Source organism: Opisthorchis viverrini, assembly GCF_000715545.1.
Source record: "Opisthorchis viverrini unplaced genomic scaffold opera_v5_97, whole genome shotgun sequence".
Lineage (NCBI taxonomy): Eukaryota > Metazoa > Platyhelminthes > Trematoda > Opisthorchiida > Opisthorchiidae > Opisthorchis > Opisthorchis viverrini.
The window spans coordinates 893,624-965,712 of NW_008751753.1; the positions used below are offsets into that span (position 1 = coordinate 893,624).

General features: G+C 42.0%; 2 protein-coding genes across 2 annotated transcripts in view; both read right to left on the reverse strand.

The window, feature by feature from the left end:
* Positions 1–3,913: 3,913 nt before the first annotated feature.
* Positions 3,914–16,556, reverse strand: T265_05265 (hypothetical protein; the record flags this gene model as incomplete). The annotated part of the gene is made up of 4 exons (XM_009170234.1): positions 3,914–4,421; positions 8,435–8,498; positions 12,972–14,011; positions 16,273–16,556. 4 exons carry the CDS (start codon positions 16,554–16,556, stop codon positions 3,914–3,916), a joined length of 1,896 nt encoding a protein of 631 aa, XP_009168498.1.
* A 49,624-nt stretch (positions 16,557–66,180) lies between these two features.
* Positions 66,181–72,089, reverse strand: part of T265_05266 (hypothetical protein) — a gene marked incomplete at both ends in the record, with an annotated part of 28,293 nt that continues 22,384 nt past the window's right edge. The window contains one exon of the mRNA XM_009170235.1: positions 66,181–66,358. Within this exon, the coding sequence (XP_009168499.1) occupies positions 66,181–66,358 (178 nt within the window). The remainder of the gene's footprint in view (positions 66,359–72,089) is intronic.

Here is a 72,089-nt window from a genome sequence, read left to right on the forward strand (position 1 = left end):
TACAGCTGAGAACCCTGTCGTTGCTTAGATGCACGAGGTCACTTTCCACCTGCTGTGCTCCTGAACCATGTATTGAATTCTCAGGGACACCGTTAAGGCAAGGAGCAAAAGGAAGAAACTGTATAGCTTTGGTGCATTATCGCTCCCGGTGGGATTTAGTCTTATACAAGTGAACACAGTAATCAGCGAGGGTGTAAAATTGTTACCCTCTTGCTCTCAGAGAATGTATGTGGACTGGTCATTGTGTTATACTCCAAGTCGCTCTCTCCTGGTGGGATTTTTCTCGAGAAGACTTTCTGCTTCACCGATACGCTTTTAATCCAGTTACTTGGGTGAGCGCATGTGTTTAGCGATATTAGTCTGTTCTTGACTGGACACTCATAAGGATTATGAAAGCTTCGTCAGTCAACAACCGGGTTTGCTCTTTGGGCTCATCATGTAGGTACAATCCCTGAGTATCCGTCGGCCTTCTGTTCTACTGAACCTAGGTTGTACGCATTTTTCGGAGTATATTCATTTGCACACTAATTTGGTTCCAGGTGGAGTCACTTGTCTTATCAAAACTAAATTAACGTTTAAAAATGTTGATTTTTCTCGAATGGCATACGATTCGGGTTCTGGTAGGACTTGGGGCTGACGGAAACCCGGATAGTGCACCTAACTGATGAGCCTCAAGAAGGGCACAACCAGTTGTGCACTGTCGAAGAGTTGTGAGTGACATTGTGAGTAGTATGTCTGACAAGGAAATATACTGCGATATCTCGAATATAGTACCAACTGAAACATGAAGCGGTCTTGTGTAGCAAGTGCAGTGGAAGGAAAAGACTATAAACGTTCGATTCAGTTGAATTTTACTTGAGTGTTCATACGGATGTATTTCTTACCTTTTTTGGAGGAATTCCTGTCCCTGAATATCACTCAACCGAAGAAGTCTGGTATTGTAAAGAGTCCTGCGCCCATTCAGAGATGCGTTGGATCCTGATGTTCAGGCGCTTGACGAACTTCACTTGTGCTCTGTATGCCCAGACACGAGCAGTTGGCTGCTCATGGTTGTTGACACTCGTAAGAAACGGTTTACTGAGGATGCTGGATTTTCAATCCTTATAGAAAATTAGGCTCTGACAACTTTTTCCGTATTGATTGCCTCATTGTGATCGATATGATGATTTGAAGCAAAATCTTCACGACAAAAAAACAAGCGAACAAAGCTGTCAAGGTTAGTAACCCCTACTGTGGCTCAAACCCTTTCACCGTGTATACTGGCCGCCAAAAATAAAAACCCCATCCTAAAGGGAACACCTTGCCCCATCATGCGAATTTTATCACTAGGTCGGTGGGTAAGACAGCAGACCTCCCAGGAGAGACTGGAGGACATGCATACCAACCGTGTTTTGGTTTATGTAGCTCGAGCACCAGTAGCGAGTTGTTGCTCCACCTAAGTAACCGGTTCTGCTGTTTGCCTAACCAAGCAGAGTTAATGCTGTTGCGATCAATGATCGATGGATACAGTCTTTACATAATGCAATCCGAGGATCATCATTTGGATGTGAAATACAACCACCAGATCCTTTCTCGTTGGCTAGGGCAGTTGACCAAACAAAATTATCTCAACACCCGCCCCATATCGGCCCGCCTGATCTTTAAAATTTAGGAAAGGTGCTTATGGATACCATGTCCGTGCAGTCTCAAAACACAGATATGTTCATTGTCTTTTGTATTCTCGGGCCGCGTTGACAAATGCAGGACCAAATATGCGGTTGCGGCAGCCACGTCTAAACGTTTTTGGGCACAACGATAGTCCATTCATGGAAATTCCTGGAATATATCGTATTGACCAGGTTCTCAAGGTTGTATCAGGCGGTACTCTTCCCTGGGGTTGCCGCACTGTCCGGTATAGCACATGGACACCTTTTTCGGACAATTCAAACGTGAAAAGCACCAGATTCATTTTACTCCCCCTCTTTATACCACCGCGTAGCCAATCTTCATACACAAATGCCACGTGGGAACTGAAATACTCAAAGTTAGGTAGCTCGTAGCAACGCTGGCAGGACAATTTAACCGTAATCCATAGCTGGTATGCCAGCGTATTCATGCGTAACGACATGCCGTAAGTGATTTTATGACCAGGATCTACTGTTGTATGGCTCGGTAACGTAATCGACTCAGTTAACAAGAGACTAACTTTGAGGTGACAGAAAAGGGCCCTAGTGACTGTACCAGTTTATCCGGACCAGGAAACCTAGGCAATTGCCGATTATGAAAAATAACATTACAAAACAGGTTCAAACGCGAAGGAACCCTTGGAAACCAAGCAAAATGATAGAATTCCAGGAGGTATATTAATTGAGTAAGGGACATTTGTCAAAAAGGACCATCAAATTGGTTGGTCAGTTAGTATAGACAAATTTGAATGAACCTATGAGTAATCCCTCTTTTGGGTTTTTGTTTGCGAAGGAGAAGAGCTTGAAAATATTTATTTAATAGATAAGCTGAAATTATCATGTTAAATGCGCTATCTTGCTGTGTCCAGTACGTTCCTTCCGAAGTTCATTGCTCCGTAAATTGATCATGAAATTCCCATTTGCTTACTAGTAAGCTCGTCCATCATCCAACAGTTTTATTGTACTATAGTATATCCAATAAGTGGATCGCTCGCAAAATTCTTACAGTGTATTAACCATTGACTCAAAACGGTCCTTTAAAATGCGTCTATGGTAATTATGGGGTGTTGGATACACCATCACTAATAATTTTTTGTTGAGAATCGATGCGATTTTAGCGTAAAACCTCATGTGAAGACCTCAAAACCCAGATTCTTTGGATATGACGGAAATTTAGGCTAGTTTGCACATTGTGGCAAAGTTAGGCCCGTAATCTGACGGTAACTCTCCTTCTTGTTCTGAAAAGAAACGAAATTTGATCAGCACGTTGGAAAACAAACCCAAATTTTACAAGACTAACGTAAACAGACCAAGAGGTAGGAAATGATCGGGACAGAATTGTAGTTACATTTCATGATACTGCCCTCGAAAGAAGTTCCGGTGTTTACTTTTAGTCAATCCCCCATACATCGTATAAGACGTTTTGCGATGCCTTTGTATGTCTGGCTGAGATTTGGATGACAATTATCCATCCATGTTTTATGGCAGCTGCTCGGTCTCGCAACTTCGTACACTTGGCGCGTTAGACGTTTCGCATGTTTTCAGCCAGTCTGAGGCAAATGATGCAAACTGCTCAATCCAACAGCGTCGCAGTAAAAGCCAGCTGTTGGTAAGTTGAGAGGTGTAAGCCATTGCCTTATTGGAATGTCACATTCTCATGCCTACTTGTGACAATAATAACCGTTTCAGTATGTGAATGTACGTATCATAGGCCCATGAAACAAAGTTTGGAGTTTGAGTGGCCGAAACACTGCGATAGAAAAGCCTCTGATAGGGCACTGGCCTGTGATAGCCTCATACTTTGGTTGTACCTATGTTCCGTTTACTGTTGCTTTTACCAAGCCCCTCGGGCCGTATCCCGATCAATTACCCGCTTGTTTTCTACATTTCGTTCCGTTCCAATTTTTAATAGCCGAGTTACGATGAAGGAGATGGTCCCATACTTTTGTCGCCGCACATACTCCTTTCGTATTGTAGTGAGAATGGAACGCTCTTCGTTTTATATCTATGTGGCCTCAACTATTGAGCATGTTGGGAGCAAATAACACGCATCCGCATGGGTACTGTTGTTGTCTTGTTAACACTTAGTAGTTTCTAGAAAGAGGGTGCATTTGCCTGCAAGGGAATTTTTTGCGATATATAGTTGCATTTAAATGTAACCGCAAAGAAATAGTAAGACTGACTGCTGAATATTGAGTAATTTACACAGTCCCGGAAATGGGGTGTTTGTTTGAACAAGTAAAGAAATGCTATTCCGGTGCTGTGTTTGAATTCACGTCACTTGTGTGCTTTGGACGCTGTTTGCCATCAGCTTCAGAGGGTACCTGGTTGAATGAGAACAGACTGTAGTTCATGGGATGTCCCATGTGGAAGGCTGGATAGTCTGTTTGCTGGATTTCTGGAGGGAGCCTAGAGAAATAGGCTTCTTGGGCTTGATAACGGTGTAGATCATATGCTCGGGAGTGTGTTGGTGTAGTGTTGGAGCAATGTGGACTCCCACGAAACGAAGCTATTCCCAGTGAGGGTTTGTTGTCACCGGGTTCTTCATACACATGTGGCCCACATAGGTCATCAAAAGATGGTGTGGCGATTGGCGTGGGTGCCTCCCAGTAGTAACCATGTTGTCCGGAGTTTAATCTTGGCATTTCAAATGGCTTCCACTGGTGCGCCTGTGACCATGACTGGGATTGGTTTGTAAGCTTCATTTGGTTGCTGTGCGTTGTCATTGTTGGCTCATCTTCCAAGAGCTTCCCGGCACTATGAATGGAAGTGATATTATTAAGTCGAAGCGAAAACTAATGATAACCATGGTTAATTTGGTAAACTTGTCGAACTTTGCCGGTCAGTTTACAGTTGGCAGCAAGTCAGTGTCATTGTGCTGCCAATGTATTGCTGTACATACTGAACGCTCAATTTACGCAACATTTCGGACTAAACATTGGCCAACTCGTGTAGCGAGATTTCTACTGCCACTCATGTTGAGTGATCGTCTTTGAGTATTTTTCATTATTCCGATATGTTCAGGGGTCTCCCGCCAAATAGATGCCCTAGAAGCATCACATCGCTGAGTTAAACGTTCCGTTAGGCCTCTCACATTAATCCACATCCGGTTTAACCCAGACGGTGGAACCAATATGTCTACTAACCACATTTCTCTGACATACCGTTTTACATAAGTCTACTTGACTCATACTTGTATCTGTTCATGCTTTTCTGTTTGAATCTGAACTCAGGAAATTAAAAGTATGCAAGTGATGACTTTTGTCCTGTGACGGCATGCAAATAGGGTGTGATTTAGCTCAATAAAGCAAGTTCATTTGCTGGGCTACATTGTCTTAAGATGAACTCACTCACCTAGCTTTACATTTCCTTTGCAGCTACTAGATTTTCAGTCGTATAGACTCACTGTCACAGATCCATGTTTGGAAGTTGAACGGAGAAAGTGTCAGCTGGAAGCTTATTTTCTGTTCTACAGATGTTTTTTCCTTGAATTGAATTTTTGGTGTATGTGTACTTTCATGACCAGCCAAGGGATAACTGAGGAACTATCCCTAATAGCGATCAAGGGGCATCGTATTGAAAACTTTTGATTGCATTGAAATATAAAGACTTGCTCAGTGACAGGGTTTTGTTGGCAGGAGGGTGACTGTACATCCGGGATACTAATTGCAAAAGAGTACTGAATATGGTTCAGTGTCAGTCTGCTTTTCATCTGTTTGATTGCCTTTGTTAGCATATACGGTGTCGAATATCGATCACTTTGGCGTGACTCATAGTTCTGTAAACCAAGAGAACTAATCATTTTGACGGAGTATACTGTGTCTCACTGTTTGGTGTAACAGTTAGAGACTTGTGACGAAAAAGAGCTTATTCTTCCGCAGTTTGGGAGTTCGAAAGTGAATCATCCTGATGAAACCAAGTGTGGATGAAGAGTTACCTAGTAGGCCTGGTTTTTCAGCACGGTGTAGTCAGGTTATCCAAGGTGATAGCGTGCCGGAGCATGCACAGTCCTATTTGATGACCACCTCTAGTATGTCATATGATTCTTGAAATGTTCATTCACTGAGGGTTCCGATTCGTGCATATCGATCAATGCCATATGTGTCGACCGGTTTTTTCGTCTAACCAAAACGGTTTACGTGCTGGATCTGACACCTAAAAACATAAGGCTTCTTATCACTGATTATTAGAACCCATCGCTCCGGGTTGCTTGCCGAATTCTCCAGAAACCCCTCACTTAATTCTTTACATTACAGTGATTTTCGGCTCTGAAGTCAGGTGAGGGATACAATCAACTCGTATCTATAGCAGTCAAAGTTTTCCGACGGTTTTATGTCCGGACTCTTGGCTAGTCAGTGTAATAAATTAATTTATTATCGTGGCAAAATGCCCAAGGTGTTTTTTATTTAACTGTTGCTTGAGGACTCAGTGTCACTTCGAAAAATGAAATATTTCTCGGGGTGACGAATCTTCCATTCACCTGTGAACCAGCATTATCAAATCTTTTTTCGCGCACCGCTCAGAGGACCACTACAGGCTGACCGTGGCGCATGCAGTCGATGGCATCTCCCTTTTTTTTCGAAGATAATGCTCGCAGCAGGCTAGACAACCTGAGTCATCCAGATTCTTTACCAAGAGAAGTTTGTGTTCAAACAAGTAACGTTCCTCAGCTTTATATAATTTTAATTAGGAGGACATGCATGTAGCAGTTGAACCAACTTGAGGTTTATGCGGAGAGTATCAACGATTTTCAACTTTGATTTGCACGTCATTTGACTAGACACTACTCTGATAGACCTTGTTTTTGCTTTTCAGGGCATGTCTTCTCTGATCTTTCTCGACCACTATAAGAGTGATTTTGGTGAATTAGTGAGAAAGTTAGCAACTAATGCTCTCTATCTACTCACTTTGGTAACAGTCCGGAACTGACTCTGCATATTGCCTTTGTAGTCTAAGTATTACCTTGTCCAAGCGTTGACGGTGATCAGTCACTTGATTTAATCCGATTGAACTACAAGCGGGCACTCATTAGCGCCTATCTCGCTCATTCATTCACGACCAATAAAACAGGCCGGTGACTACCTTAATTTCGGAAAAACTATAAATAACTCCGTGTGCGGCATATTGCACTCATATTAACACCTGAATCTGTTTCGATTGTACCGTGTTTTGCACTTGAAAATTTGGAAAATGAATTGCAATACCTCAAAGTTACATGGTAATTGTCTAAACTTGAGTAACCTCAATACAAGTCTGGTGATATTGAGTTAAGAAGATGTGGAGGTAAGAAAGTATAACAAATGTTTGTAATACGCTTGCGCCACACTTATATGCATACTGTATTGGGTGAGTATGTCCATGATCAAAATTTATTCCTTCCGTGTCCTAATACAAAGAACTCCAGCTCACTGGACGCCGCTTATCTGGACAACTTAAATATCGAGGTGAATTCAGCCAGTCTCCATCAGTTATGGTATATTGGGGTACCTTGGTAGCATTCTGATATTTTTTCTGGCTATACAGTTTTTCTTACATCAACTGAGACTGGGGTTTGCACATGTTTCCCCGCGAACAAGTTGAAAAGCGGTAAACCGAGTGGACGTGGCCGTACTCAGCGTGAGCTGATGTGCATGTGTCATGTCTCGACTAGAAAGACTAACGGATGAACTTCCGGATGGTATTCCGCGATACCAATGAGGCGGTGAAATACCTCAATATCTTAGTTATGAGTTGCCTGCGTACAGGCTCCATTTTGTATGAACTTCTGGGTTGGAAAAAATATTGGCTCTATAGTTCGTGAATCACTCCTCTCATTTGGACTACCCCTCCAGAATGGTTATTTCAAATTCGAGCCTCGAAATCCTGAATTCTATATGCTGCCGGTCATTGCTGTCTATTGAGCAAGCGTTTGGATCTACAATCTTGTTCTGTGCACTTTCAGTAGGTGACGAGTTAAACGAAGTAAATTAATGTGATCCGACCGGGAGAAAAATTAAATCTTGCAGTGTTTATCCTTCGCGTAAGAAGGGTAGCGGATAAAGAAAGCATCTTATTGTTCATTTGTAATGCACTACTATAAAGTTGCTGGAAACTCGTCGACAGCCCACAACCGGTTTCGCCTTTCTTAAGGATCATCAGGTAGGCGCAGTCCCCGAGTTCCCATCAACCTTATGTTCTACTTGGAACCGAATTGCACGAAATTAGCGAAATACAATCATCTGCAAACTACTTTGGTTTTTTCGAGAGACTCACCTGGAACATAAGGTTGACGGAAACTCGGGGACTGCACCTACCTGATGATCCCCAAAAAGGGTGAAACCGGTCGTAGGCTGTTGACGAATTTTTAGCAACCATATGAGTAGTTCATTACAAATATACATGCATCGCGATATCTCGAATATCGTAGCGACTGAAACATGAGGTGACCTGGTGCAGCACAGTCAGTTGCCTGGAAACATCACAAACGATGGATTCAGCTGGGTTCCGGGTGAGTCTCTCGAAAAACCAAATTAGTTTGCAAATGAATGCATTTCGCTAATCTTATTGTTCAGTTCAAATATGATAAATCCATCTAGTCATAAGCCCCTGGATTCTCGTCTCAGACACCTTGTTACGAGCGCTGGAATATCGGAAACGGTTACCCGACTATTTGCCAATGGATCATTTCTCACTAATCCCGTCTTTTCAACCGCTGACCAGTTTATCTGCGAAACCTCAATGGACATGACTGAAAGGCAGATTTTCGTGAGCATCTTCCTTGGAGAGCTTACCTGAGCACGGGATCCTGCATGCTAATAGAACATTCGGAAACCAAATGTTGGTCTTCATAAGTACCTGTAACCACAAGAGGAAAAAAGGAACGTTAAGGTATGGTAATTGTTTGTCAACCGGAGCAATCCATTCCCGATACAAATCTTCATCAGGTTCCATTTCAATGCATACGCCAACGCGCTTGGATCGAAGCCTGACAACTGTTGAACTGACACACTCAATCAGATGTACGTATGCCGTGCTTATTCATTGGTCACCATTTTATTCAAGACGAGTGGTGTGGTGTCGTTTTCGGAAAAGTTTGTTAACATTCGGTAAGCTTATCCCTGGGTAACGTTTCGCTTTTGACACAAAAGCTTAGCCATGTCAAATAATTGAATTGTGTGATAGCTTTTAATTTCACTTCCGATGTTCTTTCACTATGCTACTGAACTATTCTACAAGTTATCTTAATTTCTGCGCGTTACCGAATGCCTGAAAGCACGCTGTACACTGTTTGACAATTGAGGTCTTTACTCACATCAGAGAAACTTACCTTAATTTTTGACAAAGTGCTTCGATTTCTTCTGCACAATACAGAAAAACCTGAACGGTGACCTTCTGGAAGATTCTGTGAATTTCCGATCGTCACTCTCATGGACTTGGTGTTTAGCCCCTGGTGAATTTCTCATCAGATTCTGTTACTAAAAATTGACCTAAAAAGTGCATTGATAGTTTAGACATGAATATGAAGGCAACTCAGTGTAAGGTCAGGATGCCATGGCGGGTGCGCAACGTCTGGATTTTCACGCTGGAATTGGGATATTCCTTGGGGTTCCTCAACTTGGTGTAAAGACATCTATATATATCCACTGAGACGCGAAGGCTTCAGTCATGACGTCTTAGTAACTTTATTGAGAGGCCTTATTAAAATGCCGAGACACCTCAAAGTCGTGGTGTAGTAATGAAACTATCTGCTTCTCCGAATTACTGCATGCATGAAAATTCTGTGATTCCATATTCCCTACTGCTAGTCTGAGTCATTCAGCTTCCAAATAGGTTCTTCTTGTCTTGTAGCTTACTACTGGATATACCCAAAAGTAGCAGTAGGAACCTCGAACGACACCGGCTGAGTGTGAATCTACGTGCTCACCGGATAATGACCGTAAGTGTTTCGACAAATACATTCATTTGCGAATCAGTTCGGTATTCACGGGAGACTCAGCCGAATCTCTTGTTTGTGAAGCCTTTCAACTGAATGTGCTGCACAACGGCCACCTCATGTTGGTACGATATTCGAGATATTGCAGTATATTTTCATAAAAGAAACTACTCACAAGGTTGCTGAAAACTCTTCGACAGCCCAAGCCCGGTTTCGCCCTTCTTGGGACCCGCTTGAGTTTCCGTCAACCTTGTGTTCTACTTGAACCCGAATTGGATCGACAATGAGTGTTCATCATCGGTTTCCTAGTTACCGGGATGATGACCGTTACAATTGTCTTTGGCACTCCAGTTGGGCCTACTTTGGAACCTCTATCACACCTTATTTCGTCATTCTAACATCACGAGATCGACCGAGATGTTTGGCACAGAAAAAATATGAAGCAAATTCTCTGTAGTTTTGCGCGTGAGCTCAGTCAATATGAGCGAATAGTGCTTGAACGAAAGGGTTACAACTGGTAACCAGTATTAGCTGTGATACATAACTCAGCGAAGCTTCTGTAACGTACTTACGGTGATTAGAAATATAAACCGTAACCCTAACACAGTCTGTATGGTCCATTCTGGAAAGGATTCTGTTGAGAGTGGTCGAGTCACCCCCTAGTTTTATGTGCTAACTTAATGGGCTCTAAATCAAGCACTGAATCTGACTTGTCTTCCCCTACATGCTCCCATCGGAAGTGGTCCTTTAACAGTCAGCAAGAGTAAGCTGGTTCTGTATGCCCAACCTGTTCGCAGGGTCTCATTAGGTGACTTTCCGTGGTCCTAAAACCAGCTTGCTGTTACCTATACTTCAGTGTGTCGCCTTCGTTAATCTGTCTTACTGGGTTTTTCGAGATCTATTATCGAGTGAAGAACGTCTTCTGCAGTAAGCTGACAAGTATCGATTATTAAAACGCAGTTGGCCTATTGGTACGTTGATACATTTTAATAACGGAAATTTACCCACAGTCTTTCACCCCGTAGTGAGGCATACGTAGTAAGTACATAATCGATGTTTGAAGGTGGATAAAATCTGTACAGGCATGTGGGCCCCACATGTTTCACTAGTGGGGCTAACACTGCTACTTCTTTAGGCATAGATCTGGCGGATAACGTGTGAAATTCCGGTTCAAGCGTCATCGGTAAGTCAGCTGTAGATTTCCAGTCCCACGAGCTCATATTGGTTCTTTTGGGGACTTTCTCAGGCATACATTATCACCCCTGTTGTGTACATCTGAATTTCTCATTTTAGGGTCTTCCAAATCTCATTCTTTCTAACAGTACCACAGATCACTGAAATTCTGGCGTCATGTTTTTTACCGACATCCCTTCATTCTAGTAATTTTAGAACTGCTGTAATATCTATGATGCGTTCATCCGAATGGTTTGTTGGGCTCGTTATTTATGCAGCAGAATTCATCATCTTTATGACACCATCCCAAAGATGGAGAGAAATTGATAGGCACAGTTTCAGTGAGCCGTAATCAAATGGAAAAGGTCGAAAGCATGAGGTGCGAGCAAATACAGTCCAGTAGAGTGTGTCGTATTTGTCACATAAATTCAGGTTAAGCTCCAGCTGGAAGCGGCAAAACGGTGCACTCCTCATTTCCCCTAAATTTGATTAAGATATGACTCTCAACTCAAGTAGCGTCATAGGTCTCGGTGAGAGTGACCAGAATGTTGCGTGCGCTCAAGTTTGAAAGAGCTTTATTGATAAACTTAGCATTGCACCTAGTGTTATACTCAAAGAAGGTCATCGGCTAGACCTCAGGATTTCGATTACTATGTTGGAGAATTATGATCAATAAGAAGGGCTAAACCGGTCTTGGGTTGTCGAAGAGTTTTCAACAACTTTGTGAGCAGTTTCCTTTATGAAAATATAGTGCGATATCTCGAATATCGTGCCAACTGAAACATGAGGCGACCTGCATGCAGCATATTCAGTTTTAGAATACCATTAACGAGTGATTCAGCTGAGTCTCCCGTGGAAACTAAATCGATTTCCAAATGAGTGTATTTCTCGAAAACAGTCGAATTTGGGTTTAAGTAGAACATAAGTTCGACGGAAACTCCGTGACTGCGCCTACCTGATGAGCTCCAAGAAGAGCGAAACCGGTGGTGGGCTGTCAGAGTTTTCAGCAACCTTGTGAGTAGTTTCCTTTATGAAAATGACAGGATCTAAATTATTGGATCACTGGATTTGTTGTTTATTGTGTTTGGCTGTAAATTTGTTGTGGCGAATACGGACGAAAAACTTGATGTTATCTCGAAGGCATCTTCTAGATGCATACACGAGGTACGCGTGCAAAATTATCAATACCATAATTTCGTGAGCCTCGAATTCATAAACATCACGCTCTCGCGCGGCATGTGACTGGACTCAAGGTTGGCAGGGCATATGTCGACCAAAGTAGCACATTAGTAGCGGCTTTACTGAGGCTATTTAGCGGTTTGAAATGCGAAACTACTTAAACTGCGGATGTCGGGAGCTTTCTAGAGCAGTTTTGAAAGCGGAGGCGAGCCAATTTTCGCCCTGAATACTGGAGCAGATTGTACGGAATTCATCGCCCTGAACATTCATATCATTTAAGGTTTTGGCACCAATAAACGGGCTGTCGGAACTAAAAATACTAAGCTTCCCGAAAAAGAGCTGCCAACCTTGTTATGGTCCTACATACTGTGACAGTTCCTTTGTGAAAACCTCCCGGCTATCTCATGTCTTGATGAAGTCCTTAAACGACCGTGCAACTAATATTCGGAGCCTCGTAGTCAAAGAGTCGTATGTAGGTAGACAGATACAGTCCTCTTGGAGGCATTCATCCGAGCTGGTTCCGAAGCGGACGGGAATTATAGATGTACTGAATATTACGATCAACTGATCCACGCTCTCTTGCTTATGCATGGCCTTCGAAATGTGCGACTTATTCCCAGATAAACTAACGGTGCACGGTGTTAGTGTATGCAAATTGGGTGACGTTTCAAGTCGGTTGTCCGACTTGACCAGGCAAATACAAAGACAATAACTGTCTGATTATTATGTTTTCACAATTATTTTAGCTTTGTGTGTGCCCAGAAAAAATAATTCTCCTCCTATGTTTTTCTTTTCTCACTTGTGTTTTTAGTGAAAAAGTGCGCATTTTCGTTTCATCTGTGAGAGCTTTCCAACATCCCTCCAAAGCAAAACGTAACGTCGCAATACTACTAAGTTCCACGAACAATGTCTTCTAATCCAGGCCTACTGGTCCGAGTTCATTTGGTTCTTTGATATCAATAAAAAAGGATGACCATTGCTAAACTACTAATCAGTTGATAGAACAAAAAATTTCAGATTGTGTATGCGCGTCATGTACTTACTTGCATTCATTGGGTTGCAGCTAGAAGTTGGGTCATTGTATGAAAAACCAACACATGGTTCTTTGGCTCCCGTATGTACTTCCAATCTGTTAAGAATATTCGGTGATCTGCTGTCCGGAGATTGTGGTTCGTATCTGGAAGTGGCGCTTATTGGACAGGTCCATTCAGCTTGGATGGGTATAACATCAGGATGTGATGTTAGGAAGGTTCTTTCTGGTACTACTGCAGCGGATATTGGGGCTTTGAAATTGCTGTCTGAGACTGGCTCACTGTCCGTCTGATCCTTTGCGTCAGACAGCTTGGTCAAATGGTGTATTGCATTTGAGATACCGTAATTTCCTGTATATCGAACTCCACCAGAAACTGGCCAGATATGTGGGAAATTGTAACTGGTAATAGCTGACCTTTCGCCCAAATATCTCGCTTGCTTTTGTAACATACCCTTTACTTCTGTTCCGGGTGAACGGGATATCGATGTGGTGTTGGTCGCAGCCCGGTTTCTGCGTCTTATCTGAGATGCATAATTATCTCGAGCGGACCATCCTGGATAAAGACGTTGGTGTAATTCCTTTTCCTTTTTTGCCATGTCGTAGTATTTTGCTTGGGCCTCTCGTGACAGAGCGTGCCACTTCCTTCCAAGTATTTGATTGATAGCCGCCGATTCCTTTAAAGTGCATTCGGCGATGACTTGTGCGCGCATCTCTTTCATAAACAACATAAAAGCATTAAGAGGCTTCTTAATGTGTCCAACGTTTCTCGTACGCCATTTCGTGCGGTTTTCTATATGTGGTGGGTGTTTAGCTCCTTTGTTCTCTAGACTGTCATCTTTTTGGGTACTAACCGATGATGGCCTCTCAACTGGCTGGTTTCCCCAAAATCCGCTTGTCTGTCCAGGATTTGAGGTTGGTCCATGACTTGCTTCATGGTTGAGCTGAGGTCTCATAGTCGCTTGGATCCAGCTGTGTGGAACGGTTTCCAAGTTTACTTCTGTCTCGCTTTCGGCTGCTGTCCAGGTTGAGTGTCTGTTCGGTGCAGAAAAACTGCAAAAGGTAAAAATACATCAACTAGTGGCGGGCCTCTCAACACTAACTAGTTCGGCCCCCTTACGGACATTCTGGAATAACGGCCTAGGTGTTCACACACTTCAGAAATTACGAACTGCTGTAAAGAAGCAGGTGACTCTTTCTTACTGCGTGGTTTTCAAGTAGTATGTTTGCCTGACGTAAATGACGTTTCAAATCGGATACTTCAAGAAGTAGCTATGGATAATTTCACATTACACAGCAGCATAGGACAAGATTGCTCTTTCCCCTGCTCCATCATGAATTTGGAGCGGACCAAAGCACGCGCACACTGTTTGCCATCTGAGGCTTTTTGTACGTTTCCACATCAAACCTTTCCTTTGTCGTTTAAAATACTACTTAATTTATGGTTGGTGGTGGAGAAGTGCACCACTGATCACAGCTGGCATAAAAAAGAAGCGATTTACTTCCTCCTGTACAATTAGCGAGCGGTCCTATCAATAAAACCGTTCGCCTACCTTATTTCATAGCAGGATTTGTACGATTCATGTGCCTCCTATTCTGTTCTACTAAACCACACTTTTCTCGAAAATTTGATGGTGCTCAAGGTAACAAAAACCTTTCGACCACAGTCACTGAGCGAAAAAGATCAGCGGCCAGGGTTTTCACTATGTTCTATCACTTGATTGTTTTGGAAAAAGCCAACTGGCAGCACTCGTACTTGTTTCGTTTCAGGTGCCAGCGTACAAGCAAAGGTGTTCATTATTGGGTGTCCGAATCTACCTAGAACAACTACTAATTTCATGCTTGCCTGCCAAAACATCGTTGAAGACGATTACCTGTTGCACTACGTTAGTTGGCCTTTTATGGACAATTATGCAGTCGCGTTGAGCTTGGATTCATCAAAGAGAAAACCACCGGTTTTGGTATGTGAAATTTCCCCTCGAGATGGCAAGTTCATTTGAAGATAGACAAGTCACACAAGCTTTTAGTTTAAGTTAGAAAAAGTTCAACTCTCCTACCGAGCCGTGCAAGGCCAACTCCACTGTGCAGGCCAAAGTTTAACAACTCTTGGTTGCCCCTTTGGGTTGCAATATGTTCTGTTAATCAGGGGCTGAGCGAACCTTCAGTTCTTCGCGTCAAATAGGCATTTTCAGTTAGGCTGATTAGTTGAAGGCTGAAGGTGAACCGCCTTTGTCCAAAGTTACACCATTGGATTTCTTGAGCACTTTTGCAGAAGTTGAACAGGTTTTCATAGTGTACATTGCTCCTGTCAGCTTTTTTTCGGTGCAAAAACTTATCAGTCAGCCAGTGAAGTTCCAAGCAAGGCTACATTCCTCCATCCTGAATGTGTATAATATCTCTCTGTCGAACTATCTTCACAACCTCTATGTTCACGAATCACGTATCATTGCCCCATGGAGTTACGAAAAGCCGCTTTCGCCAACGCACCGATTGGGTGGTCTAAAGCGTGACTGTCATTCTGTCATTTTCTTTTTGGGTAAACGCAGTTGCACACGGTTTGTGAGCTGAAAAACTGAAGTGAACTTAACGAAATCTTGCTTAAGCTCTGGGAGTCTCAACTACTGGATGTGCATAGCGAATTGATTTTGCTGTGAGGAGCAGACAAAGAGCGAAATTCACTTACTCGAAAGCCTTGATTGACAGATATCATGTCGGCGCCCGTGAAACACTCATCAAAAAGCAAAGCTAAGAACTAGCTTTACACTTTCTCGAAGGTTCTACATGGCGCAAATATCGGTCGTTACTGCAGTTCTGTTTCATCTGTTAATTTTTTCACTGTTCAAGTTTTGTCACTCAGCAACGTTTGTTTGGTTATCTACACTATTCTTTAGTCTCAAACGACGATTTTGTAATAAAGAACTGGGACAAGAGAAAGCCATTTCTCCATGGCTGCGTTCTTTGTGCTAATTATGATGTGTATAGCGTCAGCGTACGAATATACAAGTTTATATATATATATATATATATATATATATATATATCGTTTTCTATAGTTTCCAAAACTTCCGTCAAATTTATTAGTACTCAACGGCTGATCGATATTCGGAGGGTGCATACGTGCACAAACGATCGATTTCATTCAACAAGGCGTCATTACATGGAGGTTTGGTATGCTGAAGGCTTCCCGTTACAGTTGTTTCATTCGGGACGAATAAAAACGCAAAACTCCAAACGGTATCATGGCAAACCTAGATATCAGATATATCTGGAAACGCTTAAGCTGTTTATTTTTATGTATCTCTTAAAGTATTTACCTGTTTTGTGCTTGATTAGCATGTGAGTATTCTGCAGTGACGTTGTAATTGCCGAGTGGCTGTTGTAGCCACGAATGCAGACACTCCAGTGCGCTTTTGGAGGTGTTCCTTCCGTCGAAACATCCCTCCATAGGATAGTAAGGCAGCCTCGACGGATGAGAGGATGTACGACACGGATCACGGTGAGTAAGTTGTTGGACTAGTGGAGAATCCATTCGCCCAACATCCGCACGCCACAGATCGATCAATCCAAACTGTGGGTTCTGCATATTCCTTGTGTCCATAGTATGTGACGATACTGCGTTTGCACTTCCAGACATTAGCCTCGCCTCCAAGTAGCCTGGCGAACCTCTGTATGATAAAATATCCAGAGGACAACTGCGGCAACTTTCTGTTTGTCCTTTGTTTGAATGCTTGCCTTGCATAATCCCGAGTGCCTCCGATTCAAAGTTGTCGCTTGGTGATATTTCAGCACAGGATTGCAGGGAAGCAACTTGATTGCTTTGTGCAGTGCAAAGAGGGGCTATATGATAAGAAAACGAATCAGTGGCAAAATCTATGAAACCACTGTCAATCTTAGAAGAGATTATTACGAATTTTCCCAGGTAGCTAGTTGTCACTTGCTTCCAACTACTCAAACAAGTCATTGCTATGCTTGCCTCCTAGACAAACTAAAGAAGTTTTCGAGTGCAAAATCAATGCGTAGTACCACGGGTTGCTCCGAGTGCTACGAATCAACAGTGTTGCAGTGTTATTTTAAGAAGATCATGTTCTAGCAACTAGCATCTGTGAGAGGGTTGTTACACGCTGTTGCTTTATCGTTGGTCATTCCACAGCTTTTCCATCCTTGGAAAGTTTACTATAATCCATTAGGTATAGAAAACTTGGAATACTCCACAAATAGGCCTACCAGTATTCTTCATCCGATGTCTTGGTGAAATTTTTATGATGATTCAATAGAAAGCTTAATATGCTCCGACCGGAATCTAAAAGGGTCTCACTGTAAACCAGGACTGTTGAACATTCATCGGTATACATTGACTTGAAATCTGGTCGCCTTTACATTTCTGTCGAGACAACTTAAGCCTCCCCTCAGGTCATCGGGGAGCTTTATCCGGGACTCTTACGAAAAGTTGGAGCGAGGAATGCATAAGTTTTCCAAAACTTTATTTATAATCAGATTTTAGCTTGATAGTAACTCCTGAACCCACATTATTCCCACCCATCATTTATTTCACCGTACACAGCAACTCACACCTGGTTAAATTACTTATACTTTTCAGGGAGCGGGATTTGATAACCTAATCAAAGTCATAATTGTTAAGGCTCTGAGATGACATCACGTTCGAGTTCGGATATTTGCAAGTCGTGGTGGGTAATGTTTTAAGCTGTACTTTGCATAAAATCAAATCTCATCTTCCGGCTCCTGAATACCATTTTTGGTAACGTGCCTTCTTTCATTTTGTACTTATCAGCCGATCGTCCATACCAATAATTTTCAAGGCCTGAAACAAAATAAACCTGGTAGCATACGCATTGGTGAATTTCCGTCATCCTGAACGTGGGGCGGTAATCCCAAGTCAAAATGAAAAGAGAGCAAGCTCTCAATATCCTCATACAACTGGTGTATGAATGATATTTCACGTCTGCCCAGTCGTATTTCTACTGTATTTTATTGTGGAGCCCCCGCTCAACTTGAACCTCGAGAACAACATACAGGTCCACATCACAACAATGCATATTCGTTCCTTATCGCTCAGTTATTTAGTGGAATATTTTGGGCGCACTATCTGACATAGAGACTACGTCAGCATTTCTATGAGCGGAAACAAACAAATTCATTGGCATAACCGAAAGCTTGAACGCGTCAAACATTGATGATACTGGTCATAATCCAAGAGTAGCTTACGCAGACTCCGGTTCAACCGCGTTGCTTAGTTACGTTGATGAAATTACTACACAATTACACGATTCGCTAACAAGGCAATCCGTGCGAAATGGGTCGGTCTTGGTCACGTGACATATCTTTCAATCCAGTTAAACAATAGCCCTACATCTTAGGAAGGACTTTACTTCCACTTCCAACCCGGTGTCAACAGAAGACAGTCTTTCCTCTTTTATTTCAACAATCAAAGTGGCTGTTTTCTGTTATTTTCACGCTTCGTTGTGCAATGACCAGAACACGAAATCACGAGGACATTACTACTTTTTCGATCCATGTTGTTGATGACTCTGCGGGAATAGTTGGGCCACTGACGAATTAATTCTATGTTCTTGTATGTCCTCACCTTGCTGTTTAATAAAAATTCCTGTGGTGTCATGCAAGTCAGCAGAGGCACGTTTGTCGTTATATCAAGTCCTGACGACCCAAAGTGTGATGAACAGCCAACCCGATTTGCCATGATATCCATAACACTTTATTCAATCTAACCGAAAGCCAATTTCAATCACATAAGCAAAAAATGGACAGCAGGGGTAGGTTTTTTGCTGTTAGCAGGCATGGAGTCCAGTCTCACTTTGTTTGAGAGAAGCATATGAGGGAACTTCGTTACTGTCATTAAAAACATTTAGCTTGAAGATACAAATAATGCAGTGGTGTGGGCTCTTTAGAAAACAGCGAGACTTGATGACACTGATGACTATACCGTTGGCCCAAATTCAATGGTGACGTGCAATCCGCCAATCTGGTTGAACAGATGAATATTCATCTGACAAACCATCAACTATTCTGAACAAAGAATCTGTCCATATTTCGATGATCCGTGAAGGGAATCGTCCTGCTAGTCGTTGTATGCACTGGAAAGTATTTTGTCATTATTTAGTTAAATGAGGGTGTCCAAGATTTCACCAGAGGACTAGCCAGCACCAACTTTAGTCAAGTGGAGGTCGACGGTATTGGAAAATCTAATTAGACTCTTCATAACCCATAAAAATATCTATGACCCTGAATTCCAGTCTGACTCAGCTCACAGTGCGGAAAATTCAGCTTACGAGACTTCCTAAACAGTATGGCTTTAAGTAGCATGTTGAAGAATAAACTTTTTAGGCAGACCATCCTGCGGTGGTTAGAATCAATAAATCATAATTTATGAAAATCGGAATACGATGGGCAGCAAGTTATACGCAAAGATCAGTCCAAAGAGCAAACGCAAGACTAGGTTCGGTCGGCTGGCTTCGTAGTAACTGTGGTTAGATCGAAACGTCTAGAATATTCTTCAGAGGTCACATGAAGTGGGACAAGTTATCCGTGCGTGCTCACCGTGTGCTTTATCTATTGCTGTGCGACGGAGTAAGTCGCTTGGACACCCAGGGGGTTTTGCGCGACCGACTGGGTTCACCGACCAATCTGGACCGTTGTTCCGAGTGCCACCGCGGATCGCCCGGTCAAAATTGGTGTCATGAAGATGATGTTGCATGTTAAACGGATTGACTCCGTTTCAAACGAGTGACCCTTCCTATACCGTGTACAAACGACTGATAGTATATTGTAACACTGCTTACAAGTATGCACAAATATTTTTAGTAGCCCACTACCGGTTTCTCCTCCCTTGGGACTTATCAAATATAGGTAGTCCCCGAGTTTCCATCGACTTCGTGTTTGGCGTGACTCAATCATGGAACGTGAAGTTGAAAATCAATATCGCGTCAACATTCTCATTCATGCTATTCTTCGAGTGAATTTGCTGCACAAAGTCTACCTCACCAATTTTACAGCTGGTACTGTGTTGTTGTTGTTGTTGTTGTCGTTGTCGTTGTTCTTGTTGTTGTTGTATGGCAGTGGAGCATCATTTTGTCAATACTGGTGATGGTGATCATCATCACTACGATGCTGATGTTGACGACATTTACGATATGGAAATATATTTTCTTGAATTATCTCACTACTTACAAAGCGTCCAAGTAGAACATAAGGCTGATTGAAACCCGACGACGTCGCCCTCCTAGTGAGCTCCAAGAAGACTGAAACGTGTCATGTGGTGTCGAGGGGTTTTTAGTAATACTATGGGTGGTGTTTCGTTCCAAGAAAATATACTATGACGTTTCGAATATTATACCAAATGGCTAAGTTTCCTCTTGTGAACAGTATGCGAATGGTGTTCAGGTTAAACTTAATGTACAATTCATGTTATCCAAATGGTATGGTTCAGTGAGCTTATACGACTACGTGCCACGGATCTAGCTATGAGAAATATTAGGGAGCTCTGTAAACATATTCAGTGAAAGCCCGAAGAAGGAGGAGATTGTTGCAGTTTGCTGCAGTCTCAGGCCATTCTACTTTGCAAAAGAAACAAAAGGTAATAAAAAACGCAGCAAGAACGTGAACCATCATATTGGACTCCTGAATATCTGTATGCAGACGGGGTTCAAAAAATTGCGTTTAGTCTTTCCACGATGCTATGCGCAACCTCTGTATAGAAGTAATACGCAATCACGAAACCTTGCAACAAAATATATGCCGATAGGTTGTGTAGGAGGCATGAAATTCTTTGGAAGACGGTGTTTCAGCTCAAACTGATTGGCAACTACATCAGAGAACCCAGTAGAGGCTATGGTGCACTCTTCTGCTTTTGCTCTGCAGGCCACTGTACTGTCATGTGATATCATGACTTCACTAACCCCAGCGCAATAGCAGGTGATTTTTATCCGAGCCACTGTAGGTAAGATGCGATTTTCAGTGCAAATAAACAATCCGTTGCTGTGAGAAAATTGAAACTTAGGGTTTAAATGTCAATGGCCAGAAAAACCCTGTCCCATAGTTTAGCCACAGACTAGCCGAAAATCAGTCCGCTAAGCATGAAATCACTCATCCAACCAATATTCAAACTGTTGACGATGAAGTCTCATTAATTATCGATCCGTAACTCCCATTCCAGTGATGTACACATTATTTTAAGCCCCTGCTTGGTTTTTATTGAAGGAAGCAGGCGAATTTACCCTCTAAAGATAAACAACAACTCATACGTCCGTCAGATCGTCCTTACTTCATAGTCAGCATTTATCCTGCTCCATTCATGAGACATAGGAAAAAGTCATGTTTATTCTTCGCTGTGCACCAGTCTGCATACTCATGCTCTGTAAAGGAATTTGAAGAGGACGGATATGTAAATTGAGCACTTCTGACAGAGTGGCAAAGTACCAAACCGGCAGACATTCAAGGTAGTACCTATACAGAACTTTTGCCTGGAGAACATTGTTTTCAGTTCGTTCTAAATGAGTGGCACAGTTTTCGTTATTTGTTTTTGAAAGGCTCGATCAAAATAAAAACTGCAACAATAGATGAAAGGAATGTGCAGAAAAGCGTGAAATGTCCCACTGCTTCAGTAGAAGATTTTTAGTCTTATGAAAACGAAGACCGTAGCAATTCACTCGAGACAGTGTACAGGATTATATGACAAACCCAGTTTGAATCATTTCAGATACCTTTAAAAAACCACCTTGGCATTGATGTTAGATTTAGCGGGAACATACAGCACGGCAAACAGCGAGATATTTCTTCCCCATATTTTAGCGACTGTAGGAGGAAAGATGGCGATGCACACATTTATGATGACGGCGTTTCTTTGATGAATTTCGCAGTTAACCTTGGACGAACTCCCAAGGTGTTGATCTTTCTTCGGCAAATCTAATTTGGGCTGTTAATAGGTATGTGGACATTACGTCACTTCAGTATAAGCGTCAAGGCCATCGCAATTTTCTACAATGCATCTTTCCAGTCCCAACTTTGAATGCACGAACTGGTTGCAACCAGGACTGGCGACCCTGGATACACAATACTTCCAACCAGGAGTGTCTTGCTTTGTTGCAGCTATCAAGCTGGTAAGTGAATCAAAGATGGGCTTATTTAGGCACTTTGCAGACGAGTAGCTGATTTTAAAAAACGCCTAAGAAACCAAAAGCAAATGCCGACTGAAAAAGCCTAGAAACTATGATGCAAGCAACCGATGAGAAAGTTGTGCCAAGTGTGTTAAATGTAGCAGCCATGTGCAAAATTGGGATAAGTCTGATTCGGCTCATGGGCCCTGGTCTCCTCACCTGTTATCTGACCGTTTTTTGTTTTAACCAGTAAACATTCAAATATGAACGATTTTCGGGCACAAAATATGAATGATTTTGAAGTATCCTGTGAAAATACTTTCAACAGACAATCTCAGCTGACTCACAGTTTGCTCTGAATGAGTTGATAGAATTGTCACTTAGTTGTCACACAGAAATAGCTCGTTTTACTTGTGAAAGAACCAAATTTTCAGCAGGTAACTACACGAGACTCCATCTTTATGTGGCTAAAATTCTAAGGTATTTGCTCTCTCGCTTTCAGCAACCATGGCCAGCCATCAGTGACTTACCGATACCTTCCCAACAAAAGCAAAACGCGGTCGGCAACCTGATAAGGGAGTAATTCCCTGAAATCATTCATTCTCATGAAAATCATACTGTCATATAGGCATCCTTTGAATCTAAAACTATTTTTGCCTCTGAACAAAAGCCACTTTCACTGACTGCCTCCAGTGCCGTCTTTGAAAATCAACATGGATTAAAACCACAATAATTCTTAATCCTGTTTCTGAAAGAAGGCCTGTAAATGGGACAGTGCCTCCTACAGTTTGTGTCACTAGTTCCAGCGTAAATATTTACATACATCCAGCACCATGGCGGATAAATACAGGGATGTTTTGTGGACTTGTTGTTCTGTACTGTACGTATATATCGGTTTCGGTTATAATACGGTCGAAGTGCATGGGTGGGGTTAACTGCTTTCTACATACTGTTGATATCTTGCGTTCTTCGCTTGATTGGTGGCCATCTATTAGCCATGTATACGACTACATATTTGGCTGCGTCAATTGTTTGTCTTAAGTACACGCGGCTTAATCCCAACCTTTCGAATGTTTTAACTTACGCCAAAGTGGATGCACTCAGTTTTCTCACAACCTACTGAACTCATGGACTGGCTTTTGGAAGGTTGCTCTTAACTACTTGGCCGCTAGCAGATAGTTTCCCGAAAAATTCATCACACCGAATATCCGAAAGCCATTTTTATTCACCCGGCCCATTATCCAGGGATCGAACCAAGAGACCAAACCATATGAGATCATTTTGAAACGAAGACTTTAGTGTCCAGAAGTTCTCTTCGTTCCTAGTTGAGATCCTGGCCATTTTTCGCAAGGAACCACAATCAAAGACAAATTTTAATGCTACAAGATGTCTCCCGGTTACTAAGATTTGCACTTTAGGTGATCTGGTGCTAGAGGCCTGAGCCTCATGATTATGGGCTGATTCGATTAGCGATTTCAACCTGCCAACGTTATTGCAAGCTTTCTCAAACATTTCCTGTAAGTCTGGGATGTAATTTTTCAATTCTCTAAGTGGATTTCGTCTGCCCGGAAAAGCAGAGAAGCAGAAACCACAGGTGGTGCACACATTACGAATATGTTTTTGGGTTTAGGCCTGAAATACGCATGATAATAGTTTGATACGCCTGGCTCCGGACGGCACACCTACAATGAGCATATCTTGTAGCCTGTTGCTGAACAGTTCCTTGAGTGATGAACTCGGAGGGATTTCGCTGGGATCAGGTGTCTATTGGGAAAAACACTGAAACTCCTTTTACCGGGCTGAATTACAACATGATCATGAAACTTTGACTGCAGGTACAGTTTTATGAAGAATTTCATGCAGTGTCTGAAAAGTTTTTCAATAACGAAGCAGCTCATTGATTTGAACCGTCTGCTTGAGGGCTAAATTAGGAGGCCGAGTTGCCATCGAATACCCATCAATGCCCTGGGGTGGTCTTCCTACCTTTCTCGGTTTCTCCATATTCTCCCTATGTTTATGTCTGAATAGCAGTCCTTTTAACATAGTTCCCGTCAACCTTTGTTGCATGATGTCTAGTTCTTAGGGATGATTTCATAGCTGTCCTGGTATTTCATGAGAAACTGCAAATTACAAATCAGGAGTAGGTGCGATGGGATATTTACATCACCGTAGGTTTTACATGTTGCTATAAAGGCGACGATATTTCCGTACTCATTGAAAGTAAGAAAAGGACAGAATAACTAGCTGCTTAAATTTTACTGGCAGGTAAGGTGGCATAATTAATTTTTACTTGGATTGGATAAGAAAGAATACTGATCTTTTAGTCAGAATCCCTCATCTTTTATCCACATGACAGTCTGCCCTGAATGTGAAAATTCACTCGAACATTTCAAGCGACGTTTATTGAATGCGATGCTTTGAACCTGAATCTAGAAATGTGACCACCTCCCCAGACGACGTCTTGCTCAGCTACTGAGTTGTTTCTCTTGTTTAGGTTAAGAAAGCCAATGATTCTTCCAGCTTATGAACGGATTGCCACTGGAATAATGAACAGACTCATTTCATATGAATCATTTGGAAATTGTAAGTTTGGAACTTGGCTGTGTGCCTCACCATCACGTCTCAAGTATTGACCCGAGTTGTCGTAAAGCACCACTGACAAATTCACAGAGAGATCTTACTGTTCCAGTTTGGTGATGATTGCTTGAAAATAATGAACCCATTGCCAAATTTTGGCTAAATTCAAAGAAACACTTCCAGATTAAAGCATATGATATGGTTGGTTGAGTTTAAGTGATTGAGTGTAATTAAGTCATGATGATTTAATGATTCTTCCAGCTTATGAACGGATTGCTACTGGAATAATGAACAGACTCATTTCATATGAATCATCTGGAAATTGTAAACTTGGAACTTGGCTGTGTGCTTCACCATCACGTCTCAAGTATTGACACGAGTTGTCGTAAAGCACCATTGACAAATTCACAGAGAGATCTTACTGTTCCAGTTTGGTGATGATTGCTTGAAAATAATGAACCCATTGCCAAATTTTGGCTAAATTCAAAGAAACACTTCCAGATTAAAGCATATGATATGGTTGGTTGAGTTTAGGTGATTGAGTGTAATTAAGTCATGATGATTTAAAATGCAGAATATCGTGGTCGGTTCAGCTTTTCATAAGAAAACTAGCAAACCACAAATGTTTCAGACGTTCTCGAGGGGAAATATCTAACTGAAAACGTTGGCCCGGCACAAACGATGCTGAGAACATTCAGCAAAGATTGTTTTGGGCAGCGCCTTAATTTTTCCACGTTTTAGATACATCTTTCGAAGGCGCTACTCATGCTGTATGGATGACTATCAAATGTCCCGAGGGAACCATTCTCTCGGCAGCTCATAGGGTTTACAGCAAGAGTCGGATCACGAAAACGGTAGGCTTTTGCGTGAACCAACACCGTGATGTGCTCAATTTTATCTGTCAGTTTACATTAAAGTGAATTGTAACGGCTACAACAACTTGGTCCTTCTCCCCAGCACAGGATATCATTCCTCAGAAGATACAGGGCCCATTTTCATGCCAGAATGGCAAACTATGGGACGTTGCAACAAAGCGGTTTAGCTTGGGTGAATGGAAACTTAGAGTCACTGGACTTCACAACTTTTTAATGCCTGTGCGATTACTGTGTATGCAGGTCTTCATTGTCATCAAAGTTGGTTGGGGATTATCAGCTGGCTCTAGAATACGGGAAAATTATGTTCTTTTCAGTTTGGTAGGATCAGTTATAGACTAGATTAGCCATGAGGAGAAGATACTAAGCACTGTGTAGACATTAATAACTGAAAGGCCTTAAAGCAGGCGAGATTTCGGTGTCAGTTTGTCCATTTTCCTAGAAACACGCAAATTAATGACACCAAAGGGGTTGCAGTTAGCAGCACAAATAAAGTTTCTCCTGCTTAACTGGCAGTCAGTTCACACCCGTTCAACTAAACTGTGGTTCTAACCGTATGTCAGATTTCGGGAATAGCTTATCATAAAGGTGAGTCCGTAGATAAATTGCCTTGTTAGTTGACTGTCGGGAAACATTAAGCCATCATAAATAGTGTAACCAGCAGGCACTTACCAGTATGTACTTGAACAACCTGATCCTCCATAGCTTTGATGTTTAGGTAATCTCCAAATTTCCAAATGCGGTCATCATTGATTTGTGTATAGTAGGTTGCGGAGAATTTCCAGCTCTGCTAGCACAAGAAAGAGCTAAATTCCGATTGGTCAGTCTTTTCCTAAACAAGCGACCGCGTGTGAGCTGAGCGCTAACGGCGCAGGGGGTGGAGTGACGGGAAGAGAGCGGACAGTGCTAGTCACACCCATCAGTCCTCCTCATTGATGCCTATCTTTCAGCCGTATCGACTCAACGATTGGTCGCACTGTTAGCCTTGTGCTCTATTCGGCCAATAGCAAGAAAGTCGGACGAAGGAAGGGAAGACAATGATCTATCTTAGATACAGCATCCTATTACGGAATATGGCTGAGTCTCGTTTACCTTAGATGGGCCTTACGATACGATTTAACCGATTTATGAGTTACTGTGATAAAACGACAGCTTGTTTGGTAATATCTCTTGATATTTTGAGTAATGTAACAGGAAAACGCTAAGACAGTCCGAACCTCGAGGAGACTCATGTGCTGCAGATTCTTCACTACTCACTATTCACTAAGAAGGACTTCATCGAATCTCCGGTCCATCGTGAATATGAGCTTAAGATCAGTTTCGGCATCTTACTCCTCAGGATGATAATTTATTTTACATTGCATTTGAAACCGATGGCGAACTCTTGATCTGTAAACAGAATAGGCTTACCCGCTAGTGTTCATTATAGGTAGACACTATTTTCACTGCTAGTTGGCAAACCCTGTTTGTCTGATACAAATCACCAGAGGCTACTCTGCGTGTATGCACCACCACATTGTCAAGCTTCTGTGGAGGAGTCCTAATCTTAGCATCTCGAAGATGGCTCTGCAACGTGGGTATCTGGAACTTCACTTTAAAAACTAATTTACTTGGGTTTTCCATTGTCCTCATGTTAACCGTAATCCGGAGCAACAGAATGCAGTGACATGCGCCTTGTGGACTGATGACCAAAATTCGCTCGTAGCAACAGTGGACCTAGGCACACTCATTTCTAACTGTAGAATGAAGTACGGCTTAAACGAACCCATACTACAGTTACAGCTTTCTTGGTGTTAACAGCTCCACACCGTCCAATCGTCTTTCAAGGAGTTTGTGGTACCTGAAATGTTTGTGCGATAAACCCGATTACGCAGGGAAATTCGATCACGTTAAAACAATTGTACTCACGTTTACCACATACGGCGCGCGTACAAATGTGTCCTGAAAACATATCGGGCCACAGTGAACAATGGTCGTATAATTCAACTGACCAGAATCAGGCAATCAGTAATTAGGCACCTTTCTCACTTCTCTTATCTGCACTTCTTTGACTGGAAAAGAGTGTTGAAAATCGCACTGCGCTTACTTGGGTTAGGGACTGCTGACCGCGTCTTTTGGGGCCAAGTGTATCTGGAAAATGAGAGATGTTTTTAACCAAGATCTGAAGATATTTGTGTTGTATTCCATTACTACGTACACTGTTGCAGAAAGGGTGGACAAAGCGTAACACTGAAGCGTATTTCATTTACTGGACCAAACGAGTTTGTCTCAATGGTTTTTCACTGAATTATTGTTACCTAACGCATTTCTGCATTTATGAATTTTTCGAATCTGTCGCTGAACTCAAGGATGTGATTAGTTCATTATTGCGGTGCAACACAGCAAGCACCAAACCAGATGGTATTCTTCGTAATACAGCTAGCATTTATTAAGTATAGTCTACTCAGGATTTTCATTTGTTGTTTCTATGATATGGGAAAATTAGGCATATGAGATTAAACATTCTGATACAGTCGTGCTCCTTTACTTCTGTATTAAGTTCACATTTTGTTGAATTTTTTTCCACTAGAAGATGAAGGACTGTACGCCTTTAAATAGGTCTAAAGGTCAGATGTTGAGCGAAACCCAGTCTTTCTTAGTATACATGAAACAGATGACTAAGTCTTCTTCGCAGGAAATATCTAGAACAAGCAAATGTTCGGAGGTGATTTGGGCAGCAATTAGCCTGCTTTTACAATTAACTTCAATGAATAAGCATTCCCAAAATAAGCGCCGAATGGAGTGGCTTTTCTATTAAGAGCTGAAAAACCCATCCCAAGATAGATGCGACAGAACGGTGCTCAATCTACCTACCCCGAAGAATGAATAAATTATGGCTTCCAAAACCGTGGCGTGATAGTAAATCTTGTAGGCATTTGGCGGTTACGGAGGACTCCGAGTTTTATCCCGCACTCCCGGTAGCCATGTAGGAAAGGCTAAGGACCGGATTGAACTTGCAGCGGTGATCGTTCAGACAGCAGCAATTTTCCGAGCCACCACCAAGTTTTTACTTTCGTCCATTTAAGGCTAACAACTATAGAACTTCGAAAGCTTTGAAGATTATTCCTTATGCACATAAAATGTGTTTCCAGTCAGGTAATAACCACTTTGGTAGAAGACTGGATAGGGCTTGCTCTTTTTCAGGGGATCAGGTCAGGTGAACATCCGCACCAGTAGAAGTATACGAAATTCAGGCACAGTTTGCTTTATAGAACTCTCAATTAGGAAGACACACATAGGAGAGTTCTTAGATTTCTCAATTATCCATTGATGGTCAGACAGAAAATGACAGCTATAGCGTTAGCAATCAAAGTAAAAATCTTTTGGAATGAAATTCTGTAAGTGATGAAACATTCTCAGGTAACCTTAAAAATGACAACAGTTTGAAGGCCCCTGTTAGCTCCAAAGGAGCGAATGATTCGGACAAGCCAAGAGATTGGTCTCGGCTTGGAAGTTCAGCGAAGGCTTGGCCTTACTTGGTTTATGTCCTCTGCCAGGAGGTTCCGAACATGCAGATATTTGGCAATCCAAATATGGAAAACATTCTTGATCCCGTCGTGGACCCCGTTCAAGCTTTCTACCAAAAACTGAACAGTTTGGAGATTTGGCCACTTTTCTTGTAGTGGCCTTGTTGAGAGGGTTACCCAGCTAAAGCTGGCTCAAAATTTACTTGGATTTGTCATGAAACAGAAGTAGTAGTTTATGTATCTAGTCTGTGGATAGCCAGCGAAAAATAAGACTGACAGTAATAGGAATGTTAATTACGTGAAATGGGTAATGCTGAAAACGAAAGTTTGACTGACGGCTCACTGACAGAATTCGTGAAGTTTTTGGAATTTCGAAGCTTGATCAGTCTTGTTTATTAAAGTCATACTAAACTCTTGGCAACGAACAGTAGCTCAGTGACGTGGTATTTGAGATCCTTGTGCAATATTCTGACGCCAATCAATCCATGCGGAAGAGCAGAGGAGAACGTTATGGCTACTTAGCATTCTTGACCTTCATTATAGTAGCTGGACTCTGTATCACTCGGTCACAGGCAGCTGATAAGCAGTGAGGTTCACTTGCATTCAGGTATGAGAGTGTCATTCTTTTACTATTTGTTGTGTTAAAAACGGAGGGGACATGTATCATACTGCAACAAACTGAAAACTAATAAAGCGCCTCGCTACTTATGGCAAAGTGATTTGCTATCTACATTTCGGTACCATTTCCGTTAGGCTACCTGCATCCTTCTAAGGTTTGGAAGTTCAAATTACCGGTGTGCTATTCCTTCGCAGTGATCATTTCAGCTGACATATAATTTGCCATGAACGTGTGCTGCAGAGGTTTCGAGATGTCAGCGCACATGTGCGTGGGGAAAGTTCAAAGTTCAGGCTTAATTGGTGGGTGTTCGTTTTTAGCACTGAACGAGGCGTGTGCTTACTCCTCACCAGTGTGAACTCCAGTGGTGGGTCCGCGTGTGCCAACCATCTGGGCCGATAATAGGTTCTTCAGGTCATGCACAACCTCTTGTGAATCCTTTCAATCCCCTTACTTAAATATTGTCTCCCAAGACTGATTCGAATGGATGCGACCGAAGTTAGAGGTACACCGAAATGAGGACAAGGTTTGATTAAGGTTTTTCGAATTCAGCAGAAATTCTTTTTGCAAGGGAATGGGGTTCGTAACTTCTGAACTGGGTGGGGAACCTCACAGCAAAGTCGTATTGCAAATGCGGGCTTCTTCTATGTCCTCAAAGTCTTGCTTCGTTGATTTGCCTAAATCGCTGGAAAACTTGTAAACCAGTTGCAGTCATCCAAGCTGTGTAAGTTTCATACTGCAATGAAATGGAAAATCAAGGTCATTTAATCGAGTAAAAGCACGCTATTCTTTGAGACACTATCTCAGTCAACCAATGGGGCTTAATCCCTAGTTTTCTAATTAGCAGACCTGCAATGCTTGTAAGCATCGGTTGGCAAAACCTTGAGAAAGAGTCTTCAAAGTTTATGTTCAGCCGAGCTAGTTGAGTAGTTGATGATTCAAAACACCCCGGGACTCAGGAAATCTACATATTTTCTGTGAATGCGTACACAAATCTTTCTCCCAAACGACCAGTTATCGTGGTCTTGATAAAATATAATTCACCGCCGCCATAACTGGAGTGCACTGGCCTCAAAAATCATAACATGGAGGTTTTACTCGTGATATTGCTCTGTCCTGGATAAAGGAACTGCAAAGCGTGTCCTCGATAAGTTGTGGCGAATTCGGGTGCATATGACCGGCTCAAGTGGAATATTAGGTTGGCAGGAACTCAGGAATTGTGCCTATCTGACCAGCCTGGAGAAGTTCAAAACCGGTCATGAGCTGTCGAAGAGCTATCACCAACCTCGTGATTAGTAGGTTTCATCAAGGCAACTGTCTCATCTTTGTAATGTACTACTCATAAGGTTGCTGAAAATCCATCGACAGCCCACGACCGGTTTCGCCCTTTTTGGGGTTCATCAGGTAGGCTCAGTCCCCGGGTTTCCGTCAACCTGATGTTCTACTTGAAAACAAATTGCACGAAATTAGCGAATATACATTCATTTGCAAACTCATTTGGTTTTTCGAGAGATTCACCTGGAACCCAGCTGAATCTCTCGTTTGTGATGTTTTCATTTTAGTCTCAACGAACAATGTGGACTCTGATTTTCCTCACGGACTGAGGTCACTTTTATCAGCCCAGGTGATTAGGATGAATTCTTAGAAGATTCGGCAACGAGCTCTCTTCACAAATGCACAAAAACTTCCACTTGAAGCATTTCTTCCATTTTTTGAACGCGGAATCTATAGGAGTAGACTTCTGGAGAAAGAAATGTTTAAAAGGAGAGAGGCGAATTTGCGATTTTCGCGGAAGTACACTGGTAAATCACGTGCTATATAACTGGCTACTTGCCAGTGTGGATAGACTCATTTCCGCAGCCAAAGGAGCGTTGTAATTTTAGCGATCATATAATGGTGGGTGATCCCCGTGCAAAAACGGTGGTCGACATACCCTATCCTCTTTCTTTATCCAGTACAACATGGTGATTATCTCAGTAAGTCAATTCGTCATGAAAGTCTTCATCATGCAACTAGGTTAACGCCCACTATTTTCGGAAAGGAATCCAACTTTGCGTTTCTTTCGAATACTTGTTCCCCCAAAATTTATCAGACTCACGCTATTTACACTATGCATGAGCGGGTTCTAAACAAAGGTCGAATACAGAAACCTGACACGATTCACTGAAGTGACAGCGATTTGTGGACACGCCTGAAGCGATCATGCCATCCCCATCAGAACTTTCTTCACGCACATGAATAAACATGTAGGGATGAGTAAACTACGCTGAGAGTCGTCATTGTTGTGTCATCTATCCATTTCAACTGCATGATTAAAGCAATCCAAACAAGGCGGATGATGAATCCAAAAAAATGATGCGTGGAATTCCGAAGTTTCTGCCGAGAGAGACACTGACTTTGGATAAAGATATGACGCATATTACCACTTTATTTTAGGACTGGTCACCTTAAACGGAGTAGACAGCTTAGACCTGACGCTTACTCAACGGTAGATGAAGAAACTAAGGTAAAAGCCGTCATTCTATTTATTTATGATTTGATCTGAATTTCTAATAGTTGGCTACGGAAACCGGTTGGTTGGTTCATTGGTCAAGCTTCCTGTACACAAATGGGGGGCGAAGCTCAATAACCCACAGGGCGGCGAAATCCTGGGTTACTTTTGGAGACATAGAGTCGCCTCACTAGAGAAGGAAAATCATAATAAGATCTGACAGCAGATGCGGGCTACGACCTGAAGCCTGAAAGGTCCTGTCTCTAGAGGACAACACTATTCCACTGAGTCGCTGGCAATACTACCTTAAAAAACAACCTGAGAGCCCTATCTTAACGTTCAGAAACTATCCTTATGTTTCTGCTAGAATGGTAGTTTTTATGGCCTTGTTTGACATTTGAGCTTCTGAAAAATACTATTTTGCCTAATTCATTACTACTGAGTCATGCCGATACACGAGAATACCTTTTCTCCGTTCATTCTCCCAGTGAACTGTTTGTCAGCTATGCTACCCAACCAAGAATTATACTTCTGTTGACTTCACAATGAAATACGGACTTATCGGAATCAACTTTTTGCTGACGCCCAGTGATGAAAGAGGTCTACGAATGCACTAATGATACGGTTGCTGAAAGCCCTTGTTCAGCACATGGCCGGTTCCGCCCTTCTTGGGGCTCATCAGGTAGGCGCAGTCACCGAGCTTCCGTCAACCTTGTAACCAACCACTTTTAACCGAATTGCACAGAATTAGCGAGCAATTTGCAAACAGATTCAGTTTACAAAGAGACTTACCTGGAACCCAAATGAAGCCCTCGTTTGTGATTTTTAAACGCGACTTGGTTTCAAGTAAAACATAAAGTTGATCGGGGACTACGCCTAGCTGATGAGTCCAAAAAGGGCAAAAACTTTCGTGGGCTATCGAAGGATTTTCAGCAACCTTATGAGTAGAGCATTACAAATATACAGTTATCGCAATATCTCGAATATCGTTGCAAATGGAACACGGAGCGGTCTGGTGCAGCACATTCAGTTGCCTGAAGACATCACAAACGAATGATTCAGCTGGGTTCCAGGTAAGTCATCCTCAAAAACAAATTTGTTTGCGAATGGGTGTATATCGCAGGTTGATGAATAGTTTAATGACTAAGAATGAGTTCGTCAAAGACTTATGTGTATTGCATGTAATACGGGCCCTTAAGGTTAGAAGATTGTCGCACAGGTGCATTATAATTTTGGAGAGAGGTGTTCTGGTGCTCCTAGTAAGAGAACTGAACAAAACAACCAACCTAGCGCTACGCACAACGTCCAGGACTATATTCGGTAAGACTTCTTAATAGATTTGCTGTGCCACGGGTTCTCGTGTGATACTTGTCTAATATTCACTCTAGATATTGGCTAAGAATGTAGCATATTTCATCTGCAGTTGTTTATAGGCTTGACTGATTGTCCCTCTAGTAGACTTTACACCACAGCATCACGTCTTTGATATCACTGTTACCTAAATCGAGTGTTATATGGGCCACAAAATTTAGTACGTGACAACAGCTTTGCCATAACAGCGATGCTTTTTATAGTGCCGAATCTCATTCGTCCCGTGAATCAGCTTAACGACTACAATAGGATGTTCGCCGATTTTAGTACTTTACATGTTACTTTAAATTGACTCAGCAGTGGAAAAAGGAGTGGATATTTCGGACGATGACGAAAGTGAGGATTTACGGGTGCACCGTTGACCAACAAAGCTCAAACCAGTTTGACGGGGCAATTTTCTCTTCTAAGGCTATAACTACGGGATAAGGAGTGAGGCCAGTAACTCAACAGCAGTGGAAGCAGTAATCAGCGAGAGGGTTCGTTTATTCTCACAATGCTTTCCTTGGAAGAACACACACAACTGATTTTGACGACTATATCTGACGAATAGTTTCAACAAATGGCTCTGTAAAAAATTGAAAGTGTCATATTGCAAGCCTTGCTTATCCTCAATGCTTTTGAAAACGGTGGTAACATCATGATAACGATGGTCTGTGTTTTTGGGGCCTCTCTAATTGCCGCTTGCTTACCGTAGGCCTGCGTAACACAAACTGCATTAGGAAAGCTTCTAAGAAGACGCAACTAAAAACAAACGCTTTTATGGAGAAAATTATCCATCTCTAAAAACATAATTTCTCTGAATGTCAGTCCAAGCAGAGGAACATCGTAAAAAGTCGTCGTTTCCATTAAACCGGCCAGAGCGATAAACTCCTACGCAGATGCATCCTTTCGGAAGAAGCCACTCCTTCGGGGTTTTTAAAATAGCAGTGCTCGTCGATCATGGTTTCATGTGCACCTAATAGAAGACTCCATGAGAGAGGGCAGATAATCTCTTTTCCCAGGGTTATGGCGAGTAGCCGACAACAAAATAGTTTTGTTAGTCATCAGTAGTTATTCTTTTAGATATCTTCGTACATCTGGTGGTCCACAAGCGGTTTGCGCTGAACAAGTTATGTTGCTATGTGTAGATTTCTATAGCTGCCTTGGACACTAGTATTGAGGATTGATGGACAGGCCTTTAGCTGTCAACATATACAGGAGGGCATAAAAATAAAGACCGACGGCAGATGCCTGTCTTGTACAAGTATAATCGAAATAACATCCTAATGTTACAATGCCATGCAACTTCTAAATATCCATGCTATACTGTTAAGGTACAGAAAACAAGTTGAATTTTAACCATATAGTTATCGACCTTGTTATCCATTGGATTACAAGGTTTGGCAAGGCATCAAAGGAGAGTTGAAAATCTGTGAAATTACCCAATGTTGGTTGTCACAGGAGTACTTAAGAAACAGGAAACCACTGTGGAAAAGTTCTGTTATATTAATGAACTGCTGTAGGCCCATGGGTTTCATTATAGGTTTTTGAGTAGCCTTCGGAGATTAAGCAGAATGTTTGTTTTTCACAATAGATTTTTTATTTTCAAACGTCTCCGAAAGAAGGTACCACTAGTCCATCCATTTCAACTCACAGGTGAATACCAGTTTACTTCGGGAAGAGCCGCGAGGTTGTTGGAGGATGAAAGCTTATGTGCGTGCATTAGGTTAGACACCTTCGGGACGAGGAAAGCTCGTGTCGCGACGGAGGCTAATTAAAGACCTGAAATGCGGTGATGTGGAAGTCGGTGCGCGCAAGTCTGTGTAGCCACAGGTTTCGAACACCTCCTACGGCAAGTCTGGACATGTCCGTGTACGGAGCAGTCTGACCGAGACAAGAAAGACTGCAAGAAGGATTGAAAAAATGCTAGGTGAGTAGGGGTAGAGAGTTCTAATGATAGATACAGCCGAAAATAATCTTCCAGTATGGATACACCTCGCTAGTCCAGGTGTTGACCAGAGATTGTATAGAGTAGGATTTAGGTTCGTTTTTCTCTGTGGCTCAGTATTCAATTGTGCGCTGATTGGTAATTCGCAAACCTCAAGTTAGGTCACAATGGATTCATACAATGAAAAAAACTAATTTTTGCTGTATGGATGACAACATGACCCGATTCACGTGTTTACTTATTAATAATAGAGCCAAGGTCAGTCCTTGTTTTACTGATATGTAATATGTCGAAGTTCTTTAGAACCAAGGAACACCTGGTGTGAACGATCACAAGTAAAATTCTGTGTTGGTTCTAAGGGGCAGAGTGTATCAGCCAGTAGGCGAAGTAAGGAGATTTTCTAGTAAAGGCTTCAATGCTAGCAAAGCACAGGTGGAATACAACCAAGGAAACTAAATAGGTGCGTACCTTACCAGCATAAACTACGCCGATTTCAAATATGGTGAAGTATATGCGCACAGGGATTGTTCCCGGACGAGATCCACAAAAAAGATCACAGAATTTCGCGGCTTGTAAAATACGCATGCAGATTATTTACCAGTGACAGTCGAGTCGTTTAACCGAGATTGGCAGTCTTACTTCAGATATGTCACCACTAACTGGACTGGCATCGCTGCGTTATTTTATGGCAGAAGAGAGTGTTGCGTTGACGGGTCTGCGTCTCTTTGAATGATGAGTACCATTGACTGCTACTGGTTATTTGGGCGAGTGATCCAGCGCTACCACATTTGATTTCCTTAGGCGTAAAAGTCACACTGGTCACAATATAGTCCTCGGTTTTCCAAGAACGCTTCCAACTTAATAATACCATTAGCGCCACCGGGTCCAAGTTTACGGTTGAGATCAGGCAACTGGAAGACACGTCTAGCCATACACTTGCTGCTTTTGTGGTTTTCACACGTACAGCATCTAACGGCAATAAAGTGAAGCCCGAAGTAATAAACTTGTTGAATGCAGTTCAGAGTGATGGCGAACCTAAACGGTCTGTTATGACAAAACCCGTCCAGGAACCACAGGAACGATCAAGAACTCAAACCAATTTTTTTAATTCTTGGTTCCAAGAGAAAGTGTTTTGGGTAGTCCTACCAAATTAAGTCTTTTTTTCAAGATAAAAGGGGACGGATTTTCAGTAACCTTATGAGTAGTACATTACAAAGGACCCAATATATCTTTCAAATATACATTGACCCAACATAAAACGATAAGACAGAATCGGTTTACTGTGTTCTGATTTTGATGGAATTACACAACTTGATTCTTCAAATGGAAACAATATACTGCAAAACACCTTACGCTCAAACGACAAGACCACAGTCTACTACTTCAACTGGAGGCAATATCAGTAGCTCATTGCGTGACGATGCGTTTGGATTTTGCTTACCCTGACAACTTGGTTTTTAATCGGAAGTTTTGGTCTGTTTTCTGAGCTGAGAGACTTAACTGCAGATGTTTCATTACCCGCAGAGGTAATATCATCAATACGCTGCGAGTGGAAGTGCTTTGAGTTTGAAAGTACTTGGTTTGATGTAGGGTCTGCTCGCCCAGGTCGACCCCAACCGATCCTTGGTCATTTAAATGACCAATGGACTGGGAAACGGAACTCATTCTACAGACAAACAGACAAAGATCACGCTGGGAAGGCCGAAGGGATCGTGATTCAAAGCTACACAGATTTCCACCAGTCAGAAAACAGGTCAACCAACAAGGAATAATAACCCAAACGTTTATTGATCGATGAGGATCGACCTGGGTGAGTAGACTTCATATCAGTCCAGTACGCTCAGCAAACATGCACTTCCGCCCTGAAAAGGTTTCCACTCACAAAGCGTTGCTGATTTCACCTCGACTGGTGATGGAAGAAATCCTCAGCTCAGCAGACAAACAAACTACCATCATTACAATCTGAGCTACCAATACAGTTTTCAATTAGTTGTAAACTTCTCGGCATGAGCAGAGGTAATCCTTTTGTGCTTGCCGATTTCGGCCAGCCAGTAGGGGTGAAGCAGCCATTCTGTTTGTTGGCTTTTCTCATGAGTGGATAATATCTATCACACCTTGCGAATTACGAACGTTGGTTCCTCATTGTGAAGTTCGTTCGAAAGTGAGTTTCGTTATTGGGATCAGGATTGCCTAAGAGATAAGAAAACATAACTCCGTTTGAAGGTAAGACTGCAATGGAGAAGCCGAATGCCCTATGCCTAAAGCTCAGGCCATCAATGAGGAAGGGAAATGGGGATGTTGCCCCAAACACCGTAGGTAAGGTAAGACCAACCTTGGTGAGCAGGGTGTATATGAATCCACTTAAGTGCATTACAAATGTGCCTACACCCACAGCCAACTGAAGGTGTCACCCCTATTAGTAATGGGACGTTGGCAACATAGCTGTCAGGCTTGGCAAACATTGCGATGGACAAGTTCAGTATTAAATAATATCTGTGCAAATATACCGGTTTTCGGTTCGCTAATTTTTGCGTTCCAGGTGCTGTTGCGATAAGTGACCTATCTGTAATTATGATTTTTCAACTTGGTGTTTTGTGTGTGTTTGTGTGTTTTGTTCAAGAAGCTGTTTGCATTTCAGGCACTGAGTGACTTCGAAGTTCATTATGGTTTTTGGAGTGATCTAATCGTTATAAGCCAACATACAATTGTACAACTGGCTAACTAAGAAGCTTGGTAAAATTCTTCAATTTAGACGGTTACGTATCTTATTTTCCTTCTGCTTTTACCGCCCACATATATTGATCCAGTGGAGGGCAAACACAAACTCTCATTCAATGTGCGAGCTCCTAATTTGCCTATATCTCTCTTCCCCTCCATAGATGTGACGAACGTGGAAGATCAAAGTAAAGGAAGTCCTTTGAGGTGGTTGGAAATGACACGTTGGGTGAACGGTTTGCAGCAAGGGAGGAGGCATCGCAGTAAACAGCCTCAATCAACGGCTGCATCATGTGAATCAATTCGACATGTGTAGAGGGTATGGCAAGCCGGTACCTTCGGGCACGTTTCTGGTGATGCGACCTTCAAAAGAACCTGCCCCACCATGCAATCATTTGTTGGCAATTGTGACTGTACAGATAAAAAAGGATTACAAGTCAGTAGAACTCCATTTTAGGAGCAAGCTGAATTCCGAAAAGAAAAAACACTATATCAGATTTACTCACAGGACAGATTCAAGAATATGTAATATACAAGGGAGGATACAACTAGGAATGTGCCAAGTTTTCACTCTCCAACATGCCTCAACTGTGTGAAGAACAAAGGCAAGGAACAACACTTTGAGTCACCTAACCCCGTCGCCATTTGGCCAATTCGTTTCTGCCCACTACTTATGTCTTTTGTGCTTTCGTGTTTTTTTCAACTAGGTTATGCATGCAAAGACCATTCCAGCAAACCCTTGTTAAATTTGACCTATTTTCTGCTGTTCGTAATCGATAAATCGTTTGAGACATTCTATTGTGCGTCATCTGTGTTGTGTAAATTCTTCATAATGAAAGCTGGTGTCTTGAGAGGAAAATAAGTTACTAACAGAAGACAATACTACTCAGTGACCTGAAGCTGTCAGGTGGGATACTTGAACATCTCAGTGAGTATTTTTGACCTTGAAACTTTTCAACTATAGATGAACTAAGTTCATCACACAGTCGCATATTTTATTGTTTGGTAGGCATTTTGGTCTCGGATGTTTCACATTTCGGCCCAACTTGGTAAAAGAGGTAAACTGGACTGCTGGATTTAGACCATCATTCCAACTTGTTGTGTTGCTCATCAAATGCATCCACGGATGCTTCTCAGGATGTTGTCATAGCCTGCTTGATTCAAAACTTGGGAACAACACAAACTATGCTTGATAAAATGGACCTAGTCAGAGGTCGAAATGATTACGGATTGTGTCAGTGTAAGCAGAAGACTGAAATGAGTTTCCGACAACCCTAAAAGTAGTGTGTTATCTCAACAGAATAATCACCGGTTTTGCATAACCACTTGGCTAAATGAACTCCAAGCTTTTTCTAGTAGCACCAGATTCCGACTTGTCGATTTATGTCTGTTCATCCTTACGAAATAAAATGTTCATAAACAGAATAGAGCTTCTTCACGTGTTGAAATTTACTCGACTTTCCTGTTTAAACCAACCAACATACACTGAAAGCCACTCGGTCACCACAGAAATTTCACGCGTCTGCGGGCCACAAGGACGCCGGTAAACAGGGAGAGAGCTAGATTACACATCGGGTTTTGGAAGTGCGCAAGCTTACTTTGCTGGAGGAAGTCCATTCGAGCTACACAATGCCTGGAAATAGAAAGACAAAGGATATTCCTAAAGACCTTATGACATATTCCTGAGGAAAGCACTCGTTCATCAGGTGGCCAGAATATAAGCCATTGTCGCAAATCAAGCGAAATCTTGTTTGAAATGAAACTGTCCTTGGGAATATCGTTTATCTTCCTGTGGATTTAACAACTCTAGTTTCAAAATGGGCGGCAAAAGCAAATGAGAGGAATACGGAGAATGCGGAACTTTAATTTTTCATTGACTAGGTGAAATATTCATAAGTTGGTCGGATTTTCAAAGCGTTCCTATGTAAAGCATGCACGTGTGAGCAATTGCGCGGTTGTAAAAGTCTCAGCGGTACTTGTATCAGTTAAGCAGCACTGCACGACCAGTACCAACATGCTAAAAGAAGTAGACATGCGGCAATTCTCAACGGAACTGTCGCCGATGGAATTTAGGCAAGATTATAGCAGCTAGTCATCTGTCAGATCTGGGTTCGTGAATTTTCTGAAGGAGATATTTGTGTACATAGGGCTGATATGACCTTCATTTTTAGCAAAACGAAAATGAAACGATCAGGTAAATGAAGGCAAAGTGTCCTTACTTTTTTCTTGTTAGATTATTTTGTTATGCGGAAGCGACACATCACATCTGAACACTGATTTCATGCTGTCACTGGTGGTGATGAATTGCTACGTCAGCGTCAATTGTGAGTGGTTACAACTGACAACACAAGCACGGACCCTCCATATCATTCTATATAAATGTGGTGGAGATGGCGAATTAGGATTCCAAGGGGCCGTCCGACAAACAAGGACACGGCACCTTATCTCATTGCTAGAATAACAGAAAATGTTGGAGGTAACCCAATTGATTTAAAAGTCAAGGGGAAACTAAATTTGGCTTTCATTTTTGGTTGGCTGCTTTGGGAAACGTCAGCAGAGTAGGAAGAAATTCTTCAAACATTAAATCCGCAAGCAGCCACTCTATTTATACCAGGCTTCCAGTAATACAAAACTGTCCAAGTGGTGGGGGTCATTAGTTTTTTTCTCTTGCGAATCGCATTGACTTTTGAAACCTGCTGTTGGCAGATGCCATTTTATTTAGAGCGTTTACGAACAATCAGTCTGGTGGCCGTTTACTTGGATAAAATTGGATACTCGGATATACAGCTGAAGGTCTGTCACAGGGCAAAGATCATTTGTTTCGACATCCACTTGATCAAAACATTCGGCGAATCCATTGGTCGTGATTTGACGTGCTATGAAGTGTGAACAATTCGCATGTGAAACACATGGGGATTAAGAAGTGATCGGGGTTAATTCGTTGTGGCAGGCATGACTGAATCTGGGATTCAACCGCTGAAATATAGGTGTTGGCTGCCCAGATGTCGACTTGTTTGTTTGTTTTGGTGACCCGTGAGCATCAGGTGTAAATTTAGGGGGTACCAGTTCGCCCTAGAACATCATACCGATTGCCAATCACCAAACAACTTCCTCAACCTTGCTTGGACAACTTGAGATTATGCTTAGGTTAGCAGATGGAATTTATCTCGGGGTTGAAAAAAAGTAAAGACCAAGGGAATATGTCGCACGATTCATCATTTTTCTACTTTAAGTATAGTTTTTTTGGCGAACAGCTTTATTAGTATTGACTGTTAAACACCGTTCATTTCAGTAGAGGGGATGATTAGAAAATGGCCGAAAATCAGTTTCGAAAACGTGTTCCCACTAATAGCCACGCAATTATCCTCTTTTGCAATTTGTTTCCTTAGAAATTGAGGGTGTAGATGGATGAGAAGTTAGCTGGATATTGTTGGGTCACACAAATGTGATGGTACATCCCAATATTAGCTTCAGTATACTGTATTCGAATGAATCGGATGCTGATTCGAGCTACCCACAGGCTGGGTTGACTGACTCCCTTCGTGTTTGGTGGAATGGTAATAAACATATTGTTTTGGCAAACTCGAGTAAACCTGACTCAACAAACCCAAACAGTTCATCTCCTAGGAGTTATTATTTTCTGCACAAGGTCACAGGTTCTCCGGTGCTTGCCAGAAGCGATAACTTTCTAGGGTGGCCTCTAGGAAAATCTTTCCAGTGAGGCGCAACTATTGCGGTTTTCGATTTGACTTTAGTGCTGGTGGTCAAGATAGTTTCTTACTTGGTTTATAAATGGCTAAAGGCTGTGTTATCCGCAGCGGATTATACTGAATGGAAACAAAGTAACTAAAATTTACAGAAAGGCTCTACGATCAACCAGACCTGCCTCGCAACTCAGGCGATATCCTTTACTTACCGATACGAATAACTTCAGTGTCAGTGTGGCAAGCCAAGACATAAAACCACAATTGTATTTGCCAGAACAGCTATTTTGTATGCAACTCTACACTAATCTGTATATTAGGACAGCTACAGGGAGACCCTAACGTACATCATAATTAAGTGTGCTGCGCGGGCAGAACAGCCAGTTGAGTGCAGAACACATAAACGGAAGCGCAATCTGATGCAGATCGTATTCGGACTTCGTAGTAGCACATCAACCGTGATAATATCGATGCGTCAAACCATTCAGACATTCAGTACACGACCCGAATCATTTGTCACCTTTCATTTTGTTGTGCTTGCCGAGAGATGGCAGTATTACAGAACACTAGGTAGTAGGTGGTTGCATCATTTCTGGACACCTGCAAATACCTTCCCCGTGTACAGTTCCGAGTGAGAGGATAAGACATTTGCCAACACTGGCTGCAACATACAAACAGTGCATTATTTATTTTCTGCGGTAAATGACTGTGCGAGTCCGGGTTCAGATACTGTGGAATGCTTTGCGTTGCCTAGCTTGCTACAGATGAACAACCACGGGACCACATTACTCCCTAACCATTAGGAGCCGATTAATTGAAAAACCATTGTGAGTCAGTTAAAAACCTATGTAGAGTCCGTGGTGCCTAAGTTAATTTCTTGGATGAGTTTCATGAACTTTACTGTCCTGATTTTTGCTATAGTTCACCGTCAGACATCTCATTTATCCAAACAAGAACCTCGTTTTTTAGTGTGTAACCAGCCACTAACTCTGCGTAGAAACTATTGTGTAGCGCGCTGTTACCCTGTGAGATATTATTCCTGGACAGATATGATGGACGGAGAAATCGAGAAGGGAATAATATAACGTGCGACGAGAAAGTATCTAAAGATACAGCAGTAAAGAAAGCTCTAGTGTGGATCACAACCCACTTCTGTAAATCTTCGGATCTAAAAAGACCTACTTATTCATGCATCAAACAGATTCTTCTGAGGCGTTCCTAAGCTCTTAAGGTAAGATTTCGTGGTAAAAATGCGCGTACAAAAGACGTGACTTGCGGACGTTCTATTTCGCCTGACAGATAATGGGCTAATAAACTAAGTAAATGAAGATTTCGTAATTGCTGCACTCATTGTGGATCTTGAATTCTCCCTGAACTGGCGCATTACTTGCCAGTCACATTTCAGGTGAGACTCGAGGCTGCAAAATCCTACCGCATTTTACACCCGTTCGAAAGTTAGCTGCTTCCTGGATGCTCGCAATTTACCGTCGGTGACGAGTATAAACAGTTTTACTATCGTAGAGGCTAATTGTAGAAGTTATATTTTGAAGACTGAGTGGTCATCTCCAAAAAGCCGGAGATCCAGAGTACCGTGAAATACGTGCGCCGAATATCCAGAGATGACGCGGATGAAAGTGATACCAGATAGCTACGCCCATTTGTTCACCACTGACATAAGTGTAGGAAATACGATCATTGGCTTTGAAAATTTCACTCTTCCAAATTTCTCCCTGAACCTGAGCTTGTCTTGGGCTGGAGCCAACAGACCACTGGGAGCGTATTCACATCGACTTTGCAGGCCTCGTCGGTAATCAGCAGTACGCGATACTGGCAAGAAATAATTCCAGTTTTCCATGAGACCATCAGCGTGTTTAGATATTTTTTTGAAGATTAGAATACCTGAGTGCCTGATCTATGACAGGGAACCACATTTTACCTCAACGAAGCTCTCAGTTTGTGTAACATTAATGGCACAGAACACACTAGTACCACCGTATATTACCTGAAGCGAAAATGCCAGTTCGGACGTATCGTGATCACATTCACGTGGGTTCTTCAATGAACTAGAGTAAGGGAGTTGTTATAAATCTACTGGAGATCTATTGTTGGGCTTGTCATGCTGCTCCAGAGTATTAGGCGCCTACTCATCAGGCACCAAGCAAAAGTGTTTTGGGTAAGCACAGCAGAACAGTAACAACAACAGAAAAAAGAGAGGGGTAGTGAAGCTGTTGGTTATACAGTCAATCACAGTCATATTTTCACACTGGGCCAGTTTAACAACTTAGTATGGACTGGAATATATGTTAGTTGCCCAGTGCGATGGTTAGATGCGTGGGTAAAGTGATTTTTAGGTGTGTACGTAGAACGGAACAAACATAACTTATGCCAGCAACATCCGACTTCGTTACTCGGTGACTAAGTATTATCTGTCTTTGGGTGTTGGGGTTAATATATGTGCATTGACAAAACCAAAAACTGCAGCCATAGAATGAGGACCCACGACAGAGGCTTCAGAAAAAAAACGGAACATATGTATTTGAGACACACAAGGATATCAATTCAACACTCAAAGACAAGATGAGAGTCCCGTTACCGCGTGAATACAGGTACCCACCGTCTTTCTGACAAACTGTTCAGTGCTGTTACCCGTACATACAACTTGGTCTTCGGAGGAATGTTTGCCCTTTCCCGTAATTGATGTCTGTCCAGCATATCTTTATCAGTAGTAGACGACATCTGTTTGAATGTGTTCACTTGGTAAATTTTTGCCCAGCGGTTCGCACGCATAAAGCGTCTCCTTGTTCATGCACCTTTTTGATTTGACGCAGACACTTACACCATATAATGTTTTTAATAAGATATTCAGTGAAGATCTAATGCACATTAACCACCAGAATTTCGGCCGTTGGGTCGATAGATGAAGGCAACTGATGTTAGGTTGAGCGCTGTGGAACCACCTTGCCCGCATGAATATCATCCGCGCGCTTTGATAAGAAGGTGGTATGTAGCCAATCCCAGTGGCAAGCTTACTGTCAATCCCAGACTGCGTAGCTAATTTCTGACTGCCGTTGTGAGCGCCGGTTGCTTTTGGCAATGTCTGTCAAGGATTCTAGATGAACCTCTCGGATGGAGTCTATTTCCAACATCACGGCCAGATTTGTTCATTTCAGTGGTTCTAGAAATTTACGCACCTCGTTGTTGGCAGTTTTTCTCGGAGATATGGGAATTTCAGACCATATCCTGACACCTTCTATCTTCTATTCTTTACCACGACCTTCCCCTACGGTTTTCTGGCAGACAATTGTTAGTTTATACTGTTCATACAATGCTGACATTGTGCTGTACAAAAATTTTGCACAAGTGTCTCCTCCTCTAAAAGACCAAACGCTGCCCAACGACTATTTTCTGCTACTGGTTAACTCACTTCGGAGTTCACAAATTCTTTTCTTTTTTCGTCGCTACGATAATCGAGACACATTAACTGATCTCTGTACGTGTGAAACAAATCCATTCACAGTAACCTACACCAGTAGCATTTCATGTATAATATATCACATCCTCCGCGATCGCTCATAATTTGTTTTTGGAAGAATTTGTTATTCTTTAGGTGGGTGCTCAGTAGAGGGTTGCATCCTGACATCTGTCCTAGAGGAATTATTCATTGACTTTCATCTTTTGATTTCAGCGAAACTGTAGTGCAACTGTTCATGTAAGTGAAATTACATGAATTCGTTCTCTTTATCGCCAACCGAAATTACGGTTTGTTTAAAAAAACAACTTACTGGCCCTAGGCACATTACATGAATTCGTTCTCTTTATCGCCAACCGAAATTACGGTATGATTAAAAAAACAACTTACTGGGCCCTAGGCACAATCGTTCATGGTCATTGTGATGAGAGACATTCTAGGAAGGTATTGCCGTACAATAGCTCCGCTAGTTCTTTGGAAGAATCTTAGTGACTGAATAGCCAAGTTTCCTTCAGGTATTTCTTTGATTTTTAGTCCATGTTTCGCCCCAGTTTTCTGAAATACTTACTTCCATAAATCTCTTAGAGTGATGATGTACCTTTCAGTCACATAATAACTCGGTTTCTCAGACTATAAACACGAGGAGGCATCACTCAAGTAGATTGTGACATTCTCAACACCTGTACTGCTGGGGAGAGATTGTGTAATATTTCATCCAAGTATAAGTTGACTAAAATGCTGATTGACCCTCTGTATCCCAACGTCATTGGTCAGTCTTAATTAGAAAACTGCTGATTGAAAGGCCCTCAGATTTCGCGAGATACGCAGCGCCGAAAGGATTCTAACATCAACAAAACAGCTGCGCAATAGTGCTTGACTTTTCATCACAGTTTTTCCAATCAGAAATGGGATTCAGATGGGGAAACCTGATATTGTCTGATAACTTGTACACACCTGAAGACCGATTTTATTGAAACTTAAAATTTTCACTGAACGTAATGCTCGCAAGTTGGGAACATCTCGGTCTTGTCGGCATTTTTTCCACTGGTTTTCTATCTCTCTTGACGACAAGGAAGAGAAAGCTGAAGTGTATCCTAATGAACTGTGTTAAGATGAATCTCTCATCTAATCACAGCTTTTACGTCATTGGTAGTTACCAACCCCTTTTGAGGCATCCATGCGACCACTGTGAATTAGGGTGCAAGTAGCGCGTTGCATTATCAGGGTCTGTTCGTCTGCTTTCTCCTCGATCGCTTATGAGATTAACACATTTGATCCTAGTGTAGTTCACCGACTAGTGATGGGCTGGATGGGTATTTGAGACTTCCAGTCCAATGAGCGTTGAGAGTTGTCTGTTGCTGGGATAGTGAAAGTGCTAAGGAGACGAAAGTGTGTTGAGTCCATTATCGGATAAGCCAGTTTCCAGTGGTGTTGGGACACAGATGTAGAGCAGGAAGAATCAACAAGACGAGTGACTTCGAGGAGGGGTCGCCACTTGTTTGACGGCCAGGTGTGAAATATTGATTAATGCAATGTGCTAATGACATGAACCACATCGTGAATGTTGTGAGAACAACTTCGGAGATCTTTTTACCCCTGTGAGGAACATAATCTTTCATTGCGTTTTACAGCAGTATATCAGTAATACATGCTGACGACTAACTGCTAAACAGAAGGACAACATACGCCAACCGAAAGAAGTATTTAGAGTGCATAGAATCGCAGTTTTTTGGTCCACCGGCCTAAGATTTTTCACGTTAAAGGCTGCAATAAACACAGGAGACTAGACCCTGAAGAGTAATCGCAGAGCGGTAGGTGTGGGTGGCGGTGTGACATGTGTCAACCTAAGCTGTATAAATTAGGTGTCTGCAGTCTTGGTCTAAATAAGAGTGACTGTCAAGCCGAACAGGACGGGATTTAAGAGATAACAGTAAAGAAAGATGGGAGCGTAATACACTACTCATAGAGTTGCTGAAATCTCTTCGACAGGCGTCAGCAGTTACATGTATTCGCTTGTTCACCCTGCCGTATCTGGCGACGGCCGATGTGGCATGAGATAATTCATCTGTAAAGTTCATCGTTGTGTGTGTGCTGAGACACCGCCAGTATGCCTAAACCTAGGCTGAAGGACGACTATGCTTCCTTTAACCCAAAAGCCTGACCGCAAGGCAGTGGAGGTTGGTTTCGGAACACACGAATAAGCCATATTTGAAGAACGGATTACCTCACTTGTTCCAACGCCCAGCCTGGAGAACCAACAGGCATCTACCAATTATTCAACCCGTCATGAACGCCTCCCAAGTACGGTAAACCATCGAAGACTGTCTTCGCAACTGAAAAGTGCGTTTTGAAGGGGCTCTGAAAAACTGTATGGGTGTCGGACAGTCTGAATTAACAAAATGGAATCAACTGTGTTCGTCTGAGCTTGCCGTGTCACTGCATCGTTTCAATGATCAACCTGCTGGTTCTCTCAGAAGCAGTTTTCAGGGTTGCTCGTCAATTTGGCCGACCGTTTTAAGCGGACAGTGTGACTTTAATAACAATTCATGGACCTACGGACGAACAAACCAGATAAGAGTATAGACGTAACGCGCTAATCATGAGGTAGCTGATTACTCCGACAGCCAAAGGCAGGATTCGTCATTCTTAGGACTCACCAGGTAGGCGTAGTCCCCGAGTTCCCGTGAACCTCATGTTCTACTTGAATCCAACCTGCATTCATTTAGCGAAATACACCCACTTGCATGTCAGTTTGGTTCTCACTTGCTCGTTTCTCATGTTCTTCTTAAACTAAATGTGCTGCCCCAGACTGCTTTATTCTTCAACTGGTAGGATATACCAGTATCCAAATACATTGTATAGACGTAACAAAATACTTGTAATTTGACAGTCCATGACAAGTTTCGAAGAGTTTTTAGTAACCTTTTGAGTAGTATGTTACATTTTGCATGTATTTAAATATAAGGACAGATGGACCTTAGGCCTACATAATCACCGTTAGAAACAGAAGGCGGTTCGACCGCGGCTGTGTTAGGATATCTGCTCTGGGTAAGATAGCTTTAATAGTGGTTAGAAAAAATGCTAATTTATCAGGCTCCAAGTACTAGGTAGGTGAGCGTGGGACATCTCGCTTAAGGTTTTCGTTTTTGACTCGTCCTGTAATTAAACACGGATGTTTAGGCAAAACGGTGGGGCTTGGATAGACACGGAAATCCACTTGATTTGTTTTTAAATCTTTGAATCCTGAAAGTTTGCAAAACACTTAGTGAAGGTGGTGCGATAGAGCTTTTGGATTCTGTAAATCGGAAGGGTAAATTAAATAGGACTGTCACGAAAATTTTGTTATCTAACTGTGGGGAATGTACGCATAAGGATCGATTAAGGCTCGATTAATCCTTTTCTTAGGCACTGTTACGGTGCACTTGCAGCTCTCCTTTTTTAGGAGAGCGAATGAATATGTGACGTGTGCGCATAAAGTAAAAAAATTATTTTGGTGAATTTAATTGGTTTTGTGTGCGCCAGTGGTGACGTAGAACGGATAAATATTACGGACTGGTATTATGATTATATATAGGTCAAAACAGAAGCCATCTTCGAGACCTGGTCGGAGTGCTAGCTTATGTGAGCAAATTCGCGTTTGGGATAGCAAACGAATCGATAATCCCATGTTAAAAAGGATTGACCTCGAGAAATGTTACATCCAGTGGTAACCTTTCCTTCATTCAACGGCTTCCCGTCCGCTACCGCAATGTAGCCCTGCATGACTAGTTTTGTTCTGCGCTGTTCTTCACTCCACACTGCAACTAACTCTTCGATATGACCAAATCTCCTATGTGTTTCCGTGGTCTTCAAAAGAGATTTTACTTAGATTGGCGTGTTAAAAAAATATTCTCTTACAATGGAAAATACGCAATGAGATTTTGGGCCAAAATGCACGTTCTTCGCAAAGTTTCATTGATTGAGGCGAATGGTATGCAGCTTGTTCTGCAGTGTCAGATTCATTCTGACAGTTATCGTCACTTGCCATCTTATCCACCGTTGAGCTGCACTACTGTTTTTCCGGCTCTGTTCATCATCCGTTTATTGTCAGGCAAACATTCTTTGGTAAACCAAAGTTTGTAAACCGGTCAGACGTCCACAGTCAAATAGCATGAAGGGTGGTTCTCAATATGGAATACTTCACTTTCTACTCAGAAAAATAATCTAGTTGTATGTAGCACACTTGGTGGCCTGGCTGAAGTTCAGTTTATCAGTCGACAGCGCTACACAACGAAATGAACTTGTTTAGAACAAACCAGTACAGATCGCGTTATACTATGCCGGTGTTATATAGCTTTGACTGATATTCTGACAAAGAGTGACTCATTTTCCGTCGAGCTGCGCCATTAACGGCTACACTGAGTTAATTGGTTATATAGCATAACATCGCAAAAACGTTGTTTTAGTGGCTCTCCACTCACCTTAAACTTCTTAGATTGTTCTCCTGAAGTGGCATACTGAACTTCACAAATATGGGTAGTTAAAATTGTAAACCTAAGCTCTTCTGAGTGTATACTCTGGTTGGGTATTCCCTTCCAAGATATTTCTGGTTACTACTCATCTTGGAGGAAAGTGAGACTTGAGTTTTTAGGGCTGAGTAGACAACGATTGCCCACATCGCTTTTTGCCACCCCAATCGTAGGTAATCTGCAAAGCGGGTGGTGATTCAGAACGCACGTGTTCTACATATATATCTTTCATATAGATCTCACGAGCACATTGTTTCCCATAGATTTCGTAACCTTTTCTTTGGTTTCGTTGAACATCTTCATACTGGGTCAGCGGTGTTTCCTGGTTTCTTTTTGATTGAGCTGAACAACATGAACTTCAACTCTGAGGGTCAGGACTGTATCATTTCTCATGAAGCGATACATATGAGGCATGAGATCACTCTCCTGAAGGTCAGTTCACCTGCCAGGCTTAGAAATCCGGAATTGAGATAAGCACCAGAGGTAACCAGGTAAGATAAATCTGACGCCTCAGCTCAAAGGAAGTAAGCTGTCATCCCAAAGAGGGTTCATCTTTCTTCACTTCTGAAACATGTTCCCGATTGGTCAATGGTAGCGAAATACTTGGTATTTTGTTCAATAATTCAACAGTGGAATTTCATTGATGGGGGGGGGAAGTGGCCTTGTTAGGAGGTAAGTCTCGGTTCGCAGGGTACAAATTGATAGTTGCACACAACTCTGTACTAAAATGTAACAACAGTTGTCTCGTAAAAGGTACGTCCACAGATGAATCGTCAGTGTGACCACGAAAATAAGAAAAGTTTTCACTACTTACAAAGTAACAGTAGGTGAAGGTCCTAAGCCAACAATGTCCTGTTGAGTGCTAGATGCGCTGATGAACGTCAAATTTCGCGCCAGAACCGAATTTGTTTGTTTGTTTTTTCCCGTTGAAAGCCGTATACGACTGGTTCACTTCTACCTTAAGCAATTCTGGGAGTACATTTCACTGAACGTTGTGTTTGGCTATTCAGTTATTAAATCGGAAATTTTTCTGCATACGCAAAAGCCATGTTATGTTATGTAACTATCCGCGGGGAAACCTAAAGAACACTTCTAATATGAACATCATTACTTTGTAAGTGGTTCTTCTTCCGCAAAACCACAGCAGATTCCTCAGCAGCCTTAGATACTGACAATTACAAGATATTCCACAATACTGAAAAGAATTGTGATAGTTCCTTTAGGGAGATGTAGAAAGCAGAACCACGGTTACATATGACATGGATGGCTGACTGCACATGTCCCCATTATGTTTGACCCCCAGTCCGCATAGTACAGCAAGAAAATTGCCTGAGTTCACTTTTTACTGTCGGATGATCCGAAAATATACTTGCTGACTTAATTATAACCAAAGAGAGAACGATTCCATTCTGAACGAGTATTCCTTACCAACTCAAACATGAGATCTCAGGAAACGTCAGCGTGTATACTATTTTCTTCTTATTCGTGGGGCTCAGCAGTGCTTTGGCTTCTAAGTTTGAATTAATAAATTCTGATGCGCGTACGATACTTAACTCCATAATTTTTCTCAGAAGAGATATGGATGTTCAGAAGCGTTCTCACAAAACTTGTGTAACTCGGTGTGAATTGGGGTTATTAAATTGGTGGAATGACCGTGAAATAAAAAAAATTCAGAATGAAATCAAACTCAATTCTGGTTGATTAGTACATGGATGTCTGAAAACTTAAACAGGAACTATTCCAGCAGGTTTCAACTATAGGGAAACTGTATTGTGTAATGTACTACTGAAAAAGCGAAACTGGCAGTGGACTGTACAAAGTTTTTCCTCTATCCTACAAAGGTTATCAGACCAAGGATACCGGTAATACGATCTCTTCACAACAAATGGAGTGCGGCTAGATAGATACTCATTTAGAGCATTCGTACGTTGCTGAATGTATCCAAGATACAAGGTTAAGCGTGCCATTATCGTCCGAACTATTTTTACCAGTAAAGAGGTGTTGTTTTATCCCAGGAAGTCTGAACACGGTCAAATATACGTATCTGCTCTAAGGATGTGTTCACGCTTGTTGAAGCGAAAAAATCGACAGCAACACTGAAATCCTGCTGGGGCTTTTTTTAGCCCTCTGAGGCATTTGTTTTGCTGAAATATTGAGTCCCAAAGAGTTACAAAGTGAAAATTTCACATTCTGAAGCATTTGTGGACATCACAAAAGTGATGTTTTCTTAAGGGTCCTGATCATTTGTTCAGAATTCCGCTGACATTCTTACAAGTAAGCGATAGCAAACATATTGGATGCTACTCGATAAATTGTTCGGACAACGGGCGGATGCTGAACGTAGTTGAGCGCAAATTTTCACGTGACATTAAATGAGGCCTACTAACGGTAACAAGCCGAGTGTGTTATGGGACACCTAGATCGCGTGGTAGCTGTGTACGGTTTTGGAAAGACCAAATAAATATCCACGGTCTGGCTTCTGATTTTGTCTAGACAGCTGCTACAAGATGAGGAACGAGATCGATAGAGTTTGCTATAATCTGTGTAGCAACTTACCGATGTTTGATCCACACAACACATTTGTGTTGATGGTTTGATAAAGGTGGGAGCATAATTCTGCGGATTATCTTTTTAAGGTTTACTTAATATGAAAGCTAATGGCGAATGATGCAAAGATAGTTGGTGCAACAAGAAGGAAGTTGAAGGAAGTTGGTAGGGTGTAGTGTAGATCTTGTACACAACACGGGACCACCAAGTGGCATAAAATTTGCTCCCAAACTTGCCACAGTGTACATAAAAAAGGGACATTTCATCCTTATCTTCCGGATTTGACACGACTGACAGAGATTTACTTCGTTCTGAATCATCAAGCGAGAGCATTCGCGGGATTCGTTAGTGAGCAACCTGCGTTAGGATGACAAAAGAACCAAAACGGACCGTTTTTTCGTGGCTTGGATACTTATCGAGATTCTTCGCAGTTATTCTTCTATATGCCAGCCATATGCCGCTCAACAAGTATGCTTTATACTACTCCATTAACTGGTCAAAACATCCAGCTTAACCGACACGTGTCGGTTACCGGGCCGACACATGTCGGCCCAGTAATTGGACGCACCGGACGAACCAACACGCTGCACCATGGCAACAGTCACCACGGTAGCAGCAGACACAGAAAGTAAAAGACGCAACAAAAGCAGCGATTGGTTTGATTTACTAAGGTATACACGAGTTACTCGTCAAGAGTGTAACCGCTTCGACATGTGCAAATGATGTCAGCGACCCAGCAGATTTTCCAGATGAAACGCCTTGGATGATAAACACTAAAGTCCAGAGTTGCCCACTGGTCAGCCCAGCCAGCGTCTCGGTTGAACACATCTCATAGGATATAGGTTCTGTATGTTGTAGATTGAGCGTGGAAGGTAATAATCTGTCAATATGTCGAAATACAGGTAGCTCGGGTGTGTTTACTGGCCGATCGCCATGCTCGGCGAACAGATCACCTGCCATCCGATCAGCTACCAAGGTAATAATCTGACTGATATAGTGTTCACAGACGATATATTGGTAAGAAGCATATTCACATCAGTCCACAGGAGCAATCTAAGGCAAAACACAATAAACAACACGAAACACATCTTTAAGGATAGGTCACACAGCGACCTTCTCTGGTATATCATTTTATGCCTTTCGTTGGAAATCCCACTATCGACCCACCTAGGAACTGTGACATGGGACAGTTTGTTATCCATTTTACTTTGGAAAAGTCATTTCGGTTTTGTCTGAGCATGACTCAGGATACGAAGTCTTGCTGCTTAGGAATAAGAAGGATTCAAAAGGATCCATCTAGGCTTGCATAATGAATCCATTCTGGGCACCAAGATAATTTGTCAAAGTTATCGAATACTCCTGCCTTTACTAATATATCTAAAAATACAAGAAAAGCACAGAATGAAGGATTATTGGCTGACTTTAAGCGTAAGACCTTAGTACTTGCAAAAGTTTGAGTTACGGTGATGCTGAATCGTTTTTGATCATCAACTGATTGCGTTGTGGATCTAAAGCTCACTTAACCCTTCCAAGACAAAGAACAACATTCGATGGCCGATAGTTAGTTTCTTGAAATCATCTCGATGCTTTCATTTTGCATCAAAAGAAGCAGTGGTATGACCAGGGAATATTAGCGATGATTTTCTATAGGTTTGATGGGCAGAGCCGAAAAGCGAAGAATCGTGTGTAAATCGCAAACAACTACATATTGGGTCGTGTTTGCTCTAAGGTGAAAGAAATACTCCAGCAACAATGGTTGAATAGTTGCACCTAGAATGTGCTTCTCTTACGAGAAGCACAGCTGCAGTGTGTTGTTAGTGTTGCTTCCGTCAAGGCTTTTCCTACGAGAGGTAAAGACCATTCAGGGGCAGTGTGCCACTGAAAATCTAGAATGACTTCTGATTAAAAGGTGACGAAGGAATCGTAAGCAATTGAAAAGCCTAAGGCCGATTCCAGCTGAGGGGTCAGTACATTTTCCTAAGTCTTTTCAATCAAACCTGTGTCACTGCCAAACAGCAAACACTAAGAAAAGCTGTTAGGATTGAACCAGTCCAAGTGACGGACACCATGATTTTCTCTGCACCAACTGTGTGGTTTGACTTGAGGTTGCTGTGATGAAAACCTCTGATTATTTCGTTGACATATAACATTCTGTGAATTCTGCAAGTGATCTCATTTCAGTTGGGTTCCAACCTACTGCAGACGTGCCTAGACATAACAAATCACCTAAGACGTCATAGAAAACTCTTCGACATCAACCTTGTGAGTGGGGTGCTACATTTGGGAAATGAATGGTGATAACTAGAGTATAATACAGATTGAAAAATAGGGTGGCCTTGTTCAGTACATTCAATTAAAGAAGACATCCATAATTGATACACCAGCTCGATTGAATCGAGCCTTCCTTTAAAACTGAGATTGATGTGTAAATGAGTGTTTTGTGAATGTAGTGATCTTGTGGACAGAGCTTAGCTTTGGACTCGTAGTGTAACTGGTTCACTGCCAAGTTATGCACGAGATTAAATGATAGTTGGGCAGAAATAATACTGCGTTTTGTAGCCATTGCTCTTGGCCCAGATATTACAGGAATCGTTTACTTACTGTATCTCAGGGACATTGGGATCAAAGTACCCAAAAGGGTTTAGCTCCATTGTACTTGAGGATGAAATGTACGAGCGATAGAGTGTGGCGTATAATTTCCCATACAGAAATGAATATCCATCTTGCAAAGCATGCGATTCACGTTCAGTGATCCAGTAACTTTTCGACGTTAAACTCAAATCAAACGAAAAATCACAAGTAACTATTTTCACCACTGGCTGTGATAACACAATTAACAACCATCCTGAGGTAATGAGACAATCCTTGATGCGTAGCTTCCGACTGACAGACATCAATTAGGTCGAAATATGTCAAAAAGCAGACGCTTTCTGGATAGTAATACATCCCATATTTAGCCGACGCTGGAAAGCTTTGGTAATGATATTGAGCTTTACGGGGAATATTCCTCGATCACTGCTCTGTTTTTCCACTGATAAAACGAAAGAGAAAAATCCATATCTGGATCAGTTGATTTTCTTGGTTACTTCAGTTCTAACTGTCGACTAGTTCGAGTGATCTAACTGTTGGTGAACATGTAGCTAACATTTTCTAACTATTCATCGATGCTGACTGAGAATATGAGGGTTTCAAGCCTCATAAGTTGGTCGGATATCCGAAATGTGGTTGTATTCTGCTAGAATTATTCACACAGGGCACTGAATCCATAGTGCGATTGATCAACCTAGGTGGTTGAGTTCGTTGTGGGACACTTTTCTTGCATATTTAGACAGTCAAACACAACACAATCTGGTCATCCGATGTTGTATGCAACCACAAAATTGCGCGGTTTGCACCAGGATCTTAGCAAAACTCTCTGAATACCTGGGGTTTAGCAAGACATTGACTTGGGACTTGAATGGACAGTCGGATTGAGTCTCCGACACGGCATGTAAACTGATAAAGGGAATTTTCTCCAGAGCCATATATGATCAAGAGAACGACGAAATCAAAACGTACATCATTCGATGGGTCCGTTTTGTACACGAGTGAAGGCTTCTGTCACAGCTCTACAGTCCCCTGTGCACTAAGTCCACTGACTACCTGTCAAACTTACTTGCGCACCTCTGGTGCTCTGGGATTAGTTTTATCTATCTGGACCTGGTAGAATTATTTTTAAGGAGTTGAACAAATTTCCACATTAGAGGATTTTAAGCAAAGCCACTAAACTGCAGGTAAGTTGGATTTTTCTTTTAGGGTTTATTGCCACGATTTTACAATTGTGCTGCACTGTCTTAAGACGGTCAACGGTCTTATACGAATCTACCACAACTTCCTGAAGAAGTCGAAGGCAAGAAGTATCTGAAGACTCAATGATGTGTATTATTTGGAAGTAGGAGGCATAGATAGATAGACATTATAGGTAGATAGATAGATAGATAGATAGATAGATAGATAGATGGATGGATAGATAGGTAGATAGTATAGATAGTAGTACAGAAAGTATAGTGGTATAGATAGTATAGAACAGTTTACTACAGTATAGATAGCACAGATTTTATTTGATCTATTGATCTGGCAAATGTCAAGAATTTTTGATTAAGAAGTAGGTTTAGTATAAACTTTAAAGCCTTGCGTACATACCATATACAATGGATGCATAGATTAGAGGGAAATCTGGAGATACTGTTTAATCATGATCTTTGTTTCTCGACACGCATGCATGTCAACAAAATGCTTAAGACTGTACGACAGTTGATTCTTCGTCAAATTAGCTTTTCAACTACAACTCTTTAGCCACTAAAAAGAAGGGTATTTTGTGGAAGCCTTCCTTTCCTTGAACTATTAACCTCCTATAAAGGTACGCTAGAAAACCTGAACCTATAACGCTATCTGTTGTTGAACGATTTAGTCAGTACCGCCTCACGCCGAGTTTTTAGTCATTTAGGCGATCTCGTTAGCTTGAGTGGTCATCAAATTCGCGGTTAACCTAGATAAAAATGGAGCTCAAATCTGGATTTTTGCTCCGCGATAAGAGCGAAAGAAGACAATGAATCCTAAAAGACTTCCACGAGAATCATGGATTCCGAGTAAATGCCAGAGTAAATAACAAGAATCTGAATAAGCTTGACGTCAAATTCTACGCGTTTTTTTGTCTTCGTTGCACGGTTCCAACATGCGTGAATCAATCAAATAGATTTAGCTTTACAATTGTGACAGTCAACGGAACCATACCGTTTACGAGGGAGATCCTTCTTTGCAGGAGAGAGTTGATCAAACTATTAGTTTGACAAGGAAACTGAATGCCCCTCAATCGAATAGCCTTTGAAAGGTTTTTCCACATTACTCTGAATAATAAATTCACCGAAGTAGTTGAGTGTGCTTGTAGTGTGCGTCCGTAAAACCGTCACTTATCTCGGGATTGTGATATAAGCCGAGTCACTGTGTTTTATGAAAGCCAGGTAATCTCAACAAATTTCGTGCAAAAGTGCTTTGTTTGAATTAGACCGAATCTGTTTTTCCATAGTTGTTTCTATCCCCGTCCTTGTGAACGCTCTATTTTCTACCATCAGACTTCTCAATCAGCGGAACAACACCACTGATGGTCTAACGTAGATCATTTGTCGTGCTTTATCCAGTCTGACTTAATCCGGTGGTATGAAGGTTGAATAACTTCCCGTGATCTTTTATGCAGACCGGTCGTTCAAGCGAAGAATTAGTAGCTTGTACTTTCTGCATATCCAAGTAGGACTTGTCGGTAATGAGCTTATAGTAAATGAACCATTCTAGCTTGCTCCCGTCAAGTCGTCATGAACTATTGTTGGTCAAAACAGTTCGCATTGAATTTGCAACTGTTAATCGAGAACGCATCACATAATTAGTTTGAATAAGGCGGTTGTTTTCCAGCCCGAAATTCCACTGTAACCCTAGTAATCCGAACAATAATTCGGGAAGGGTTGTGGTTCCCTAAGTTACGCTTCATGATGAAATGCACAGTTTGATGCGGTACACGCAGACTGCGGGGATAATATTTTATACGGTAATTTGTCCAAAAACGCAGGACAAAGTTAAACAATAAGGTAAACGTTGATCCACAGGCGCTGCTAAAAAATCCACCATTGTCCTTCACAGTGTTACTTCTGTGCGACGTGGTTCATGCTGGAAATTGCTAATGCCGTTGAAAACTCCCGGTCCCTCTCGTAAAAGTTACGTGACCAGAGCAACGTTCCCCTTCTGAAGAAGGATTGAGGGGACTTGCTATACGTATCGGTATCTTTATTAATGTGAACCACAAGCAGCCTGTAGGTAAAATCGCAACCAATAAGCATTAACTGATTTTTTCTTTCAGAAGATTGCCCTCCTCAGATCGTATCTGTTCAACTAGAACACTTGAAGCAGTTCTGCTATTTTCCGCCATGAAAATAGGAAATGTGTCTAGAATGCGTGCAAACGCATTCCACTGTGAGACCTGTTATCCTCATGCTTCACGAACCGAACACAGGTTTTTGTAGTTTGAGTGCGCAATGATAGCCTTCTTTTGTCTTTTTGTATCAGTCAGTGAAGCAAATTTGAAGTGTGCAATAGCAACACACTTAATAAATACTTTGAACTCACACAGTGACATTGCATTTCCTTGTATCCCTCAAGCTGTTAGCCGCAGCGTGAAAAGTGAAAAGTCGCTAAGGCATATCATAGTTACCTTGTCCATGAAATATTTACGTGATCGATTTTAGCCGTACAACGATTATCTCGCAGTCGTATCTGATGAACTCAGATGTTCCCAACCAGACCCCAGTGTTCCATAATGTATTTGCTTGAGCTTACTAAGTTTCTTTTTATCGACTGCCAAATCCAGAGCTCGTGGATGTACCTTCACGTGGCTACAGAACAAAATTAACCGTGTTATTAAGGCTCGAATTCCCCGTTTTCGTTTCGGTGAGTAAAAAACAACACGGTTGCTTTTGCGTAAGTACTTTCAAGATATTTATTCCTCTTGCATCAGTGTGGTGCGAAAACAAATACACCGTAAATGCTTTCAATAAGAGGACACTCAAAACCATGACCAAAGCTTGTACGCATCTGTTCAAATACTGTCTATAAAGCGTCTATTTGGTGGCAAAATTCGACATGATAAGAATTGGTCAGTTAAAAACTACCCGAAAATAATCGTCTATTATCAGAGGATGATAGTTAATTTTGTGCCATCAAGACTGATGGTGCAGCACATTTGCCTTCAATTTGATCAATGTTTATCTTTTTATTTTATTTGGGTCTAATGTCGAGGAGATATCGGATCACTGAACGTAAATTGCGTGCTTTGCAAGATGGACGTTCACATCAATATGTAGGATTTATGCACCCCATTCTTTTGAGCGTAACTGTGTTCACAAGAATAATGGGGTAGCCCCTTTTGGGTACTTTTGTGAACTTATAATCCCTACAGGGTTATCTCACGGAATAATGTCCTGCTTCTGCCCGGTAATATAGTCCATTCTTATATACTATAGAGTCTGAAACTGACTCAAGAGACAGTCGTTTAAATCAACGTATGGAAGACCGATGGCAAGAGAAAGGGTGCAAGGTGTGTCACTAATTTGGTCAAAATCAACGCACGTACAGTCTAGTTTGTACAACTCGATACAAAATTAATTAGTGTATTCCTTCGCTAAGCTTTGTATTTGAGGGCACTTAGAATTTGAGCATGTCGAAACCAAACTGGAACGAGAACACTTGTAAGTTCATAAGATAAGTTAAGTGAACGAAAGTTCGCCGTGTAATAAAATAGGATGCAAACGACGTGATTTGTGGTGAACGAATCACAATGTGCTTCAACGGTCAGACTTTTTTTTACAGCTCACAATTTTCCTTAATTTTTAGCTGTCTGACATTGACACAACTTTGGTTGACAGGAATTAGAAAGATGTACTAATGTATTTGGAACTGTCTGAAGTTTCTTAACTAGGTGCAATGTTTTTTTGGGGAGTGATATGGGAAGACAGTGGGGAATACTTTTCAAGACAAGATGATGTCAATCCGAACTCTACAAGGTGCCACCTACCACCAACAGTTGTAGAAAACATCACCGACTCTCCTAGGGTTTTGCTTGCCGGCTGGCGAAAGGTAATATTCGAACATAGTTGTATTGCACTTTCTCATCAACATCATGTTCTTTATAAGTGAAACTTTGATACAACCATTATTCAGAAAGCTCGTTACAGACATTAAACGCCATAACCAGCATTTTCGTGCGAAAACGTTAATTCTCCTCTAAAGGTCTGTAGCAAATTTAATCTTGTTATAAAGGAAACTACTCACAAAATTACTGAAAACTCTTCGACAGCCCACGACCAGTTTCACCCTCCTTGGGGCTCATCAGATAGGCGCAGTCCCCGAGTTTCCGCCATTCTTGTTCTACTTGAACCCAAACTGGACTGTTCCCGAGAAATGCACTCATTTGCAAATCAATTTGGTTCTCACGAGAGACTCAACTGAATCTCTAGTTTATGGTATTCTACAAATGAATGTGCTGCACACAGGCCACCTCACGATGCAGTTGGCAAGATATTCGAGATATCGCCGTGTATTTTCATAAAGGAAGCTACTCACAAAGTTGCTAAAAACTCTTCGACAGCCCATGACCGGTTTTATCTTTCTTGGGGCTCATTATGTAGGAGCAGTCCTTGAGTTTTCGCTAACTTTTTGTGAGTCGTAATCAAATAGAAAAGGTCGAAGGTTCGAGGTGCGAACAAATACCGTTCAGTAAAGCGTGCGTATTTATGTCACAAAATCCAAGTTAAACTCCATCTGGAAGCGGCCAAACTGTACACTCCTTCTTTTCGCTAAATTTGACTAAGATATGACTCCCAGCTCAAGTAGCGTGATAGGTGATTTGGTGTTCAACCAGATGCTTGATTCGTTTTCTCACGTCAAGGTTTTGCAAAATACCTTCGACATGCGGGGCAATAAGCAGAATACGGATGTCCTTGGCTTCATAACCTTTCGTGATGTGTTGTGCAAAATTTCATTAATTGCTCTTCCTCTGTTGTTTCAGATGGACCACCAGTATTTCGACACAATGACAATAGATAAGCTTCACCAAAACGCCGAAACTTCCGGCGCAAAATCTTCCTAAAGATAGTATTTTAGGTTGTTCTAGTCCACGATAACACCTTTTTAGTTCAGCATCCTTGGTAAATGAGACTCCGCATATGAAACTGAAGTTTTGGCAATCTGATGCCCATTCACCTAGTAGAAAGTTTCGTTTAGACTGCCAAAATTCACTTCTCTTGTGCAATATATAGTTTTTATTTTTAGTTATAATCGAATTCACAATAGATTTTGGTTTTTTGTTGGATGCCTTGCTGGTCGTGCAGAAAGATAAAATCGCACCGGCTGCTTCATGCATTGTACCAGCATCAAATTAGAGGGGCGGGCATTCCTTCTTTTCGCTAAATTTGACTAAGATATGACTCCCAGCTCAAGTAGCGTGATAGGTGATTTGGTGTTCAACCAGATGCTTGATTCGTTTTCTCACGTCAAGGTTTTGCAAAATACCTTCGACATGCGGGGCAATAAGCAGGATACGGATGTCCTTGGCTTCATAACCTTTCGTGATGTGTTGTGCAAAATTACATTAATTGCTCTTCCTCTGTTGTTTCAGATGGACCACCAGTATTTCGACACAATGACAATAGATAAGCTTCACCAAAACGCCGAAACTTCCGGCGCAAAATCTTCCTAAAGATAGTATTTTAGGTTGTTCTAGTCCACGATAACACCTTTTTAGTTCAGCATCCTTGGTAAATGAGACTCCGCATATGAAACTGAAGTTTTGGCAATCTGATGCCCATTCACCTAGTAGAAAGTTTCGTTTAGACTGCCAAAATTCACTTCTCTTGTGCAATATATAGTTTTTATTTTTAGTTATAATCGAATTCACAATAGATTTTGGTTTTTTGTTGGATGCCTTGCTGGTCGTGCAGAAAGATAAAATCGCACCGGCTGCTTCATGCATTGTACCAGCATCAAATGGGATTTCGCAGGGCTCAGAAATTCCATTTGCTGGCAAAGTGCACATTGTACGCGGAAATCAATATTTAATGGAACATGACTTTTAATTTTCAACAAGAACGAAGTTTCAGCGTTGATCGACGAAGAGAATAAAATATTGTCGGAGATTATTGATTAATTTGTCTGTATGGCCATGATGGATATTGATTTAGATGAATGTATTTGCGCTTTCTAGGGACTCCGTAGGTATGCAGACAGGAGACCCAAGAAGGAAGTCAACAGTTAAATAAATTTTTTGAATGCAATAATGACATAATGCCCACAGAACTCACTTTCGCAAAGGCAATTTGTCACCTGAAAACAAAAAGCTCCTGAGTACTAGAGGAACAGGAGGCAGCATTTTGGTCTGTTTACACAAACCGAGCACTGAGTCCCAGCGTGAAAATTTACTACAGCTGATCGAAATAATAATAATATCCCCGGTGACCGAGGATAAATGATGTTGCCACACTTTATAAAAAGTGTTGCTACTAAGGGCGTTTTCTTTCTCAATCGTTCAGAATTCTCTGCGAAACTGCGAATTTTTTATTTCGGTTCATAGCATGATATTGCACAGTCATGTGTAAACTATGCTGCCTCGTAAATTACGTCTCCATCGAGCTAAGTTCCCTCCGGGTATCTTATACTTGTGTTTGATTTAAGACCCACCAAAAATAAATTTAATGGTATTCATCTGTGTGCTTCATACGACTACGGAAATCCATTTGTAATTATTTCTCCACTATTTTTAATGGTTTTACTTCATATCAGGTTATCCAGTCAGCACAGCATTTTAGGTATCAGTAATGCGATAGGTCAATTTGTTTTTAGAGAGTTATGCTTGAGGTGCAAAAATCTCATCACCGTCCAGTATTTAATTTCAACAGTAGAAATGCTGACCCATTACATAGAGATGTAATCCCAGTATGTCACTAGGCCATTTTCTAAGGCTGAACCTTATGCCGAAATGCACACAGTTAAGTCAAATTGAAGCTAGAGAACCGACAACCGGTTGTCATCAGATTCCTCAAAGACAACTTCAGGTTTTCTTTGTGGGAGATCTTTTACTGTTCATTCTATGCACAGGTGATGGCGAAGGCGAAACTTGTGTACGTGTTCAGACATAAAGACCATAGGCAAGTCAGTCACACTACATACTAGCATATTTATTTTAGCTGCCAACAGCCACGACGCAGAAACAGAAATCCAGTACAGGAAACTCGGCGAACAGACTAGATAACAGTGTCGTTGATGTTATAGAAAGATGGCCACCTTGCAGCCGTCCATTCGCACACGCTACTTAGATAAATAAAAAGCCTAGTGAGCATCGATCCGTGCAGCGCCCGTGGAATATTCCACTTGGCATTTCTGGTTGTTAATTTTGTTGTTTTCGGTCGAAAGAGTTTCATACTATGCCTACTTCATCAAAATCAGGATTGAGTAGCTCATCTGCGCAGTGGAACCTGATTTTGTGTCACAGTGAGCATGCCTCGTCCTGAAAGCGGCCTATTACAAGTCCCAAATCACACGAATACCGGGTGTAGCCTGATGTTTCGAATCTGTGCTGCCTAGATTAAGCGGCCACACTGTGGTCCACTGCAAATCTCCGAAAAGCCGGAGAGCTAAGTTTAGATGGCAACGCGCTCAACAGGAATTACATGAATGCACACACGCTAGGTTTCAGAATTATTCCGAAAATTCCCATCTATAATAAGAACACAGATGGGTTGATGAACACGTTTTCGGCAAGGTCTTTTCAAGTCATACAATTGCAAAGGTTAAGAGAGCGGTATTTAACATATTTGAATGAGTATGGTGTAAATGGACAGGGAATCGAGTGAGATGACATTGGCTACCTATCAAAGAACCATTAGTCCAGGTCGCCAATAGGATGACTTGAGCTAGTCAGCTCGGAGGGTGTTGTAGTTGTGTTCAGCACACGATGCATGTGTGGGGGGAGGTGAGTTGGACCATGGTAAGTATAACACACGAACAGAGCGTTTTTGCCGACAAAGGATCGGGTCGCGATGTCGTATGGCGATAGCTTCAGCCACTGCAATTGTGCGCTGCTGTACTGATCTGGGTTGGTTAGCCGGCGCCTTGTAAACAACGCGGAAACTTTGGCTGGGTATCACGTTGTGTGCAGTGTCAGCTAAATGTTGTACTACGGAGCTGGTTATCGTCCTCCTGGTTCCAGAAGCTAGCCAGGGTGGATTGTGTTCCTTCATTCTTTGGCTGAGTTGCCTAGTCGTGCGTCCGATGTATTCCGCTGCACAGCAGCAAGAGAATGAGTAAACTAACATATTTTGGGCGTGGACCGGCACTCTATCCTTGAGATTAAAGGGGCACAAACGATTGCTGGTGAACCAGGTTCTGAGTTTTGCGGCCGGGAAAACTTTGTTCAGACTGGTGGAAAGTCTTCTGTTCAGTAGATCGGCCGGTATATCTCCCTTAAACGGGAGGTTAATGTAAACTGGTTTCCTTCCAGCTGTGGCTGTGATGGTGTTTGCTTCTTCCCTGTTCAAATGTTTTGTAATAAATTTGTCGGGGAATCCATTGTCTCTCAGGACGTTGGTGAGAGTTTGGAATTCTTGTTCCAGTGCATCCTCAGAGCATATTTTCTTCGCTCTGTTAGTTAGGCTGCGGATCAGGTTCCGTTTCTGCTTTAGTGGCACGAAGCTGCTAAAGTTGATGTATTGACCTGACCAAGTAGGTTTCCGGTACACCGATCGTTTCAGTGTACCATCGTGACGTCGTTCAAGGCCAACATCTAGGAAGTGGAAAAAGTTGTCTGTTTCTCCCTCCGAGGTGAATTGAATGGCAGTGTGGGCCTTGTTGAACTCTTGTTGGAGTGACTCCAATTCGTCTTTGTTGTTAACAACGGCGAAGACGTCGTCAACATATCGGCAGTAGTGTTGCATATTCTCAATGTTAGCCTTTAAGGGACCATTTTCAAGTTTACTCATGAAAATGTCGGCTAGTATTGGGGCCCAGTGGTGAGCCCATGGCAACGTCGTCAATTTGACGGTAGAGCATGCCATTGAACAGTAGTTGCACATTCAATGTGCATCGCAGGAGGAGTTCACGCAGCTCGTTGACTGGAATAGGTAGCTGAAAATTATTTGCTTCTATGTAGTTACATAGGTGGTTAATCGTTTCAGTTAAGGGGACGTTAGTGAACAGTGAAGTCACGTCCAATGAACACATGAACGAATCTTTCAGTTCTAGGTCCTTTATTGAGTCCACGAATTGAAATGTATCTCGCAAGCTGTATTGACACATTTGTCGCCGTATTGGTTCAAGCATTTTGACGAGCCATTGTGCGATTTGGTGATAGGGCGAGTTTTGCATGTCTAGGATTGGCCTCAGCGGGCAGTTGGGTTTATGGATTTTCGGCAAACCGTATAGGCGAGGCGTTGTTGACCCTGTGGGTTTGACTTTTTCGTAGGTTGTCTTAGAGATGAAACCGTTTGCTTTAAGACGTTTCAGACATGTCGCCAGTTGTTGCTCTATTACAAGCGTTTTATCTTTGTCGTTGGCTGTCTGGCTGAACTTGGTTGTGTCAGCCAGAATGTCCTTCATTTTTCGTATATAGTCAGTTTTGTTCATCACGACTATTCCGTTACCTTTGTCGGGGCGACTGATGATGAGGTCATCGGAGCACGTAGCATCAACATATGTCTGTCTCAGGCTGATTAGAATGAGTGACCACCCATTCCATTTCAGATGGGTATGAAAAGACCGGGGCTGAGAGGACTATGGCAGGTTGTGCACGCTAAATAAACCATGTGGTGTGGTGCTCCCAGACTCTAACTGGTCATCGGTGTGATTGGCACAGTCTCATGACCTCCCATGCTGTAAGCTAAAGCATGCGCTGGGGGGATCTGTTCTTTTAAAAAAATCAGTGCTTTAGATTTTCCAAACAAAGACCATTCGCTTGAGGTCAAGCTTTTGAGTCGAAAGGTTTCGTTTGCCTTGAATCACCCTTAGCTGCATGGTCTGCAGGTTGGTCGGCATCGGCAACCAGTCCCCTTGAAATCATATTCCAGTTCTTCATGCTAGGTCTTTTTGGTCACTTGTAACGTCCACCATCTGAAGCGAGCGAAGCCAATGGTTGCTGTTGTTCGCATGCTGAGCTCACTTGAAAATTACTTACTTTGTTCATCGAAAAAGAGGCTTCAAGATTCAAGCACATTTAGTGAGTTAGTTCTGCCATCTGGTTTTAAATCTCCATCTGTGTGTGGCCTGGTCAACTTCTGCAGATATGGGTACCACGATGTCACTGGGCATAAAGGTGATGGTTGGATAATCGTCTTCGCTCACTTCGTTTGGTGAAGTCTGTGGAGGAAGCACACGATGCTTACCGCTGTACTGTTTCTGGCTGTAAGAACAGGTACTGGATAACACATTTTTTTATAACATCCTGAATAACTTTTTGTGGTGAGTTAAGAGCTCTGATACGTTTGTGGTTAGAGAGGACTTGAATATGTGGACAAGCAGGTGGACGTGGCGCAGCTGAGACTTAGAAACTTGGTCGACTTGGGTTAGATTCAGCACGCATGGGCGTCAACGGAAGACCATATCTGCTATATGCTGGCCACAAACTATTTTCAAGATGCGTACTTCCGAAATGACCGATGTGGCATGAGTAGATTTGCCACCAAAAAGTGTGCCATTTACTGGCCCCAACAGAATACGTGTCCATCGGTTACCAGTGGCCTGATCAATCATAAACTACCGCTGCATTTGGAACACATGTGTGGGTTGTGTTAACTCACTTTTTAAATTCTGGGAAAAGTGGGTTACGGACAGTTCGTTTATCAGACGAAACGCTTTTACACATCAAAGCCGCACGAATTCACCAGGATTATCTTCCCAACTCACTTCACCTGCAGAATCAACAAATGTCAATTCGCACGGGAGAAGGTCACCACAATTTTGCACAGTGTAAGAAGTTTTAGTCGCACTACAGTTCAGTCAGCTTCACCCAAACCCGGGTATCAGTGACAGTGCGTGAGTTTCGGTGATATATCCTCACCAATCCTGAGGATACTTCAACCTGGTGAATTATCACACTTCAAACAGGAACTGGTTTCATTGCTGGTGGATACACTAGGTCAAAAAAATGCACGCCATGAACACCATGTTGTTCAATCCTCGTCAGCTGTATGGATATGACTAACCGAAGGTTGGGTTTCCTCAGTCCCATCTGAAGTGCTGTTGGTTCGATTCTCCCTAGAAATTTGAAAAGTACTCAGTTCTGTTGATAATAACAAGACACTAAGCAGTTCGGTGTTACCAAGATTTTGGTAAGAACCAACCCTTACTCACACGAAAGCCATACTTAAAAATTCCTATTCCCGTAAATTAAAAGCAGCTCCTAATTTAGCCATGTAAGGACCTGTTTTTGGAACTTTTCACTGATGACAGGGTTTAGTTTGAGCCAGTCAGCCTACGCGGCTTTTAGAAGGACAATCTATCCTTCGAACTCATTTCAATAGGTAGTTTTGCGCTTGTGCAATGGTATGGTGTAAACACACGAAAGTGAACAAACAAGATAAAGTGCCGAAGCTCAGCTGGTTTGTTTATCTTATCCCAGCTTACGATACATAAACGGGTTGTATGGAATATTTTTATCTCCGCCTGGTTCCGAAATTCCTGTGCTTTATCTTCTGCGTAGCTGCAGTAAAACTGCTCGTAGCAGAGTTTCTGGGGTTTTGCGGGATAGGTATGTTTGTACCACACCACTCCATGTTGTTCAATCCTCGTCAGCTGTATGGATATGACTAACCGAAGGTTGGGTTTCCTCAGTCCCATCTGAAGTGCTGTTGGTTCGATTCTCCCTAGAAATTTGAAAAGTACTCAGTTCTGTTGATAATAACAAGACACTAAGCAGTTCGGTGTTACCAAGATTTTGGTAAGAACCAACCCTTACTCACACGAAAGCCATACTTAAAAATTCCTATTCCCGTAAATTAAAAGCAGCTCCTAATTTAGCCATGTAAGGACCTGTTTTTGGAACTTTTCACTGATGACAGGGTTTAGTTTGAGCCAGTCAGCCTACGCGGCTTTTAGAAGGACAATCTATCCTTCGAACTCATTTCAATAGGTAGTTTTGCGCTTGTGCAATGGTATGGTGTAAACACACGAAAGTGAACAAACAAGATAAAGTGCCGAAGCTCAGCTGGTTTGTTTATCTTATCCCAGCTTACGATACATAAACGGGTTGTATGGAATATTTTTATCTCCGCCTGGTTCCGAAATTCCTGTGCTTTATCTTCTGCGTAGCTGCAGTAAAACTGCTCGTAGCAGAGTTTCTGGGGTTTTGCGGGATAGGTATGTTTGTACATAGCCACACCACTCATTTGAACGGTGGTGTTCCTGTTCTGGCGCAATTATTCCAGTGAGTCCACAACAAAGGGAGGCACTGGACTCGAGTTTTGCTCTTATTAGGGCTCATCAGCAGTGCAAATCCAATGACCGTGCCGGAATTTGAACCCCGGACATCTGACATGCGAGGCGAGCGTGTAACCACTACTCCACCAACGCACGTTGGACGCATCTGAATTATCACGTCTGAACAGGCGAACGTGTTCACACTTGAGCGATGTGACTGGTGTGCAGCGGCGGTGTGACTGCGGTGTGTCACCGCAGTCTGCCGGAGAGAAGGCGAAAGGTAACTACCACTGTTTTATATAAACTTACTATAAAACACAGCATAATTTGTCTACCATTGTGAGTATGACACAATTGCAAACATGCTACAATTAATTACTACGGCTGCATGAGATACTACAATTGATTTGCATAAATCAACACACCACCTACTGTCCCAATCTCTACACAACGACAAGATGTCCAGTGGCGATCGCTTCGTCAAAAATAAAACGAACCAACCCATTTGCACGTCCGCGTTAGATCTGATATCCACAGAAGTTCTATCCTTATATTCGAACACGTCACGACTGGCCTTCATCATCGTTTGGGATGCTTTTTACAAGTCCTGCTTAATGACGCAGCAAAGATAATTTTGGCAAAGTAACAACACTTAGAGAAACCGGTAGCGCAATCACATATTATTTCCTCACCCTAGCTCGTGGAGCCGCTAAACATACTGATGCGTCTGTCTGTTGTGTTGGATAAGAGCTCATCTGGGTTGGGAGTGAATAGAACCAAGGGAGACAAAATAACACCGAAATCAACTGGAGGACAGTACAGACAACCAAAAGTGGTGGAAAACTATATGAATATTGAATCGAGTTATTGCTATGAATCCATAATGTGAGCCATTCAATACTGACTCAAATATGTTCTGTTTCTTGTGACTGCTAAAGGGGTAATCAGCATTCCTCAGATTGACTAGTTAAGCATCTAAAAATAAAACCATCTCCGGGTCATGTGCGCGTCAGAATAAAGAGTCTCAACATTGCTGTGTACTAAATGATTCCCATAAATCCAGTGAACACATTGTGTGCATCAGTGGCATAGGAATATCACGAACGAATGATGGAAAACCTAATAATTTCATCGAATGCAAACCATCAATATGTGCAATGCGAAATATGAAACGAGATGCTAAAACATCAGTGTGTGTTAGGTTTCAGTTTGGTTAAACTCAAACTCATTACACGGTCTATTTATCCAAAACTATATTAAATAGCTCGACAAAATGTTTCTGGTTTGAAAGATTTACCTTTATTTAGGGTAACTTTTGTCTCCCAAGCGTAAGCTCGAAAAGAAAGGGCAACTAAGCGATAGATGACTGTATCAAACATTTTCCGCAATCCGTCAGAACTCATCTTACGGGCATTTGGGTGAGCGAGACCTGTGGGAACAACCATACGGTAAACAACGCCTTTTCAGGTTTGAACACCGAAACCTTTTTCCCCTAGACCGCAAATTTCATTATCAAATAATTTCAAAGTTGTAGATTGTCCTGCGGAAAAAATGGTAAACGGCTAGCACTATTCTAACAATGTTAAGTCCGCTCGAGGCGATCAATTGGGCATCTTGTTACTTTAAGAAGAAACGGTTGCTGAAACTCCGTTCTCAACCCTTGAAAGTTTGGAAAATGTAGTAAATACTGCCGGACACTAACCCATAAGATGCACTTGTTTCGGATGCCTTCCAATGAAACTAGGTTGAGTTAGAGAGATTCGAATTCGATACTTCATTGGCAAGTCTAAGAATGATATACTGTTCATTACACCATTTCCGTTCCACAGTGATATGAAACAGCGCCCTGCCGTTGTCGACAAATTGTATTGCCTCATCCTCACAAAATACCTTCTTCCATTCACAAGGAGACCCTCAGGTGTTCAAATACTGTCCCTTTCCTACTGAATCCAAAAACGTACGATGCACGCTTTTCAAGAGAAATTCACTAAGACTAATTGAAGCAGAGCAATGATACAAATATTGCACATCCTGCTGACGCCAACTGCGATGTACTACTCAGAGGGCTGCAAATCCAAAGCTGAAATTAGTTCAAAAAGAGCACATTTGCCAACGTACTTCGAATCAGACTGCATATAGCTCACAGCAGGCTGTGCGCTTTGGGGTCGGTCAAGTGACCATGGAAAGTTAACTGAAGCCCACAGACCTACATTTCGGACAGTCGAATGGGGACTCTTGCAATCTCTGACGTGGTGCCTTGACATTTTTTACTTACAAAAGTGCTGTCTTAGGAGATCCACTGTAATGCCTGGCGAGAAAAGCCGGCTAACCTTTAAATATAGTTTAGACACTTGGCTACTTAGTTACGAGCGCCTGATCAGCGGTATGATTAACTCACTTAGAATACATCACCACTCATCCTTCAATCACGTGAGCACTTGACCGCACCATCCACTGACGACCTCTCAGATGGAAGTTCCAATCATATTTATTCTTAGCCATCAAATGATTGTTGACAGTGGGAGAAATTTCGAGATTTTTTGTTTAGATCGAAAGTTCAAGTGTTTAAACTCTAGCCAGAAGTCGCGGGTTCAAGATGGTCACGATATTCTCAGTGTTGATGATTCCTAACAAAGATAAAACAGCCATCCAGTGTTCCCTATGTTTTTGGCATAGGTTGGATTCACTCACATGGGGGAACCTCAAAAAAAAATCCCAAGATCTTTTTACATTATCAACAGTCTCAGATTTGTTTGTTAGTGGACTATCCAGGTTTTGCCTAGTGAAATATCTAGGGCTATTTCCCATCAAGACATCATTGCATCATGCGATTCATAACTGCCTAATTACACACCGTATAAGATAAAATCCTGGTTTTCATGAAGAAAATACACAACGATCAACGTCTATGTTGAATGATCCACGAATGCATTGTATAGTTCATCGTTTTCGAGAATTCGTACAACTCCCTCTATCCACATTACTGATGAGCAGAGTTTCCGGATGAACCATCAATCTCTCTGACATACTTGGATTCGCTCGGCTGATTTCCCCTCAAAGGACACAGGCCCTCTAGATGTTTGCAAATTTGCTACAAATTTTATGCCCTTAAGAAACGGTATTCTTCGCCACCAATTTCTGTGGTTAGTCCGTTTTCACACTTGATCCCTAAATAAGTTACTTTCCGGCAGCACCACAATTTACGGTTATTCTTTTACCCAACTATTTGTGCCAAAATTTTGATGTTTGTCATGGAATTCCCTGGATTCCCTGGATTCACTACTGGTTATTTTTTCATTGATGCGTTTGATGTCCCGGAGAATAAACACCAACGAACAGCTGCGAATTTTAAAAACTGTTCTTTGCAAAGGGATTATCATCACTTGTTTCGTAGCTTCACCGCCAAGTTGTAATTATCCTGTGCAGCCTGAAAACCAGATGGCAAAATCTATTTTTGTGCCAACGTGTGATTTTAGTGGTACAACCTGGACTTTTCGGGGGACAATTCAAAATAATCGAAAATTACAAGAGCTATACAGCTTTACTGGTTTTCACGAATTAAGTGGGGAAATAAATATTTGTGCTGAAGTCCTGTTATCATGTGTTGTTTTCATCATCAACAACCTTCGATTGTTCCCTTTTGAAGAGCACACTTAAAACATTTCACCCGTTCGTATGTAAGGAAAAGCTTCATTTAGATATGCACAAACTGCTGA